The 72089-nt window shown below is 41.0% G+C and overlaps 2 protein-coding genes and 1 long non-coding RNA gene across 7 annotated transcripts in view; 1 reads left to right on the top strand and 2 right to left on the bottom strand.

The window, feature by feature from the left end:
• The first annotated feature begins 20833 nt into the window (after nucleotides 1–20833).
• On the top strand, nucleotides 20834–48200 carry lzts1 (leucine zipper, putative tumor suppressor 1). Of its 3 annotated transcripts, XM_049001086.1 has the most exons (6): nucleotides 20834–20992; nucleotides 39459–39528; nucleotides 42084–42563; nucleotides 44327–45157; nucleotides 45306–45500; nucleotides 46147–48200. In XM_049001086.1, exons 3-6 carry the CDS (start codon nucleotides 42219–42221, stop codon nucleotides 46615–46617), a joined length of 1842 nt encoding a protein of 613 aa, XP_048857043.1. In that variant the 5' UTR covers nucleotides 20834–20992; nucleotides 39459–39528; nucleotides 42084–42218; the 3' UTR covers nucleotides 46618–48200. The 3 variants fall into 3 exon arrangements, with proteins under 3 accessions (XP_048857043.1, XP_048857035.1, XP_048857050.1); XM_049001078.1 differs by lacking the exon at nucleotides 39459–39528; XM_049001093.1 differs by lacking the exons at nucleotides 20834–20992; nucleotides 39459–39528 and adding an exon at nucleotides 21006–21255.
• A 7526-nt stretch (nucleotides 48201–55726) lies between these two features.
• Nucleotides 55727–60384, bottom strand: LOC125724134 (uncharacterized). 3 transcript variants are annotated; one of them, XR_007387168.1, is made up of 8 exons: nucleotides 60211–60384; nucleotides 60018–60073; nucleotides 59846–59920; nucleotides 59251–59302; nucleotides 58994–59054; nucleotides 57101–57175; nucleotides 56805–56940; nucleotides 55727–56421 (listed from the first exon to the last, which is right to left on the bottom strand). It is a non-coding gene; the product is annotated as an uncharacterized LOC125724134 (long non-coding RNA). The 3 variants fall into 3 exon arrangements; XR_007387167.1 differs by lacking the exon at nucleotides 58994–59054; XR_007387169.1 differs by lacking the exon at nucleotides 58994–59054 and having other exon boundaries at nucleotides 55727–56368.
• A 403-nt stretch (nucleotides 60385–60787) lies between these two features.
• The window catches only part of atp6v1b2 (ATPase H+ transporting V1 subunit B2), an 11460-nt gene continuing 158 nt past the window's right edge, over nucleotides 60788–72089 (bottom strand). Inside the window, exons 1-14 of the mRNA XM_048980058.1 lie at nucleotides 71942–72089; nucleotides 70268–70323; nucleotides 68500–68598; nucleotides 67816–67909; nucleotides 67637–67714; nucleotides 65178–65317; nucleotides 63946–64047; nucleotides 63670–63767; nucleotides 63343–63466; nucleotides 63071–63221; nucleotides 62648–62730; nucleotides 62432–62536; nucleotides 62040–62169; nucleotides 60788–61879 (exon numbers count right to left, since the gene is read on the bottom strand). The exon at nucleotides 71942–72089 is cut by the window's right edge and continues 158 nt beyond it. Of these exons, the coding sequence (XP_048836015.1) occupies nucleotides 61743–61879; nucleotides 62040–62169; nucleotides 62432–62536; nucleotides 62648–62730; nucleotides 63071–63221; nucleotides 63343–63466; nucleotides 63670–63767; nucleotides 63946–64047; nucleotides 65178–65317; nucleotides 67637–67714; nucleotides 67816–67909; nucleotides 68500–68598; nucleotides 70268–70323; nucleotides 71942–72080 (1536 nt within the window). The 5' untranslated portion in view covers nucleotides 72081–72089 and the 3' untranslated portion in view covers nucleotides 60788–61742. The remainder of the gene's footprint in view (nucleotides 61880–62039; nucleotides 62170–62431; nucleotides 62537–62647; nucleotides 62731–63070; nucleotides 63222–63342; nucleotides 63467–63669; nucleotides 63768–63945; nucleotides 64048–65177; nucleotides 65318–67636; nucleotides 67715–67815; nucleotides 67910–68499; nucleotides 68599–70267; nucleotides 70324–71941) is intronic.

The raw sequence follows: 72089 nt of genomic DNA, 5'->3' as shown, positions 1-72089 counted from the left end.
CTAGTACAAACTGCCTAGACAATATTCACCTCTCGGGCCTGTGTGGCCAAGAAAGAAATGGAGTGTAGCAAATGTGCAAAGGAGGGAAGGTGTTACTGCAGGAATGCTGAAGGGGTGTTTGTTGCAAAGGGCTTGCTATGAACCGGGAACGGCCCACACATTTCCACTGAACAAATTCAGCCAACAATGGACCTTGGCAAACAACTGCACTTCTCAGAAGTGCCTAACATCATCTGCGCTCCTTGGTATATTAAGGCTTGCATTCATCATTTGATGCAGGCACTCCACACGCCAAATAAACCTACACATTTTACATATTATCCATTTATACAAGACTGTGCTATCTCACACCTCCACGCTTGGGGGTCTGAAACCAGCTCCCCCCACTGTGTGTGTGTGGGGGGGGGGTTACATATTTCTCTTTATAGCTTTCTTCCCATAGTCTTTTCAGCCTGTTAGGTCAGTTGACCTGTATAAATTGCCCTTAGTGTGCGAGTGTGTGCTTGGCATATCATGCAGGGTGTTCCCTGCCTGCTACTTCCTGGGATAAGCTCCAGGCTCACAGCAGCCGTGCACTATGGAAGATGGATGGATGCACATTTGTTAATGGAGATCAGGATAAATACTGTTCTTGCGGTAACAACAGTTAGCTGTGTTTCAGGCACGCTATCTACAAACGAAGGGAACGTAAGTAATGAGCTTAGCCCCTTTTCCCCTCCCTGCATGTGCTGAAGGGATTTTAGCAGTTCATTCCCCAGTGACTGCCTGCTAGCTCCCCACTGACATCTTATAATTTAAATATAAACAGACTGAGTGAGTGTGGTTTCCTTGGTAATGCACAACACAAACAAATGCCACTTGCAAACAAACGCCAGGCATGTAGAGTCCCTGGGCTTGTTAAGTGAAGGCAGTGGCCTTACTGACAGACCTCGCTCATCTTTCTACTGCTAGGATATGTTTTTTATTAAGGAAGTCAAGGTGTCGTTTTTAGTGAACGTGTGCCATTACTGCCAGACTTGGAGTAAATTTTTAAATATGCGTTACGTCAGAAATAAAATACGTACGCTATCGATCCAGTCTGGCAGTACCTACGTTATCTTAAAACATGATTTGATATGTTAAACAAAATCACTTTATTCATTGCGAAACAGGTGCTTATATTTGACAAAATGAATTGTATTTATGAGGCTAAGGAAGATGAAGAAGATGATTTAGATAAACCAGGGCAGCCAAGTTTAAATCGGCCATACTGTGAAAGAATTCATTCAGTTTTTATTTTATAATAAAATACTTTTACATCAGAGCCAACCTGTGGGGATCACTCCAAATATTTATTTTTAAGTCAAGTCAAGTGGTTTTTTTTATCGTAATTTCAACGATATACAGTGATACAGTACATAGTGAAATGAGACAACGCTCCTCCAGGGCCATGGTGCTACATACATCACCACATCAACACAGGACTACATAAAGTACAAGTGTGCAAACATTGCAAAGGCAGTGCAACATGAGAGTGCAATAGAGGAAATAGACGAGATGATAATGTGTAAGACAGGCTAAGTGTAAAGTGCAACAGTGCAATGGTTTGTGCAAAATGTTCTTGAGGTAGTGGGTTGTATAAAGGTGTGTGTGTGTGTGTGTGTGTGTGTGTGTGTGTGTGTGTGTGTGTGTGTGTCTCAGTCCAGTCTCTGATTGTTCAGGAGTCTGACGGCTTAGGGGAAGATAATGAAATGAAGAAACTAAATGAAGAATATTATATATTTTTTTCCATATTAAGTATAGTAGCGTATAGGTACCCTATAATCAAACTTTAAATCAGTAAATCTGCAATGTAAATGCACATTTTTTATATTTTTTTACAGACATTCTTATTCTTTATCTAATTCAAAATTTGACACTTGACCTCAAATCCAATTAATGGCCTTTGTAGGATGAGGAGATCAGGCACTGATTTTCTTAAATTAATTTCCCTTTGTTATTCATGGCAGACATGAACCAGGCCTCTGTAATAATTCCTTATCAAGTCGACTGTAAACAGCATTTAAAATTCACATCGTCTGGCTGGCAATATGCTTTCAGGCTTCGGATGTCTATATGCAATTAGGCCTCTAAAGTTGTTATACACTCAGCCCTCATTAGAACTTCCATTTGAGAACCGCAAATGAAACCCACCCAGAAGCTCCACTTTCTGTCTGACCTCTGACACTTAAACACAACTGGAAGCCTGTGACAGTCAATTTGTGGGGTTATTAAATCATGGCACAATTTGACGGAACCAGCCCCACTTTCTGCTACATTTTATGGGCTTGTGCACCCTGCATAAAATGATGCCCTGATGTTCAGTAAGACATCGGGTTTTATTCCAAGCGATGGTGAATATTCAGTGTACGGCATCGGAAAATAATGTCAAATGCCACAGCTGGCCACATATGACAGGTGTGCATACTTTCATTCAATTTGTTTTTTTAATTTTTTTTGCATACTACAATGTATGTGCAAAAGTGTGTGTATACAATGTGTGTGTATATCTATATATAACCATAGGGGGGAAAAGCACTGCAGATCTACTGATGAGGTACACTGTCCCCATCATGTGTACACTGTTATAATAAGGAAGTAAACTGACTAGACAGGGACACTGCCATATAGAGATCTATAAATATTTCCAGATATATTTCAATCGAATTCATGTTAAAAATAGCTGCGGATTATTTAAGTAGATCTGAATTGTTTAAAAGAAATGTAGAACTTATACCAGTCTGTTATCGGGCACAAACACAGACACTATGGGTAATATACAGATTCCAAATAGCCAAACTGCGTATAATTGGACTGTAGGTCAAACAAAGGATGGAAGGAAACCCATTTGACACACTGAGCAGATGCAAAATCCGCACAAAAAGGAAATACATGTTCGAACCTCCAACCCTGGAGCTCTGCAGGAGCAAATATCCTAAAATCATGTAATATCGCAAGCTGATTTAATCATTTGATCTTGAGAGTAAATGGTAACACTTATTGATTAACCACAAGTTTTAGTTACATACTGATGTCATGTTTGTTTATCATTAATGAATTGGGACATCTTTTATCTCAAGCAGTTACTATATTTGCTACTATATCTGTTAATTCTGTAAACCTTTGTGAACTACTGAAAAAACAAATAATGAATAACATGTGAAATACTGATCTCATGTTTGTTCATCATTAATGAATCATGTTGTATTTTTCATTCTAGGCAGTTACTATATTTGTTACTATATCTGTTAATTCTGTTAATATTTGTGAATTACTGACGGAACTATTGAAGGAGCTACTAAGGAACCACTTAAGGAATAAGTAATGAATAACACAAGTGAAATACTGGGCTCATTGATGAAAGAACATGAGATCGTACTATATTTGTTCATGATTTGTACCTCAATCATAATTGAGTAACTACTACATGTAAGTATCTGCACCCCCTAAGTAAAGTGATACAGAATAAATGCCCTGACATCATACCTGTTACACAGGTGATCACTTTATGAAAGAGAACTGTTTTTAAAAATAACTGTAGCATCTTATTAAACTACCCATCCCTGTGAAAGGGGTTATTTGCCGGAGAAGCCAATCTCTCCCAAGTGGAGAGCTGGCATATCTGCCTCCTTGAAAGAACGCTAGTTTAATTTATATTATTTTCATCAAGTATTTTTAAGCAGGCCATTATTGGCAAGATAGACTAAAACATAAAACTTTGTTTTTCAGCCTTTCACAGATGTCTGTGTCAGTAAGGTCATAGTCACCATAATCGTTCCTATTGTGTAGATCCTCTCTGGGAAAGCTGTGAGCTTATTAATGTGTTGGTTAATAAGCAGTAGCATCAAAGTTGAACAGCGACAACTCCATGTTTCAGCTTTTTCCACCCCTATCCTTTGTCTCTATGTTGTAAATTCATTCTATACTTTTTAAAAAATGCATCACGGTAATTACAGAAAGACTAAACACATAGCTTGTCCACTCGTTAAAACAGAAGTTATCCATCCGCATGATTCATAAGTGTTTTAATGCCATAACGTGCACTTTAAATAAGTAAAACTCTGGTATCCTGGAGCCATAACCCACAAAAACATAAGCAAAATGAGCTTTGCAGTCTTATGGTGAGCAGAATCCAATATTAAACATTTCTGATATAATTTAGCATAATATGTATACTTGTATATTTTTTTATCTCACATATGCATTTATTTTACAAGTAGTATTTGAATATACCATCAAAACCGTTCAAAAGTTGTTGAGCAAACTGGACAGATATATAAAGCACATATATCATTCTGACAAGGTGTTCTCCAGGTACTCTGATTTCCTCCCGCAGTCTAAAGACATGCCGTTTAGGTGAAATGGTGTCTCTAAATTGCCCGTAGTGTGTGTGTGTGTGTGTGTGTGTGTGTGTGTGTGTGTGTGTGTGGGTGTGTGTGTGTGTGTGTTGGGAATTATGGGTTTCATTCCACTTGAGCTCCAAATCTGAGTTGAGCCAGTGACTAAACACAGGATGAAATGGAACACAATAGTTGAGGACACAATATCATTTTAAATGATGATTTTCATGTAACAATAATATTTAAAAATACTTTAATTCCTACATCAGAAAACATTATCAAATTTTAAACTCAATAATTTATATAATAGCACAAGACAAAAAGTACTATTTACAGATTATAACAGTAACCCTCTGAATATATTATTCGTTTAAGAGACAAAGATAAAACATATCAGAAAACATTTTACTTATCTTCTTATTATTTTTGGTTCTGAAACAGTAGTCAGTGACTACAGGGAATTTTCCTGGCTTCATGCTATAGATTTTCTTGTATGAGACTGGATGCACACATGCAATCAAACTCAGTTAAACTGCCTGGAACTGTATGAGCAGGAACCAGAAAAATAAGATTTGGTTTCAGAAGGATAGCTGCTTGTAAAAATTCATATAATGTTCTAGCTTTAATTTAAATCCAAACTTCTGGAATTAATCCTATATGAAGGGTAATGGGTCATGACTCCATTCCCCACAATGGATCTTCTACATAAGAACACAAGAAATGTATAAACTAGAGTAAGCTGCATTTTGTCATCATATGGATCCACCTCTGCTCCATTACTATATCTAATTCAAATGCTTAATACTCATTTTCAAAACATGCTATCAAAATATGTATAACCTATACCATCCATGTATTATTTAAAACTAAAAACGTAGTGTCTAATTTAGTATTCTTTCCAGCAGTTTGAAAAACAAAGCAATAAACATAAATGTATTAAAAGTTGTTGCAAACTACTACGATAACAGTGTAGCACAATGTAGTTGAAATTCATGGCAAAACACATAATATATTGATTACAATACATCAGGGGTGTCAAACTCCAGTCCTGGGGGGCCGGAGCCCTGTGTATCTTAGCTCTTTCCCTGTTCCATCATAAATGATTCAGCTCAAGAGCTGTGTGGTAATTAGCACAAGGAGTTGAATCAGGTGTGTTAAATGAGGGGAAACCCAAAAATGTGCAGGGCTCTGGCTCCCCAGGACTGGAGTTTGACACCCGTGCACTAGATTAATTGATTTTGACATTATACAGTAGACACAGATGTTTAACTGATGTATAATGTTTTACAATGTCAAATATTTCATACAGGTAATAGATATATTCAAATGCAGCTGAAGGTCATTTTTCAAGTGGTACGAAGGTAACTTGAAGTAAAATATACCAGCAGTAATGTTCTGTATACTTTTACTTTTTAATTGTAATTATGTGTACCAATACTACTTTTCTAAGCTATATTTAAGGAACAGGTATAATAAGTTAGGAAATATCAGCACCCATTGGACTGATGGCAAATATTCAACAAATTTTAAGCTACAATGGACTCCATCAATTACTGTAAAATGTGCCTACAAGTGTAATGTGTTTATTTATTAATTGTATCTTAAGATGGTAGAATTTTACTGAGGGCACATTCTTAAGACACATATTATCATCATTAATCATTTCCAAAGCTTCTTAGGCGTACCGACTAAAAAAAACTCCTCTTAGTTTGAACCGGGCTACTTCTCCTTTCAAGGTGTGCATCTCTGTGCATGCCTCAAGGACGGATTAATGATTACAAGTGTCAAGCCTAATCCAAATGTTTCAGATAATTCCCATCACTAATGCTAATTACCGGACGTGTTGTGTACACACCTTGTGGCTAGCACTGAGCAAAGAAGGTCTGCTGCATATTTAAGAAAGCATCCCAGCCCTAAACACGATGCACACTGCAGCCTCATTGCCAGCTTTGAGATAGTATTTAATCATTGATATCAGAATCCAGTCTGTATGAATCCCCAGACGGCAATTTGCCATCCACAGGGGGGTCGTGTACAGCTGGTTCAGGAAACTAGGTGGCTTACGGAATTTATGACCAATATATGACTTTTTCCTATGAGAAACCTCATTTGCTGTACAGTTAAGTAACATTGCTACTTTAATAAATATTTAACTCTATACTTTGCATTATTGTATGATTAATAAATTAACAATGACTCTCTTTTAATCTCTGATAATAAAAATCAGCTACTACATGGAAAAACCACAGCTGATGGCGTGCATGAATCTGTCAGAGGAGTAACCACTAAATCACTTGCACTGAAAATACACCATTGCTGCTAGCAGGCAGAGAATAACAGATGTTACAAAATTTCAAAGGGTAATGTGAATATTGCAGGCAAAGAGTCTGCTATTTTGTGCCTGGTAAGCTAAGTCACAGTATAAGAACTGTAAAAATGACATGCGGGAAGCACTCGCAGTTCAACTCCTGAACCAAAGTCTGCATTTTTAGGCTTATCCCCAAGCTTCTCTCCTGCCTGCACTACTCTCAGAAGCCGATCAGACAGAGGCACAAATGAATAGGGGCAGGCTTTTCAATAGGTGACCAAGAAATTTGTGTTCAAAGTCAGGGAAATGTCAGCCAGGCTCTGCTGTTTTTACACCAGCTTTCACCACTGAGAGAACACCGCTCCCGCTGTGCCTGTGAGATTTAACCCTGCAGCGGTGAACGCCTCTCTCGAACGACTTTGACAAATTTGGAGCTTCGTGGAAACAACTGAAAGCAGCTTTGGTGCGTTTTATTCAAGAACTAGGGTGCAAAAGGGGTTCACTGGCTTTCGGCAGAAACAGGAGCCATCGTTAACAATAAGAGGAAAATGATGTTCGACTAAATCAGAAAGGTTTCTCCTGGCAGAGGTAGTTGTCAGACAGGGCTGAAGTCTGTCCTGTACTTATAAATTCAGTAGCTGCATTTTTCTGCATTTTCTTTTGTTTCCCTCCCCCTCAGGGACAGAGATGAGAAGTTAATCCAGAGAGAAGCAGCTGCTATTCTGGAGTGGAAAACACGTAATCCATGACAAATCACACCAGACATTTGTTGTTTACCAGAAAGCCCTTCCAGGTAACGTGACGCCCATCAGAGGCCCTGATAGTGTCGGTCCTCTCCTGCTGTCGTGTTGTCTTGGAGCTCACTAAGCCGCACACAGGTGATGATGAAGCTCTCCACACATATCACAGATGGGCAGTGGGGGCTGGGAGCAGGTCGAAGAGGCAGAGGGAGCCCCAGGGGCTAAAGGCGCCACTACGGGCCCCGTGCTGACCAAGAGTCGGCCACACGCCCCGATCTCAGCAAAACGCTGCTCAACTCAGCTAGGGAATTAGCTCACGGCTCCATTTTAAAGACCCGCTTCTGTGTTGCATAGACAGCAGAAACCAGGGGCATACCTAGGAATTCTGCCTCCCCGACAAAATGTACTTATTACTTTACATATTCAAGGCCTCCCATCAAGTCCTGAATCCCCATAATCTGCCAGGGTATCCACGCTCCTCCGATGCCCCTAGTAGGAGCAATATTTTTTTGGGAAACCAAAACCTTAAATGACTTACTTCTTAGGGAGGTAAAAAATTGGCCAAAATGGGCTTTAAAATGTAATGAGGCAGTTCTCTGGAAATATGTAGCAGACATTTTAAACAGGCGGATATTACACTAATTTTATTTCCTACTATATATATATATGTGTGTGTGTGTGTGTGTGTGTGTGTGTGTGTATGTGTATATATATAAGGATGGATGGATGGATGTCTGAATATATTGCTGTGATATGATACTGTCATGCACAACATATTAAGGTATATAAAATGATAAAATGTGTCCTTTTCCCACATGCTCTTCTTTGGCTTGTATTAAAACAACGACCCTTTTTTCCTCGTCTTGCTCTGCACCACCATTTTCTACATAATTATGTACTGCAGATCCCCACTTTCCCAGGAATAAAAGCCTTAATGCCCTACTATCTAATTAAGCGAATATTCACTTTTCAGAGAAGTATGAAAGAAGTTATCGCTCTTCACTGGAACTACACTAAATTTAACACAAGATTGGAAGATGCCTATTAAGCTTCACCCCTTTCACAAATAACATATTGCCATAAAGTATACATTTGTTGACAACATTTCAAAGGATATGCAATTAATGGTGAAGGACAACAGTGCCCCTATGTGGACACATGCAGTATTGTCTTTAGTTGTCTAATCCATGCAATAATGCAAGGAAATTAAATGAGGCAACAATTACAAAATATTGTCGTTGATCGTTCTGACTGGTGTGTAGAGTTATCCATGCTTCACATTTTCATATTGCATGGTTTAATGAGCTCTTACCTTGAATGCAACCAGAGGTAAGGTTTGTGTCCCATTCACACTGGTGTCACCCTGTAAATCCCATGTGCAGTATAGGATTAAATAAAATGTTATACTAACATGTTTCTAGATAACATTGTCATTTATTTATTAAATTCCTTAATTTCTGTAATGGAATATTCCATTTATTTCAAAAATCCCTTGTGCAAGCAAATAGAACTGGTGGCTAATCCTGCACCTTAGCTAGAGGGCAGACTTGCACAGAAATCCTAGCATTCACACAGAAATCAATAATCACTGGTTTGTGGTATATCTGCATTCACATAAACAGTTTAGGCTTTTAGCACTGATCAATATGCCTTCATGAGTAATCCTTATATTTTTCTCCCCCTGCCACTTCAAACATATTGCGTCAAACAATTCATTCATTCGTTTGAATGATACTTCGTTAAGGGCCCCGAGAGGTGCTGTGCGTTTCGTCCATTGCCGACTGATCGCTGGTAAAAGCAGACCAGAGTCTGGAGCCGCCACTCAGTCATCAGTCTCTGCAAAGTACAAGCAGCCCACACCTACCACCACCTCACCAATTTCTTCACCATCTTCATTCATCGCCGCTAGTCCCCATCTGCTCAAAATCAATAGCCTTATTAAATCTTTATCGGCGCAACAGCTTTAGGAGAAAGCAAATTGCTTCCACACATCGGGTGTCGGAAGCCTTTTAGGTTTGATGTGTCATTATGCATTCGCACTTGGCAGCCGATTGCTGCCGTCTGTGGACGCTGGCCGCAAGCAGGTATTCATTCCGGCTCAGGAGCTTTTTCACTCTCCGCTGCCCGTCCGCGACGCCACACAGCTCAGCTATTCATTTTCTTTGCAAACAGGCCCGCAAAAATCTCAACAAAGCACCCAAGACTGGTCACATTTGGTGCGATTTTGTTGTCGCTCCCGATGATATATTGCCACAGTGTGTGAAAAACAAACAGCACTTTCTCTCAATCCCCGTATAGAGATTTTTGGTCAAGCAGAAGCCTCTCTAGATCCGACACATTAAAACAACAGGCCTCTGTGACTCCTGTCCTTGAAGGAGCATGATAGGAAACAGGGTCCTACAGTACACATCACCCTTTCATCATTTCCTTTGGAATGCAAGTCAGGGTTTGGAACTCGAAAAAGTAAATCGATACCAACAGGACTCAACTCCCAGCTCCACAGAGAAGGGAGACCTCAGTTTGCTTTTTTCCCCATGTTTTCCAAGCCTTGCCGTTTATCTCTGTCTGTAAAGACCACCTGTGACCGTAATACCAAACGCAACATTTCTTGCCGCTCAAGGTTAGTCTCCAGTAGCATGGCAGGTTTCCAGAAGAGGGATGTGAAATGCTGGTGGAGTGCCCCTGATTGCACAAAGGCATCACCTGGCTCATTAATGTAGAACTTCCAGCATCCATCCTCCTTGGCTAACCAGACATCTTATGTATCCAAAGAAACAACAGTGAAGGCCAATGCATGCATAAATTTCACGTTTGTACTTCCAGTTATAGTGAAGAAAACACAATACGCTCAAAAGCAGCATATGATACACTAAAGATCAACAATGAATGCCCGTTTTAAAAATAAAGGGATTGTTTATTTGCCATTTGGACAAGTATATTGGAATTCATTATTTCTTGCATATCCCACCTGCTGTCCTTTGAGATATACACACAGATATACAGTTTAGAATGAAGCTTAGGGTCCGAGTGCAGGGTCAGCTATTTACAGTATCTGTAATCCCTGGGTTATTTTTTGGTTAAGGGCCTTGCTCAAGGATCCAAGGGACATGCAACAAGGCCAGGGCTTGAACCAGCCAACGTCCGATTGCAGGCACTGAGGTCTAACCCACGGAGTCACCCCTTCAAAATTTCTCTGAAAACAATATACAAGCAGAAGCTCTTTTCGGAAAAGTGCAAAACTATAAAACTCACGTGATAAACACATCTGTCTTTATATACCCCCCCCCCCCAGTTATGTCAAATAATTGTTCTCTTTCACCAGCAGTAGACGTGCCATGGCATCCCCGAGAAGAGGATTGCCCTTGGAGATAATCGCCATGCTTCCTTGGGACTTAATGTCAAAGGGGCGAGACTAAATGACGGAGACGGAGCTGGGCTGGTGAGCCCAGGTGCATGTGGGAAGGAAGCGGCAGAAGCAGGAAGCCTGAATGACAGCTCAACCCATCTGCTCTATTCCATAGGCCTTATCCGTCTAGTGCAGCAGACCATGGAAAACTCATCTGTTCAGTTTATTTCTCAAGCATTTGATGACAGAATTTTTATTTACCTCACTATGTAAAGACATATATTTATAGAACTCATTAACTTCATCCTGAAAGAAGGTGCTGATTCTGCTCTCACTCAAGGCTGTCGACTACAAATGGGTTCTTCCTCGTGGTAATTACACGACTCTCCATAATCATTAAAATCAAATTACTCCCCATCCTGATAAGTCTGGACTGCTAAGCCATCCAAAAGGACCCCTTTTTATTAGCTGTTAAAAACTAAAAGTGAACAATTCTCCTGAACTATGGTTACAATCTCTGTCCTTTAGTAAAGTCTGGTGTTTTAAACCAGAGAGCAACATGCTTCTACTTGAACTTATGCGAATGGTATTCCAGTACAGCACATACTGACATAATACATTATCTCACATTTGAAACTCGTGAACAATGGAACCCCAAACAATGTCAGGGGCAAATAAAACATGCCTGAGGGAAGGTCATCTTTTAGGCGAACATTCATGCGTTTGAATGGACCTTCCTATGACCCACAAGGGACTAGACATCCCAATCAACTATATTTATACCTAAATGCTCCACTTACAGCTGGCATTTCTGAGAACAGTAACACTTACACTCAAACAGAACACCAGATCACTTAGGGTCTTCGATTCCTAAACTACATGGGACATCTACCCAGCCATTTAATTACATGCTTATCCAGTAGAGGGACACAGTGAGCCCAGAATTGATCTGGCATGAAGTTGAGAATTACCCACATGTACAATGCAAATGCTATTTGACCTAAATGTACAGACAAAAATAAATTGGGAAAAACTGGCTACACTGCAGTTTGTCCATCCACATATCCATTAATGGCATGGAAATACCAGAAACAGGATACCCTACTTACGCACAAATTCATACTTTGTGATTAACAATAAGTCTGGGTCGTCTCCAACACATAACAGCAACGGATTTATTCAGGAAGAACCAGCATATAAACATGACCCTAAAAGATGCAGTAATGGTGTATGTACCACCCAGGACAATATGTCATTGTTGTTGTGTCTGAATTTTTATGTGAAACCTTTCCAGTCCTTTAGTATTACCGGGTCAGGAGACAGACTTGTCTGGCAGAGAAAGCCAAATGGGTCTGTTCCCTGTCATTGTAATTATATATTATGAAACTCTGATATTGCAAGATGCCATTACAGAAGAACATGCACACTCATCTGAGTCAGCCATCTGTACCGGTGTCGCTTCTTAAAGTTACCCAGGCCACACGGAGTAACTATTATCTTTATTTAAAAGCACTATATTGGTTCGCTAGCATAATTAAAATGCATTCAAAGCAGATTAAGCCAGGAAATTTTCAAGAGCCTAGAAAATGAAGAGATTCCCTTTGTTAAATTCCACATTTTCTTAACAGCTAATTTTGTGGAATTCAATATGGGTTAAGGTGAGAACATTGCAGGACGTTTTCTACTGGAAACATTCCTGTCTGTAGGCATTCCTGCTAAAACAGCCATATTCACCTGTTTATTATTCACTGCTAGCAAAAGCTTTTAGCTGAAAGTGCCTAAAGAATCTTGCATTATTTATAGTTAACTATTCATACTCCTCCTACACTACAGTTCATGCTCTGAGCTATTCGTACAATCACTGAATCACACCAGAAATTCAGCTGAGTATTCTTCTACATTGGGGGATTTAAACAAGAAACCTACTGTCTTGCTCCGTATTTTATATGTACCATTCCCACTATACTCTGCAGATGGATGGATACATATTCTGTGATATCAAAGGGAAATCCAGCGTTTAACGGAAATTGTAGGTGACTACTGCAACCTCATCTTCTTTCTCGCTGTGATGTTTTATGTTGGCTGTTAAGAAATAAAATATTTTATGAAATAATTTACATGTGTAAAACTGTGCTTTGAGATATATTGTATTAACAATATAATAGCTATTAAAGTATACCTGCAGTGGTTATTTATCTTTTTTCACTCAAATAGTAAAGCATTCATTTTTATATGCATTTCCAGTATTTCAAAAGTGATATGGAAAGAATTCATTTTTAGTTTGACTGAACCGTGGAAAGGATTCACTCCTCCATGATACCGGCAAGCAGCCAGAACGACCGCAGAGATAAGACTAAAAAATTAAACCAACATGCCGAAAATAGCTGCTAAATTGTCTTCAATCTCCAACATACGCTCTTCAGGACTATGTGCTCCTAATGATACATTAATGTATCATTAATTCAAATGCTCATATTTTGTGATGTGAAACGTTATTCAATAACTTTAAAGACTGAAATGCCTTAAATTATACACAATCACACACACAAATATACACCACGCGTTTTTGTAAACAGACACACACAATTGCTTATTACGAGATCCAAGCTATGTGCAAATAAGTCATTTCCTCATTGTCTAGATTATGCCTTTCATTTTCTTGAGCTTTGATCCAACTTTCATTAGTTCTGTTACATTAAAAACAAAGGACATTCAGTGATTCATATAAACACAGATATATTGTATATATATATATATATATATATATATATATATATATATATATATATATATATATATTCTTAATAATAACTATTATAAATATTACTATGAAACATGGAGAAAGACAAACTATTTTACATTCAACTTCATACGATACTAAGTATACTAAAAACAATTATGAAAAAGATTCATTTGGGAATGCAGTGGGACATTTGTGACATTGCACCCTTAAGATACATGTGATTAGCTTCCTTTGTCTTGGAGCAAAAGCACAAGGTGAAATATTGGACTAGAGCAAAATGGAAAATTGAATCCCGTGGCACTAATGCCTGTTGAGATCTTACATCACATGGCCCTAAAAGGCAATAAAAACTCAGCCCTCTCCAGCGTAAACCCTCCTGGAACCAGCTGTGCTCAGCGAGAGGCCCACATGGACTTACCGCTCCTGCTCATGCAGGGCATTGATCTGCATTCCTTCCCTTCCAAGCAAATGCCTACGTTTGTGTTATAAGAAAGCATGGCATTAGAGGAAATACGCTGACACCCACAAGCTGAAGAAATCACAGTTATCAATATATAGATAAAATACAACCATTTACAAAATTAGCATTTCACGATAGTACTGTATATACGGCAATTTGGTGAGACATTGGTGCTATATCAGGCCTTTACAATACTGATCTGTGTATGCAGCTAGGGAATAATGTTAAGTACTTAATCGTGTTGTGATTGTCTTATAGTTGGCACTGCGACCATGATGAATTCATAAAAATTGATGTGCGTGATTGTTGCTGTGACATCAATGATATAAACTATAATTAGGTTACTGTTCGTTACAACATACAGTCATGCCTTGGCTCACGGATTTAATTCGTTCGAAGACTCAGTTCGCGACCTGAATCAGTTTTTCCCATTTAAAATAATAATATTATTAAAATAATTCGTTCAAACCTCAGAAACCAATCTGTGACCAAGATTATAGACTTAAATTAAAATAACATTAAAGAGCAAAAAAGGGAAGGAGAGAATACACGTTTACAGAAGGCGGACCAATACACAATGGAGCATATTCTTGTTGGTGAGCTGGTTGCTCAAAAGGTGCAAAAACAGGGAAAAGACCCACAAAAAATCCCCCACAAAAAACTAAACAATTAATATTAAAAGACTGAGCAACAGTCAAAAACAATACAGTAATTTGGAAAATGTGATATATTTTTTTTTATTATACTGTACATTATTTTCATATACCTAAAATTTTTATGTACATTTCGTGATGCCACACGTTATATGGCGATTAACGTCTTTGTTTGTACTGTAAAAAAACCATGTGCAATTGCCACTTTGTGTCAATGGAGACCGGTAAAAAAAAATTCGAACATCTGGTTCGTAACCCGATTTATTCGTGAACAGGACTGTTTGTGGGTCGAGGTACCACTGTGTGCGAGGGGTTAAGGTGTGCCTTCAGAGTCACGGTCTTCATTTCCCTTAAATAAAAAAGAAATGGGAATTAAGTGGAGCAAAACTCTGGGAAACTCAAAGTCTCACTAGGGCAAAGACAGGAAATGCGTGATGGGTAGCCACATGCCTGTCCTCATTTCTCGTCCCCAGAAACGGAAGCGGCAGGTATGAGAACCTCGCATACCCAGGTTGGCCCACTTGCTGACTCGCATCCGAAGTGCTGTGAAGGAACAGGAACACGGTCACACCCTCCCACTCTATCTGAGCTGTGGACACAGCTGAGGCCAGGGGGCCGCAAATCACCCAGGGCTTATCAGAGGTAGCATTAGCGTCTGTCGCCTGCCCTTGAAGAAAACATTCACATGCAAATGAAGCCTAGCGCTGAAAGTTTAATATCTTTCAGTCAAGATAGGTGGCACATAAATCTATCTGCATCTGTTCCATGAACTTCACCTGACATTTAAAAAAAAAAAAAAATTGCCCCCATCCCTCGCCACCAGCAACCATAATGTGTCGTTATCTCCAGTTCCTTGGGTTGCATTCTTTCAGGCTCACAATTAGCAAATAAACACCAGTAAACTGGAAACTCTGGCGATATGCAGTCCATGCTAAATAATTCAATGTCTCATCCTGTATTCTCAGTGCTCTTTCAGTTTTGTCTCGCAGGCAGTCCCACAGAGGGTTGTCTCACGTCGAAGTCTACTTAAGAGTGAATCCTGCCCCACTGGTGAACTTCAACCAGCGGAGAGGATCATTGTGCTTGCGGAGAAGCTATGCTGAAAGGCACAACCGAAAACCTCCTATTAAACAAGGGATTTTCCTTTGATATCACAGAATATGTATCCATCCATCTGCAAGCTTCCAGACTTGCTTGTCCCATGGTGGGTCGTGTGGGGTCCAAGTCCAGGGCGTGTCCTTGTGAGGGCACAAGTGAGGGAATAACCCCGGATGGTTATAAGTATTTATAATATCCATGAAACATTTAATATGTGACCACTGACTACACATTTACATTTTACTCACTGACATTTTTCAGTATTCAAAGACAATGACAATTAAATTTACATTAGACCATACAAACACACATATTTTGTTTTACCAAACATAAATAAACCATGTACTGCTCTTAATCCTTTTCAACAATACAATACAATACTAACATGTACATGTTGTAAGCACCATTTTTTTAATCTGATTTTGAATCATCTGAATCAGCTGACAGCAAACCAAGTTATCCCGTTATAATAAATATGCTTCAGCATTAACGCTCTGAACATTAGAGCAGGAGTCTGATCATAGCAAAGGCAACCAGACGTTTTACAAACACATGGAAAATGAGACAAGGTCGGTGTACCTCTGGATTAACAGAGACATTGTTTGGGTCCTGCCATTCCTGTGCTGTCCTGGACGCCTGCCACTGCCTGCCTGACTAGTACCCCCACCTGCAATGTTCTCACCTAACCCACATTGACACAAGCCCCTTTGCCCAGGGTGACAGACACAAACAGACACAAACACGTTCAGCATAATTAAGAAATTTCAGCATCATTAACTTGCTCCTCCTGAGCAAAAAGGCGGCCAGTTCCTGATGAGTTCCTGTGTGAGAAAACCGCGTTCTGTTTTCTGCCAGTTCTTCTGGTAACTGCTAACCATCTGTAGTTTACAGAATGCATAACTGCCAGCATTTAGGTTTCAAAATACTGGAGATGTTTTTTGACAAGGTTTGGGGGGGGGGGGGGGAGGCGACTGGATAAGTAAGAAAGCAAACAAACAAACAAACAAGGATAGGCAAGTACATGAATAACCAGATTTATTCTAATTTCTATTCATGATATGACAACGTTAGCCAGCTAATTCAGTGAGCATTCAGCTGGCCTGCCAGGCTGCAAGTGTGCACAGCCCTTGAATCGTGTGGCAGGCTGTTAGCTACAAGGTAGAGGGTTGAAATTGCATGTAGCATGTAGATTGTGTGTCGAGACTGTTTTTCCATAGACACGATCCTGCAACTTGGGTAACTCCAGACAGACGTATAAAACTTATGGATCCGTGTATGATGATTATTCAAAAGAAAAGTCTGAGGGCCATGCAAATCACAGGAGCTTACAAAACTACAGAAGCAACGAAACAGAACGCTGTTGGGAGATGGCTTTGAAGTACAGAAGACACCCGGTGGAAAAGGGGAGTGCTGGCAGATATGATAGGATGATGGATCCATCATGGCTTAGCAGTGCACTTCTTAATCAGCAGCTTTTATACATGCACACACAGGTATACCCTCATTGGATAATGACAGGAACAGGAAGTTGGCAAATAGGAAGTTAGACCAGCTGTGTCTCACGCTGCATTACTCCTGCACAAAACCACCAACTAGGATCCCCAGCCCTCCATACAAACGCAGTAGCTGTGCTGTAAATCATCTGACACAAATAAACTCGGCTGTTCTCAACTTTCTGTGCTGTTTAACAAGGTAGGCCACCTTCAAACACTTTTGTAAACACTTTTCACAGAAATAGGTTCAGACTGCTTCAAGAATTAATCTTTTAAAGTAATATGTATCCAGAGGGACTAAAAAAAGAATCTAAATTTAAGTTTAGTTTTAAAATACGTGAATACAGAAATTTTGCATATTCATATAAAGGCCTTCGTATTTGTCTAGTAAGTTACAGGATTGTATCATTGTCAGCACACTGCTGCCGCGCCGATGGACATGCTACGAAAAAGGTGCCGAATCTGTGCATAAAAGTAGGTCAAAAAGTTATATAAGTCACCTTTGATCAGATGATCAAAAAAATGTAATGTGGGGGCTGATTATAGTTCAAGGGTCTGATTTACAGAAGGCTTAAAATGTCTGTCCAATTATGAAAAAAGCTCATCTGATACAACATAAAATGTTTCCAGACTCCCACACAGCGTATTATAATGGAAAGCCATTTGGAAGTGCCCGGTGCTTGTATTCTGACTAAGTGCATCTCTGTTAGTAAGAATGAATGGTACACCTTGCACAGCACCTGACACCTCAGCTATCATTAATTAATTTTGTCAGTTACGTAACTGTTTCGGGGGGGGGGGGATAGAATAAACAAAGTGGGGGGATGTGGGGGCTGTGAGAGAACCTACTGACATCAGAAGGCTTCTGAAGAAAAAACATTAGTACTTGATAATAGCTGCCCTGCGGATGCCCTTTCATGAGGGCTCACCCTGCGACAAGGGGCCGCGGGCTACCTAAGGCGACACAGCCCATGAGGTGTAAACCCGGTGGAACAGAGGTTAACACCTCATCCAAGATAGATTCTGGATAAGCCCTCTCTCGAAAAGCACCCTTTAAATGCTTTATGGGATCCAGAGCCGAAAGCTCGCGTCTATGAAAAAGTCTCAACACAGAATCTACATGCTACATGCAATTTCAACCCTTGACCTGTAGCTGGCAGCTACTCCTAAATGAGTTTAGCTTCTTAATGGGTGAACATGATTTTAAGGGTCTAAAACAGCTAATACTGAGTATTCATGTAGTGGTCGCTCTTCTCAGCCACACCAGAAAACGGTTCCTATTCATCCCTCATCAGTTAAGTTGTAAATAAGTTTACACTTATTGAATTATGCATGAAAGGGGGATAAATGAAAATTCTCAAACATACATGCACACATATGACTGAGCTGTTGCAGGAGCCTCTAATGTTCCCACTACAGCAGGAATTTAAACAAACACGACCCTGCATCTACCCCATTGTTTTTCTCGTGCCTCGTATCCTGACCATCTGCATCTGGAAGATCTCGCGTGACGCCGGCTGGTTCCTGAGCACGCCAGCAGCGTGTTATTTTACCCCAAAATGAGTGGGCGGCAGACAATAGCGACGCAACTCCGTGTCGGGGACACAAATCTGAGAGACGACACCCCTTGAGCAATGACACAAAAACACTGACACCTGCCAGTCTGCCGGCCGCACCTGAGCCTCCGCTGTTGCAGGTTTCATCTCCTGTAGCGTTGTTTTTAACATGGGCATTCCGGTCCAATAGATCACAGACCGCTTAAGGTACTAGGTTTCTGTGTCAGCCATGAACCTGTAATTAGGAGCATGACATGATGAAGTTATTATATATTAAAACCATAATCATGCAAATGATTTGCATGAATAAATTTATGTGCTGCTATTACGATACGATGACCTCAAAGCATTTCAATGTACAGAACTAATTTAACGCTTGTATACATTCAAGTATTGGTATGTTTATGCTCTGTGAATAAAAAATATACAAAATAATCCACTTTTATATTTATATTTTGTTTTGGCCTTGAAAATGAAAAATGGAAAGTCAGTGGCAACAGTACGAGAGAGGGAATTACTATTACCAGAACCATCTGGAAGCCTAAGCTATTCCTGAGGGAATGAGCTAGTAAAGATACTCTTTTCCCGGACCAGAATGACAGAGCAGCTTCTTCAACTGAAGAACTTCTACAGCAGTGGAAAGTAATTATCCTCGTTAGTCAGGGTGAGGAGGGTTTAAATACATAATCGCCTCCTACAGTTTATGCGAAACACCTGCAGGTTGCTATTTACCAACGACAAGCAAGCTGATACTCCTTCAGTGAAAACTGACTGAGAAGCACACATACTGTTGATGAACATAACTTACAATAACTCGTGTTTGTGTTTGAGTTTCACCGAGTCATACACTTCCTAAAAAGCCACATTTCTATCGCACCTAAAACCTACTTGTCATTTAATAACTGTTCACTTATGATATGCCGTCTATTTCTGGACTTCCCATCCAGGGTGTACTCCAGCCTTGTGCCCTAGGGGGCCTGGAAGAGGCTCCAGGTCGCCCTGCAACCCTGACCAGAATAAGTGGTTAGAAGGGGGATGACTGGAAAGAATACAAGGTCCTCCTAAGAACCAGCTCTGCAAAGAACGCTTTCATTCATCTGACTGATGTTTTATTCATATGTCTTGCTACCTTACAGACTTTATAAAGCTGGGTATTTACTGACATGATTCCAGTTAAGCACTTTGCTGAGGGGTACAGCAGCAGACCCATCTTGAAGTTGAACCCTTTTAATCTCAAAACCAGTTCCTTAACCATAATAATCCATCTGCTCTGGAGAAACTGCCTTCAGAGGGGTATAAAGGGGGAGCCCATGCCATAGGGATGTCTTATTCGTGCCGACCATGATAAACAATGCGATTGAGGCTGGAGAGACTAAGGCAATGTGTATTGTGATCAGGAAACACAATAAGGACGACATGCGATATCTGCTAGAACCAGAAACCCTGCAATAGAGGCAACACATCTGGACTGGGCATGACTTACGTCCAAAACAATACCTGAATAAGCCTCCCTTGACACCTCAGGTAAGAGCGGAGCACGCGAATGCCAGCTGCTGTCATCTTAACCCTCTCATAACTCACTTGAGAATTTCTCTTAAAGAGCTCACTTCAGAACTTTGCCCAAAGAAACGAACTTTATAGTCCATTTCAAAAACAAAGGAAAACAGGTGTTATTGTTCCATATGCACCTGTATTCAGAGTGAGAAGTCTAATATTATTTGCTTGCAGCGAGTCAGCCATTTCTGTCAGGAAACAAAAGATTGAAGTTTAATTTGTCATGCAAAGTTAGGTCCTTTTCCAAGTATTTTTACATTTAGAAAAGACTGCAGCAAATCCTGTATGTGGAAAGAAACAGAGAAAGCAGAATGCCCTGTCAACCATATGCATAAGTACCAGGATGGCAGAATGACTGATGGGGCAGTAGACCAATCAGAGCACAGGTTGCTGGTGGTGGGCAGAACTCCGAGCAACAGCGGGAGCGTGGAATGATGGATAACAGAGCCCCTAGGCTGAGTGCAAACGAAAGGAGAGAGAGAGCGAAAGAGAGGCTGGGAGGGGTGTGTGGGGGGGGATGGTGTTTACGTTGGAATGTGACTGTGTTCACTTCCTGGGAGATGGGGCGTGCTGAGCGCCACACGCAGCAGAAAGGAAGAGGGGAAAGCTGCCAGAGAAAGGGTGCCTGTACAGTTTCGTCTTCAGCCAGAGCCAGCGAGACGCGCAGCACGGCGTGAGTGAAGGTAAGTCACGCTGGGGCTTTCCCTGATGACCTGCCCCTTTGCCCCACACTGGGCCATTCTGCACGCAGAAGCACAGGACTTATCTGGCACTCAGATCGGTGTTTCCTCGTGGAGTATTATTTCGGAGGAGCACAGCTCATGTATGCTTGAAGTTCAGGTGGGAAGAAGACGCCGAACGCGGTTTGTGGGACTGTTATGCCTAAATGCTCTTGGTGATAAGGGAACGTGCCGCAGAAGTTCAGCAACATTCCAGCCAGAACAAGGTCAATTTTAATTTGCTTTTTTTTCTGTCAGAGGACCACTTGCTCAGTTTGAATCTAAAAGAACTTTTTAGCTTCTACAAAGTGTTTATTGTTACTGCATCTGCTCAAGAAAAACAATATACTTCCCCAAAACAGACTATCAGCAGTTCAGCGGATAAAAATTACGACTTGTTAATTTAATTAAGTCTAAGTAATTGAATTAGACTTAACTGATTAATGTGTTTGTGTGCATGTTCCCGGGCATCCCATGCAGGCAGTGACCACTCCCCCACCCCCACCCTCGCTCCCACCCCCACCCCCACCCCCAATCCTTTACTTGGTACCTGGTCTGCATTGTTTTTGTTCACACTGTGTGTAGTGGCTTTGAACCTTGCCTGTTTGTCACTATATGCATGTTCTTGCTACTGTGTGCACCAGATATCACCCCTGGGATCAATGAAATTAATCTTAATTTTAATCTTATTGAGTTGAAAAGTTGGATGAATGGGTGGATTATTTCAGCAAAACTTTATTTTATCTTGAATAGCTTTCTACAGGTTTACTGCATTACTTTAAACACTGTCATGAGAAAAAAAAAATAAAAGGGAAAGTAATATATTACTTAAAATACTTAACACTTGATTATTCACTTTAAAACCGCAACACAATAGCCAGCCCTTGTAAAAAATGTTATAAGAGGAACAAGTTGTGTCAGGCCACTTGGACTATTGAAATGCATGCGTTAGATCTTGCATAGCAACTTTGTTTCATGATACACGGGAAAAAAACATTTAGATATTTGCAGATGATAAAAAGCGGAGAGTCAGTCATGTCTTCCCACAGTCCTCTGCTTTGCTAGGCCCATGACTTGCTGCCAGGGTTAATCCAGGGTGTGCTGGGAAGCTTGCAAAAAAAGGGCAAAGGAGGGAGTGAGCTGGAGCGTGTTTGGGCCGCGTACCGCTGCTCGTCTTTATTACAGCGGTGCAATGGAGCCCTTCGCACGAGCAAAGCCAGGGATCTTCAAAGCCGAGCTGTCGTCAGGACTTGCCACCATGCGTCCGTCTGGGGAACAAAAATGCTTGCGTGACCCAAAAAACAGGCTGTGCTCGCAAAGCCACAGAACGGTGCGCCCCAGTCTTAAATTAGGCATCTCTGAGGATACATCCTAAAAGTGGGTTATGGATCTCTTTTTTAGCTCATGAGGTCTCTCTTCTCTCTCTCTCTGGTATCTAATAATCTGTTCATGTTTAACATGCTCATTGTGATTCGTACAGATGTTGGTTGTTTTCGCTCATCAGCAGGTATTGAAGCAGATTATCTGTGGTTTTCTTTCCTCTTTTCTTTATTTTCCCTCCCTCTCTCTCTATTTCTCTTCTTCTCCGTTTTCGTCCTTCTGTCCCCCTCTCTCTCCCTCTCCAGAGGAAATAAATAAAAATAAATAAATAAATAGAAATAAAGTAGTCCTCCGCAGAGGGGGGGTGGTGCAGGGAATACTAAAAATAATAATAATAATAATAATCTGTTCACTGTTCAAAGTGATACTTAGTGATATATCATACTTAATATACCCATCCACCTTCCATGCCAATTATCCAAGAGGGTCAGTAAAGGGTGTATATAATTAGAATGTTAAGTGGCATATACAATTTAACTTTAATTGACGATCAAAGTTTTGCATCTGAAAATTGAAGATACACATAATACACAGATGTATTCAAGTCTTTTTTATGATAAATTACATAACAGAGGGCTTGTAACCTGATTATGATACCATCCTACCTGATGAAGCCATGTACTATCGATCCAAACGTAGACAGCTAATAGCTTATCTGCTGGTTCATCACCAGCTTTGAACTTAATTTACCACCTTCCTCAGAGATGGGTTATCAGCTCAAAGGACCAAAAATCTGAATTCTGAGAGGTGAATGGTCCTATCCCACACCTGAATTCAATCACTAATTCTCTAGTATTAAGATCCATCATATTTAACTAATTCATTAACTGCAAGATATTAAACACAATATAAAATAGCTTAGGAGCCTTCTTGTAGACCGTCTTCAGTTACAGTTTCTAAAAACGGCTCTATAATCTAGGGGAGACTTATCCCTTGCCCAGCTCCTGTGCCAAGTGCATTGCTCCATCTGAATTACTCACCCGTGTGCCTAATGCTGATTTTACAGCGTTTCTCTCAGCCCACCACATTGACAGCACCGCATCACGAATCGCATACAGTGCGATTCTCCGGAAGGGTTGCGCGGATGCTACGTGTCGACGCCCCCCTCTTCCTGGCGTACCCACTCGGAATGCGCGTGAATGCCGCAGTTTCTGCAGCCGGCAGAGTGCGTTAAAGCGGCTCGCTTGAAGCCGCGCAGCGTGTGCCACCGGGGGCTGGAGTGCGTGTCCGCACGGGGAAATGGCACGCAAACTCGTGCGGAATAAAGCCGGCGAAGCGGGATACTGGCTGGGGGGGGGGGGGATGGTGCCAGGCATCATCCCAAGCATAACAGGAGTGGGAGGAAGTGCAGAGGCAGGTCCTCTCTGCTACAGCATGCACCCACACACGCACACATACATACATGCACACAGAGCTGGTGACTCATTTTACTTTTCTTTCCTCAGGACTCACATATAAATCAATAGATGCAACAGCTGTGCCAGTCAGACATCTGTTCTTCTTAACCTAAACTGGTTTCTATTATATCCTGTCAGCACTGGGAAAGTATTAATATTCCTAAAGCACTACTCCAGGCCATTCAGAGCGCATCACCTACATAATTTGCCGAATGTTTGTGTCAGTAACTATGGATTAACTCAGTCAGGAATGGGTAAATATGAGAAAAAGGACTAACCAAATTAACCCAGGAGAGATTTAAAAGGGAAAACCCTCGCGTGAGATAATTCCAGAAATTAAACAGATATCGCTTTTGAAGAACATCTCATTAATGCAAGCTACATTGCCAACTCCATCGGCAGTCAGAGAGAAAAGCAAACATGCAGGGATTGCTCAGTGGATCATCACGGGTGCATGATAATCAGAAATGGGGGAAGAGAGCATTTAGCAAAGCTCAGACGAGGCCTGCATCACGCTAACAAGTTCCTCCTGATGCTACGCGCCGTTAGCCGCTCATCCTCGGCGTTTGTTTACGCACTGACAGCCCAGAGGGACTGGAGATAAACGCGGGCAGACACAGCCCAGATGGGTCGGGCTTTCACACTCCATCGCAGGCTTTTTCAGTCTCTTTTTCACGCCTTGGCCGGTGACGTCAGAGGTGGCAGAAGCTGTTTTTAACCGTTGCGGGACTCACCTTTGCCGCTGATTTTGCAGTTTATCTGATAGCTGTGGTGAAGCGTGCCATTTACGTCGACCAGCCTGAGCCAGGTCACCCGTGTGCCTGGCTTAAAATAACAGCCGTAGGACTGTTATTAAGGTCATTTTTCCATCGAGTCATAAAGAAGCTAGGAAGTGGGTTAGGAATTCAGGCTTAAACATGAAAATTCAAGCTCAAGTTCCAGGAGGTGTCATGTAGTTTTACCTTTAATTAAGATGCTTGCCCTGAATTGCTGCAGGAAATACCAAAATGCACACATCAGGAAGTGACTTTGGATAATCATGTTAAACTCGTAATGTAACTTACTAGTATTATTCCTAGACGATCATCAGAAATTTCTATCCAGATGTACATTTTCAGGTAGTTCATCATACACAGTTCTTTCAAAAAGTATCAGAGCAGTATTTTATAGGATATTTTATAGCCAACAATAGGTACATCCATAGGAGTTTTCTAACAGCATAAAGAGTTTGCATTGTAGAAACATTCTTTGCCATCTCCTTGTATTTAGTTTGCTCTGTTAAAACAAACTGCACCCTCTCTAGACCTACATGTCAAGTTCCCACGGCTAGGCTACATTATATAACATATATCAAGAACTAGTACATGCAAGTTGTCTTAAAATGTTAATTGATTTTAAGTTGAGAGCAATCCTTTGCTGTGGTGCTATGTAAGGAAATAGTAACATAACAAGTGCAATATAATGCTTACAGAGTCAAATATTAGGTATAATATATTAGGTGCACCTTGATCCAAGGATGCAAAGGACATTGTTACATGCTTGTGAAACATTAACAATGTATGTATCTGTTGCCAGTACCTGCTTTGAGCTCTGCTTTTCAGAAACGGCAATTCAATAAGCTTTGAAAAAGTTATTCAGCATTAGTTTGTAATGCAGTACTTCAGAAATGGGAATGACCGTATGTAATGAAAAACAGGGTGTTCCTGGCTTTTAGTGGATCTAAAAAGACATACAAATGCATTGAGGAACTCTTTCAATTAAAGTATCAAAATACTCCTGCTGTACAACTTCAGTGTGGCGAGTCCCTGTTAGGGCTAAAAGCCGGTGCTAAATATTTAATAGACATGGATTGTTTTGCTGAACTTGAACACATTCTGAAAAGGAAAAGGCACCTCAAACCCTTTTTGGTCATGGTCCAGCTAGCACCATGCTCCGGGGAAACGTCGTGCGCACAGCAGACAGGCAACAGTAATGAATTGAAAACGTAGGCGGGATGTTAGACATCTGAAGGCAGTGCAGAAGTTAGATTCTGGGGAAAGGGCCACCCTCAGCTCTCCCGCCTCCTCTGGAGTTACTCCTTCTGGACACAGAGAGATCTGCTCATGGACTGAAGTTTGCCTGTTGAGAATTGTAGCCATGGCGATAATCAGCATACGCAACTTGAACCTCAGCAAACTTTGACAACATGGAGGAGGTGTCATTTCTGAGTAGGCAGCCTGGTTCCATGGTGACAGCACAGAATGATGTAAAAAGATGTACAAGTGAGAGCCAGAATAATATACCCGGCACTGTGTACCTCGAAAACTGAGCTGTTTAAAGAACACTGTCAGATGTTTCAGTCCATTTAATCTTATTTAAGGATGCTTTCAAACAATTTGAGGAAATCTTTATTTGTTTTAAATCTAAAAACTAAATGTCAATTTTACCTAATTACTGTGAGTCAGATTTGCAGGTTTGGTAACATTTTACTTGATGGGCCACAAATAATATAGTATGTTATTTATTTAACAGGGACAGTGGTCTTTGATTAACAGAAAAAAAGGCTGCAAATGAACCAGAGTTAGCTCTGTTGGGTAATTTTTATGTGTTGTCCCTGGTCAGTTCTTGAAAAGACAACCTAAAATCAAAATAGCTTATCATAAATATCATGTACAAATAATATACATACATATTAATATACCCATATAAACATTCAAAGTGCCAAGAATAAGAACCGTAATACATTCTTACACAATGCTTTAATTGACCAGAAACTAAGCATTAGTTACATATTGATCCCATGTTCATTCATCATTAATCAATCATAATGGTTCATGTATTTCATGCTGTTACTACATTTGTTCATGATCTGTATCTGAGTAGTAACTGAGTCACTTGATTAGGTTACTTGTGCCCCATCAAGTATTAACAAGTATTCCGATCCTATGACATCCATTTAAAGATCTTCATTATAATCTTCATAGCATCCATCTTCCAAAAAAAAAAACGATTAGTTTGTTTTGACCTCTGCCTCCAACTGAAATTCTGAATCAATGAATCAGTAAATGAGAATGTTTTGGCTCAGCCATCTAACAGCTCTGCATCCGGCAGCAATTGTGCACCAGGCCTGGCTTTGATGGAATCTGTCACATGGTCCCGCAGGCTTCCTGAGCATATGTGAGACTGGCTTCGTCTTTGGCGCATGATCCTTCACCTCCGCCATTCATTTAACGTTGGCATCTCCGCCGGCACCAGCTCCCTACGCTCCATTCGCTCTCTCTCAGCATCTCAGAGCTAAAGAGACCCGTCTGCTCGAGCTTCTCCAGGCTCTCCCGTAACGGCAGGGGCGAGAACCACGACTCAGCCCCAAGAGCTAATTCAGTCTGCGCCTCCCTGCAAATGGACTAAGTGGATTATCTGCTTCGTACTCTAAAGGGAATCGGGGGGGAGGGGGTGGAATTGCACCACCAGAACCGGAAAAGTGCTGAAACTGATACGCAACGGTCGAGGAGGGGGTGGAGCCTCAGAGAGGATCCCATAAATCTATAATGAAGGCGTGATGCTGCCCAGGATGTGTCACTTAAACATCCTAAGTGGCCACTAGGAATCAGGACCGCAGCCAAAGGGTGTCGGTGGGCCGGCTGGGGGGGTTAAATGCGGATGAGTGAGACTCCTTATTGAATAATATACCCTTTATCTAATGCGAGTGCAGCATGTGCAAGTGTCATCAGGAACAAGAGAACTCAAAGGTGTAATGCACGTTCTTTCAGCTCTCCATGTCCTCGAAAAGCGCTCTGGAGGAGGGGTGCGCACCAAACCTGGCTTGGCACACCGACAGAGCGCCATCCTGACCGCTGACCACAGCTAGCTACCGAAATCTCCCGTGATGCTGGGTTATCAGTAGTGCAACTCATATTTGTATGAAATCATACTGTTTCGTTTACTTTAACGCACTTATTTGTTTCGCGTTAGCATGGCATCCGAGACATACAGATACAATCAAACAATCCCACAGAATATTTTCTGTACAGCAGCAAAAAAAAAAATAAATCATAACTCTCAAGTGTATGCTTGCAGGGAAGGGTGGTATTTTGAAATGAAGAAAAATTAATTCAGAACATGTCTTTCCACAATTAAAACCTGCAGTTTCCAACCATTTCATTTGTATCACTATAACACTTGAGCAAACTTTGTGCGTTAATAAATAAATAATAATAAATAATTCATGTCATGTTCAATCACACATGCAGGTTTTTTAAAAATCTTTAGGGGATACTTTCCTGATGGGAAATAGCAATTAAATACACAAACAGGACATATTACAAACACAGGCAAATAGTAGTATTCAGTAACGGCGAGTCAGAGGACTCTATTATCTGCACCACTACATATTCACCAGCATGCCCTCTCCTGTGGGATTGTTTTGTGTTCTCCATGCTTCTTCCAGAGATTAAAAAAGGCCTACTTTCTGTAACAAAATATGTATGACGAGGGAGGGTTGAGGGTTAGCAAGCCAATTTGGCTAGATTTCAAACAATCTTAGTGTGACGATCCATCTTGATTACAAATTATCCCCCGTCCCCCCTGTGATGGACGCAGAGACCTTACACAGCGCTAGGGGGATCATTAAGGAAGAGGTGTTATAATATGATGGCAATATGTTGTTGTTTAAGTCACGTTCTCGCTGTCCCCGAAGGCTATAATGACACGTTAGCCCATAACAATTTTTCTATGTCATGTGCTTCCTTATCACAGACTTAAGAAAATTGGGGATTACAGCAACATAAATAAATGACAAGAAGATGCAGACAACAGAGTGGTGTTACGTCTGCTCGACGTTATCCGATGTGAATTCAGTGTTCAGCAGATGTTATTTCCCACCATAGTATACTTTTCTGCTGGATTTACTGGATTTTTAAATAGGTTCACATAGAAATACCCAAACGTCAAAAAATCAGTTGTTGCAGAACATGCGGCCAGCGCAGCACGGATTTTGGAGTGGCTGTGCAGAAATATGGCCTGGTTCTTCCAGTTCACTCTTCTCCTGCAAGTTCCACAGATGCTCTAGGGAAGATACGACCAAGATGGCTACATCTTTGCATGACTCACCCCTGCTAATAGGATTAGTGGGCCGTGTTAGTGACAGAAAAACATGACCCATACCTTCACAGCCTTTCACTGTTAAATCCCTGAAGTCAAGAATCAGCACTGCCCATCAACTTGTAAAAAAGACTGTCCACTGTTCAAAAAATATTGCCTTTTATTTGCATCAGTATATGCTGACCGTGTTTTGCGTACAGGAACCTGGATAGGGTATCCAGCTTGCTGAATTTCCCTTCTTACCTTGGTTGTATTGCCTGTTCATAACAAGCTAAACTCAAGTCCAGACTGCAAAATGGAAAAAAAAAAAGTTTACTCTGCATTTCTACAAACTGGCACTATAACCTTTGATCTAATTCCTTATTATCCTTCTGTAATGTGCCATTAATATACCTCTCCAACATGCACCAACAATTACAGTTTGTCCAAGGCTTTGACATCCCTTTTTAAGCCACTCTGCCAAGACTAATAGGAAGCCTGCTCACACATACACAGTGAGGGAATATAAGACTCTCTTTGGTTGAGATAGCAAATAGGAACCATGTGACATGGGCTGCATTTCAGACGACGCAGAGCTGGGCGGCAGTGGGACAAATGGCACATATTAAGCAAATACAAAAACTGCTGTGGGGGTGGGCGGGGGGTAAATGAGAACCGAAGAACAGGGGAGGGGACAGAAAAGCTTAGCTTTATCAGGGTATGAGGGACATGCTGGAGTTGTGGGGTGTGTGGTTTCGGTCAGATTGCCGGGGGCAGAAAGAAAAACATCTATTTCTAGAGACTGCGAGGCACGAGAGACAGGTGGATGCAATCTGCACACCAGGCCAGGTCACGTGACCCTCCCTCTCAGAGGGCTGATCAGAGCTTTTATCTCACTGAACTATGTGGTAAACACACTCTTTATACAAATACATACCACCTTTTAAACGCACTTTAACTGTTACATTTTAAAAGTTGCAGTTTTTTTATATGTCAAAAATTGATTTGCTGTTTCGCAAGTAAGCTTAAGCTATACAGTGTATCCAGCTGCATAATGATAGAAAGAAAAATATTTTATCTTTAATCAGATTATGATTACGACAGGTATTTCCCAAGTGATTTCATTCTGGTGAAATCCAAATTTTTCCAATGTCACACTTAAAATGCTGGTGACACGTAGCACACGGGTGTTCACTTTTGTTGCTTCGCCCGCTAACACACCGCTAGTTCATTACGGCTGCCGTTCCATCCCTTTGGTATCAACACTTTATGAGGAGGCGAAATGGGCCATGGCAGTTATCCCCATTGTCTCGTAGCCCAACAGTGTATAGTCAATAACTGAAAAGAATCCTTGCCATTCCTTTAAGTTATACCACCATAGGGGTTTGGGTGCATTTGCATCAAAATGGTAGCATATTCCAACCAATAGCATTGCTGCATTCATTGTATTGTATTTCTGCAGCTGACAATTAGTATGTCTGTAATTAAGGAGCAACTAGCATTCAGGGGTGTAGCTGGTCTGACAATGAATTCACCTCAGGACATTCAGTTTGCACGGTATGGCTTGCTACGGCGTAAGAAACACTCTTCATTTTCTTCAGGGTGGGCTGAGCTAAAGCTACCGTTCCCTAGCATTCAAATGTAGTTGTAATTCACAGAGCAGATGAGCAATCCTCCAGTTAAAGTTATCAATTGCCACTGGGCATGAGGGAGAAACGCAGGAACACACAGTTAATATCCCTCAGTAACATGCACATCATCACTTTCTGTCCTCGATGGAGGTGTTACTTCCAACCACGCAAAGCAGGAGTCACATTAATAAGATCTCACCTTCTTCCTCTTTGTTCTCTACAATCAGGAGCAGGTAGTGACATTTTATCAGAAGTCTGAGTCTCTCGCTACCTTACAACTTCTCACATGGAGAAATAATTTCTCTCCTTCAGAGGGAGATGTGAATGATTTTTGACTTGATTGGTTGCGTTCTATAATAAAAAAAAATCCATTTGCCAGGGCATTGCACACTTAAACTCAATTTCGCATGTAAGATCTTCTTTTCTCAAAAATTCAGCATTCCAGAAAACACTGAAAGGAGTAGAAATTACATAACACTGTATTTTATTTTAATAACATAATCACATAAATTCTAGGTCCACAAATTAAATGTATGACATAACTTTTACCAGACAGAAAAAGGAAAAACCATTAAAAGATATGAATAAGTGGACAGTGAAGGAATGGATTATTACATAATGAGTCCATTCTTTAACTCCTTATCTAACTTCCAATCCCTTTTCCAGTACAGGGTCATGGTTTAGATCCATTCTTTGTATTACCAAGCACCATTATCGGCCTTTTGTCGCTTAAGACCGGTCCCGGTGGGCAGTCAGATTAATCAGACGAACATCGTTTCAAAGACTAGCCAATCCTGAACCACGATGTTACCCAGCAGCAGGACAATACATTTTGATGGACGTGTGTCAACATGATGTATCTGTGAAACATGAGTAGGACCACAGTCAGACCAGTGTAAGTGAAGTATTCAAATTATTCCTACGTAAACAGTAATTTGATTTCACCTCCGTAGGCCCTCATTAAATTATACAGTTAATGGTGATTATATTAATAATTCAAGTGTTTCCCAGTCCGGTCCAAGGCGACCCACAGTCAGTCTGTTTTTGCTTACCGAGAACTGGGAGGGAGCAAAAATGTGGACTGTCTGGCAGGGGGCTCAGAGGAAGCAAAAACATCTGTGGGTCTCCGAGGACCGGATTTGAAAACATTGTTCCAATTTGTTTTACTTAATCACAAATATTACTGAAGTAGAAAAAAAAAAGATTAATATATGGCTAAAGAGTGAATCATAAGCTTTTTTACTTCAGCAAAAGCCAGAGATGCTATAAAGCACATCTTCTACCTTCTAGACCCGTCGTTTAAACGTTATGTGCAACCTCTCCCAGCTTTGCTGCTGGTGCCACAAAGCCACTCGATTTCTGCAGATCTGTGCACTTCTGTGTAGTTCAGAGATGAGCCGCGCTGCGTGCCGTATGAACAGCCCCTCACAGCAGTGTGCCACACACTGTCGTAGATTGTGTCACGAGCCTCGCAGGCGGAGTTTACGGCACGCAATTTGCCGGAGGACAAAAGCGGCCGGCTAGAGCGACTGGTCCGCCAGCTGGGCAGACGTGTGTCAGGGTTCCTTTGTTCCATGGACCACTGGAGCTACTCACGACATCTCCCTCCCCCCTATCCCCCAGCCCCAACAGGACCACAAGGCACCCCTCAGAGCTGCCATTCACCAGGGGAACTCCTGCAAACAAAAGCGGCTAACACTCCGCGTGTAACGGGCGCCTGACAGCATGTCAGGATTATCCACACGTCCCCTGTCCAGCTGCTATGGAGCACCATCCCCCAGCTTATTACACCTCGGGTAGCTTCCCAGATGTCTTTATGGCAAGAAAATCTATTTCAATTATTCTACATGTGGTTTTGTAATAAATATACCATTAAAAATGTAGGTGACATCATAGCATGGTGGACACTGCTGTGGCCTCACACCTCTAAGACTAAGGGATTTGGGATACGGCCAAAGACATGCATTTAGGTGAATCTGTGCCTATAAACTGCCCACTTAGCGTGACTGCAGGGATGTGCAATGGAGTGGCTTCCCATCCAGGGTGTTTGTACTCAGCATTAAAAAATAAAATACGAGATTTAGGTTGGAAAATGTGATGCGTTCTTTAGCATCCTCTGGTCTCACATTTTCATAATAATTTTTATCATTTTCAAAATCAAGAGACAAAGAATTTAAAGTACTGTGCAAGAGTTTCAGCCAATCAAAGATAGTGTTGATCAATATTAAACTATGAAGTCAAAGTGTATCAGGACCTCTCCTAAAAATCAATCCAGTATTTGCATCAACTGTGCAATATACTCATGTACTTTCTGACCTTCCCACTACCCCACCTTGTTGACTAATCAATACCTTATTGGGTTATTTAACTAATTAAGTAAATTAATTAATTAAGCTTATGGTGAAATGTAAGAAATACATGGAATGGCTATGGTGCTGCTGAGGAGAGGTTTGGGAATGAAAGTGATGTTCATCTACCCAGCCAACAACATATCATTCACTTTTTGGAGAGCTTAAGGAATTCTTGTTTTTTATTGTGTTGCTGTTAATTCTAATATTACATTTTGGTTGTTTTTTCTGATACATATATATTACCCATACTATTTAGCTAAATAGCCTTAAACATTTCCTTTGCCTTTTGCACAATACCGAATATACATATAGAGATACGCAAAAGCTTTTCAGAGTCTGTTAAAGACAGGGAATGTATGAACAGGAACCTTTTCAATGAGCCGTCACAGGTTTCGTACAGAAATAGATCCTTCTGGAATTGAGATACTGTTGACTTAAGGGCACTTAGTCACTGTTGTACATAAATGTTGATACTTTGTGTTGTTTTCCTGTTAGCCTCTTAAAAGAAACATTATTCCTTGATCATCTGCAGGCTTATGTGATTCAACCGTCAAGTGTTAAAAAACGCTCCAAGTCTCCATCTTTCTCCTTCCTGTGACCCTGTGATGTAACACAATTAATGCGTCTGCATTTTACAGCACACTGTGTTACCACACAGTGCATTACGTAAGTGAGGAGAGAGGTACTGCTTGATGAATCTGTGTAATCAAGCACAGCTATAGACAGTCATACATGCAAAAGGACCAGGCCACTAACTGCGTAATGATGTATGGAGCTTGGATGCATGTCAGTTCTCCCCAAAGACATGCACATCCTGCACGTTGCTTACTGACACCTGATAAATATGGGTTTATAAAGCTGTTTGCAGGGTGCCTCCGAGAAACCATTCAAGGTCTCCTGACACAGAGGTCAAGTCAGCTAATTTAGGCCACAATGTCAGCCGAGCGTCGAAGGCGAGAGTGCAATATGGTCACCTCGGGGGCTGGCGGGCTGGACACCGGCTGCGTGCGGGCTGGAGACCGGCTGCGTGCGGGCGGGCGGGAAGAGGCAGATGGCCAAGCTGCTTCAGAGAAACGGACAGGTTTAATAATTAGATCAAGCAAGTCAGGCCGCATGCAAAGTCATCAGCGCCACGCGCCGGAGGGGATGGCAAAAAAGACCCAATTTGCATTCATTTTGTCAGGAATTTCGGTAACGTTTTAACTGAACAGTCCACCTACAGAGGGCATACAGAGTATTTGGAACATTTCAACAACTTATTAGTTGAGATTCAACAAATCATACAACGTTGGTTGAGTGAATAGAAATCATTTTAGAAATATGTAGGTTTGTTCTATACTCTATATACTGTATATTCTGTTTAACATCTAGAGAGACAGCAAAACAGCTGAGCTGTTGAATGTCTTCTAAGTTGTTGAAATGTCACTGATATTCTGTTAAGCCTCTGCAGACGGACAATCCAAATAAAGTGTCAGCAAAATTTCTCTGATCCTTAGCTGTGGTCGAAAAGAACAACGGGCACTTCCCAAACTTTGTTAAATATGTTAAAACGATTGATTACTTTGAGGAGACTAGCCCATGTCAGGGTGAGCAGGGGCTGGAAAACATGTAATGAATGTTAAACCCCTATTTCTTGTGACTAGATTTCAAGCAGCACAGGCAATGGTAGCAAAATCAGCCAGTTAGCTGCACGTCACCTGGCTTTATATGCACACATACATGAAGGCCCTGCTCCTGCAAATGAGGATGACATAACGAGGTGTCACTCATATCTGAAAACCTGAGTTAGAAAACATCAATGCCTAGGTTGGGCCTTGGGCTGTTTGCTCTTTGCTCAAATCCAAAGCAGCACTTCAGTGAGGTACATCATATTACATAAGAAGCAGGTTGGTTACATAAGAAGACTGCATCATAAGAAATTCAAATGTGTCCTTGGTCTGGTTCACAACTCTCTCTCAGAGGACCATGGCTTGTCCCACAATAAAGAGCGTAACTCTGTGATCTAAGTTTGTCTTCTAACAATGCAGTAATAGACCATTAAACTTGATTATGTATCAAACTTAAAACAAGACACATTGACAGGGCTTCACAATAAAATGCATATAAAATTTACAGACGGCAGCTATAAATTGCTTTTATGTTTTGTCAACACTTTGTTGACCTCTGTTTTTGCTGAACCCGTCACTTTAAAAATTGATAAACACCTGCTATTCTTATTTATTTCCGCATCATGGAGCTCAGGTAATGGCAGCTTTTCATGGCAGGCTTTTTGCTATCGTTAAAAAAGCCTCGCTGAGAGGTGCAGCAGCAATTTGTAATCCAAGATGAAATTCCACCATTATCTGATCAGGAGTCCAGGAATCTAGCCATAAAAGCACATGCCCCTGCTTCTATCGAGGGCTCGAAATAATCAATCCACCCACACAGAGAAAATTCACCACTTATTTCTATGAACTCAAGTGCTAATAGAAGAGGCACCTTCTGTACATGCCAGAGTCTGAATGTGTCCACTTTGCATGACAACCAGAAAAAAAACAGCCCTCTCTGTTTGAGGCTGGGATGAGTAATGTAAATATGCTTTCACGTCTGTTAGTGCAAGTGCAAAGGACAAAACGGACTTTAAGAATGACTGTGAAAAGCTGAAAGGACAATCTAATTCTTAAAAGCTGGTCCAAACACATCCAAGAAAAATCAAAATTAAGTTTCTTACTCAATTTACCACCTGCTTTAAAAGACCCAATAAGAAAAACAAAATACAAAACAGCAAATAACATATAAGCAATAAAATAAAGACTGTATATGTATTTATACGAGTCAGAAAGATGCAAAATGAGAGATGGCCAAGGATCATGTTAGGTTAAGAGCTGTCAGAAAGGACAGGTGGACACTAAGATGGGGCAGTGCCCCGCACTACAGACACAGCGAGCTCTTTGGCGACTGCTGCAAATACAGAGAACGGCTGCTTGCTGCCAGACACAGGCCCCGCCTACATCATATCCTGCCGTTTTGGCCCCGCCCACACACGGCCTTGACCCGCCTCCAAAAGTATATTTTCTGCTAGTCACTGGAGGTAGTTTGTTTTCCTTTTAGTATGCTATCTATTTGTTTTGTAAATAAGCCAAAGGAAATCGGCACAGGGACACACCAGGGGCCCTACAAGATAGAGAATTACACAAATTGCACCAGTGAATCGCTGACAGAGAACAAAATTACAGGACGAGTCAAAGAACAAATAACAGGAGGGAATAATGCATACTTGTAGTAATGTTAGCATTTCGGGTTAGGATCATATTTCATTGTGATCATTGCTTTAAAAGGAAATTATGAAGTTGTTCATTTATCATAACTCTTACAAGGTATTTTGGGTTTGTGCAAGGTTTTAAGGGCTAGGAATTTTTAGTGTTCACAAATAACTCAGATAAAAAAGTGCTTCACTTGTAACACCACCTACACACTGTGTTACACCAGCTAGGTTTCTAAGACCGATCTGCAGATACTACATGGTAATGGCATCATGTCTATTGGGAAAGATGTTCTGGCCAGGATATCATTGCATAAGACCACTTGAGCTTTGTTTGACTCCAACTCAAGATGTCACTCCATCAATAAACATTCATCACACCAAAACAAAAAATACATGAGAGTGACCCAAGGGACGAGCATGATGGAATGCTATGGGCAGAACAGGCTGAAGGCTACACACTCGCTAACAGCCCCAGAAGAGGTCAAGTCACCCTCAGGTTAGGGTTAAGCACAGATCTGCAAGACCTCGAATAACAACACAATCAATACCATGGAGTATATCAAGTACTGAGCCTCGGCGCGCTTACAGTTAATGCAGGGACCTTTAAAGCTACCCTTATTAACATCTGCAGATTGTTTTCCACAGAAAGCAGTCATATGCACATCTCAGACTGATAAACAGGTTTGAGTGTGTGTGTGTGTGTGTATTTTACACATAGTATAAAGGGTGACTTCCACCTCTTCTTGTACCTGGACTCCTCTCTGGATCACTGTACTCCTCACTGGTTCCCATTGACATGAAAGTGTTTGACATGCAGTTCAGTCCTATGGGCTCCCCTCGTCCAGGCCAGCTGCTCCTTATGCTAATGTCAGCACACAATCATCCAAGTGCCTACTTGTAAAACATACAAATGTAAACGGGCACTTCATTATTACCCTGGAACATCAGTATCCAGCAATGAAATGCTGTCTAACACTTGCCCAGCCTTACATCATTGTCGTGTCCATTTTCTGCCCTTGAGATAAATATAGCTAAAGGTCTTCTAGAGGCAACATGGGGAATTATGTCCCACTTAAAATGGCATTTATTATTTATAAGATTATATTCCTTGTAGCATCTGCAGTGTATTTCCCAGCAGAGAGGCAGACTGAACTTTTGAGGCACATCCGTTAATATATTGCCTTCCTAACCGCGGCACTGGAGTGCGCCTCATTGGGAATTGACTGTTTACACATTGATTTCTTAGCTAAGCACTTACAATAAGCTTCCTAAAATCAATACAGCGCATGCTGTTATTATTATGTGCACTCAAAGTATTCTTCAGAGCACATCGTATTAAGTTAAAATCGGCTGAGTAACCCAGAATGTTTCTGCAGACGGCCCCCAAAGACTCCCCAAGCGGAAAAAAAAGTTTGATGAAAAACTACAGGCACTGCACCTTACATCAGCAAGACGACAAACTTTTCATCCCCCCCCCCATTACCGGTCTCATGTCCCCTGTTTTAAACAGCAGACTGCACCAGACATTCCGAAGGGAATTATCCTAGAGTTCGGGGGTCTTCGTTTTTCCCCGTAAGATGCTGAGTCAGTGACCACAGCACTGTAGTAACAGGGAACAGTGCCAGACACAGCACAGTCTACATCATACAATTAGCCCGACTATATCAAAAATAACACAGCACAACATGTTTTAACAATGCTTCTGCATGAACCATAGTTGACCAATAATGTTAACAATATTACTAGAAATAACAGTCACTCATGGTTAAGGGTAGTTTTTGTCATTATTCTTCTTATTTTTTTAAGTTTTAGTAGATATCCCAAATAGCGATCCCTCGGGAGGGATGCTGATAAATGGCTTTCGCTGTCCAGTATCTCTAAAACTATCACTGAGCTTTGGGGAGGATGCATGACGTGGGGGAGGTTGTGCTGTAGTGGCTCTTTGTATCAGGCCATTTAGCACTGAGAGTGCTCTGTTCTCACAAAGGACGTGCTCCACGGGCTTTGCTGGTACTGTCTTTAAAGCGATCTTACAACTATTAAGAAAATAACAGTATAAAACGTGGTATTAACAGTGTTACACATTTAAGCACCATATGCAAGATTAGGCCGATCAAACTGCATTTATTTTAGACATTTACCATTCATATTTATATATATATATATATAAACACAATGAAAACATCTCCTTTTCTGATTGGTACTGTAAATTATGGGACATGTGACAGGTCTACATAAGTTTAACTGCACTGCACTGTTTTAAAAGACCTGGCTACATTCATAAATCCAGCTGAATTCATTGCAGAGATATTAGAAATCACAGAACCATTACTGTGAGCCATGTTCACACTCCACATTAAACTACCGTGTGTGGTGCAGGAAAAAAATGTCAAGTATTTATACTTAACTGAATTATAACCATCAATACTGTGCAGTTATCACTGAGGTGCTAGACATGGAGCTGTGGGTACTTTGTCTCTTCTAAATTAAGATCTACATTCCTGATGTTAATCCTGGAGCATTAATATTAATCAGACCACAGTAACACTGTGATCCTTCGGTTTGAATACTAAATTAATTAATTATTGGAGTAGCTTGGAGTAGGCACCACTTATGATTAAGGAGACTGAACGTTTTACCCAGCAGAAAGGGCCCTGGAAGATGCCGAACAGCTTCAAGGCCAGGTTAAAACTGACAATGTATTAAAAAATGACACAGTAAAAATACCAAACCTTTCTACACTCACTGGAAATGCAGGGCCAGTCAATACATCTATAGCTACTTTTGCAACAAATACTTTCTTGCCTCTTATCATAGCTAGCAGCGAATGATTTAATATAATTTTATGCAATTCCGTATAATCTTCCTACTTTTTTTTAGCTTTTCCCCCCAAAATAACACGATGTTCATTATTTGCTGGGTAACAATGATAATGAAAATAATTGTGTAAACACATTTATTTTTAAAAAACGATAAACGAATAAAAGTCAGCAGCGGGACAGAAAAGGGTTCATGGATAACACAAAGAGAGGGGGCTTCTTTTTGTTTCCAGAGAGGTGTTTGTTTAGCAGGGGTACAGACCCTTCTATTGGGAGGGGTAACACAAGAGCCAATCCAGAGACTGACGGATGGAGGCAGTCGGTGAAAAGAGCCCATTGTCCAAAATGGGAGTTAATCACTTTAGCGGCACACGTCTGTGTAAAGAAGCGTATGCCGTACGCTCCATTTCCCCAGGACGGGGGGAAGGGGGCAACATTTACATGTCAGTTATGCAAAAATGAGAGGCTGTAAATGAGAGCAGTCCAGCCCTCCGTTCGCTATTTGGGGGGCTGCCGGCGGCTTGACGTGTTCTCTGGCTGGTTCACGCAGGGTCTCAGCGTCCATGAAGAGGACAGGATCCATCTGCCATTGCGGGCCTAATGGATATTTTGCTGTAGCAGTAAGTTGAATTTGCACTATTTTTATGCTTTCCGTAATATTGCCTTTCAGATTAAGAAGTAGTCCAGGACCAAAAAAAAAGACCAAGGCAGACAAAAACAGACAGACAGACACAGACGGTTGTCTGTCAACTAGAGTACGACAGAGTCAAAATAATGCATAGGGCACAGAAGTATTTTGGAGTCACGAGATAAAATTACAGTATTAGTTAGGTTTTCTCACTCTAGAACACACGCAATCACTGACTGGTCTGTCACTCGTAACTGGTAAAATGCATTGATGTTTGTCTACGACTTCAACATCATGTGCGTGCATTACACAATATAGTATATAAAAATATTTCAGCATAACTTTAAGTGTTTGGTTGGTGGGTGATCTTGTGAGTGAAACTGCCAAAGGCTGACATCCAGCCCTGCTAGTTATTAGAAAGGTGGCGCTGCTATGGGTTAGCCAAGGCCACTTAACCAGCACTGTGAAGATTTGTACATTTCATTGATAGCTGTTCCTGAGAGGCAGCTGTAACGGAGCCTGGCCAGACAGGGGACAGAGGTCTCAGACTTCCCATCACAGCCGTGTTATTGTCTGCCAGACAAAGTGTCATCACGGCCTGACTAAATGAGCTCCTTATCTCGCAAAAGGAAAAGCAGTCTAATCTTACAGTCATTAATCTGTAGATTTGCACAGGTCATGCGAAAAACTCGGACAGGAGCAAAGCCACTCTTTTCATCTGCACCTGCTGTCCACCCCACTGTTATCATTTAATTTGTGGAAGATTGAGTCTACAAAGACTACTTTGAACTAGAATAAATACATGCCTTGCAATGATGTTCACAGAAAAGCTAAAAAAAAAAAAAAGCAGCACTTGAATGATGACTTAATCCAAAGTGTGGCAAAGCGCTGATATGAAATGGCGTGGAGGACCATGCTGTTTCCCAGCTCCACGCCTTCGGTGTGTCCTGATGGGCCTCATTCATCAGGCCCAAAGAGGATGATACCCCTCTGCTTATTTGCACAAAGTAAATGAATCGGAAACGGACCAAAGCTTTGACTGAAGCGATAAAGAGTATTATAAAGAAAGTAAATGCTGGCCTGCCCACAGGGACATATTCAGGCATGGAGTCTCTTGTGAAAATACATTTCATGTAAAAGTACAATACATTAGAATCTTCACATTATAATTTTTTTCTGTGAATTGACAATGACACCAATATTTTTTAGTTTAATAGTATAAAATGTCAAATTCCAGTTAAATCATAAATCCCAAAAAACACACTTAAAACCCACAATAAAACACAACTTAAATTCTCCCAACCTTGTTGAATAGAACTAAATTAAGACAATTTTATTTTGCTTAATGGCAGTTCAACACAGATCTGTTCTTACATGAAATTGCTGAAAAACGGTATGTGATCTCTGTAGACTGTAGAGAGATTGAAAGAACCTGTATTCTTATATTTAAATAATCCTCAAATGCTCCAAAGGCCAAAGCCTTTCAAAGTTTGTTTCAAGGTAGCAAATTAAGATTTATTGTCATGTGTACAGTGGAAAAGTGCATTTCTCTGTGCAATGAAATTCTTTCTTTGCTGTCCACACAAAATGCCAAGGTACAATATAATAAAAAAAAAAGTAGTAAATAAATCCTTTGAAGTGTAATGCGCAAATGTCAAGAAATATTAATTGTGTATTTGTGAAAACTGAAGATGTGAAAAAGAGCTTAATGTCAAAAATTACAGTATGAAGTAGAATGTTGAGTAAGTAAGCATCTGCTGTCAGCTTTAGACTGTAAGTCAAATACGAGTCGTGCTCTAAAATCTACTCTGATTCTGTTCCAGCACTCCAATTATTATATATGTTTTTATCAGGGCAGGGGCACATTTCCGAATGACTTCTAGTTTCTAAACACAACCACTACCCAGGTCAATGCTTACCGGTTGATGTACTTACCTTTTATTTTTTTTTATCAGTTTCTCCAAAGTACTTCCTGTATTGGACTACATTCCCTTAAGGCCACTTGTTATCCTTATATTATTATTCTTTATATGTTTGCTTTTTTAACATATACGCTAAACATCTGGAGACCGAGAGAGAAGTTTCATAAATGCAATGCAGATGGCACAATCAGAGGCCATTGTTTGCATATGATATTTTACCACATTACAACCTGGCATATGCAATAAAACTCAAAGGGCCACTTCTGTGCTTGTTCAACTCAAGAGAACTGATAGATTTCTTTTATTATATAATAATATAATAATGTGTTATAAGAAAAAAAGATGACTATAGTATGGATCAAATCAATAGCTACTCTGGGGGGGGAAGGAGCAAAGCATGTTGAAAAATAGGTTTCTGGTATTGAGCTTGTAGACCTTATTCTACGTCTTTTTTATCTTTTACAATTCACACCACTAGTGTTTTAGTGCTATGTTCATAAATCACCACTAACAAGTAATTCATCAAGTTTCAGCATACAGTGTCCCCATCATCCTAAACCTGCACTCATGTTATATTACACATTTAAAGATGAAAGAGAACACTGCTATTGTATTTCCTTTTCAGATTTTACAGATGGAAGAAGTGAGGATTTCTTCCAGGGGCTATGAATCCAGCAAAGACCGATCGCACGCCAACCCCACCAGCGTCTGTTAGCGCCAAGCCTGCCTCGACTTCACTCTCACCAAGGCCCAGGAAGCCATGGGAAGCGTCAGCAGTCTGATCTCAGGTCACAGCTTCCACACCAAACACTGTCGCGCCACCGAGTACAAACCCAAGAGGACCTCTCAGCCGAAGAGGGCGGCTCGCAACCTGGACGGCTTGCTGCGCTATGGCTTCTCCCACGAGCCCACCGGCAATCCCAGTAAGACCAGTCACCCATCGGAGAAGAACGAGGACTTCTTGTACATCAAGGTGAGCCAGAAGCCCCGGACTCCCCACCAAAGACAACAGCAAATGGAGGAACAATTAGAAGGGCCGACAGATACGGAAGCGAGCAGCTGCACCCCTCCGCAGCTAGTGCCCATGTCTGGCAAAGTCGACAAGGTGAGCTTGCGTAACACATCATAATGCTGTAAGGCCGTAACGTACAGCAAGCAGTAAGAAAGGCAGAAGACAGCTCATTTTCAGAAAACTAAATATCATTTGGAGCAAGGAAGAAGAGTACTTCAATGGGTAGCCTCACAGGTCTAGCTTGGGTTACTGTAAATCCCATCCTCACCTTTGCATGTGTGAATTTTCAGTGTTCTCTCCATATCTGTGCAAGCAGTCCAAAACATGTAGATGTCACAGGTGAATGGGTGTCCAATGAATGAGTGGGGGTGTGGCATCCCACCAAGGATGTCCCCTTTTTAGTATCCTGCCCTCCCTAGAATGGACCCCTGGTTCCCCACTGTCCTATACTGAACAGGCAGCTAAAGATGATGCAAATATCTGGAATATGGGCATCTAATATGGACACTCACACGTTGTTGTATTGCCATGTTTACCAGAGTTCCAGGTTAGTTTTCTAGGCTATAATTATTTTTCAGATGTATTTGTGGTCTTCTTCAAGTATACATTTTTTGATTACTATGTAGATACAAATCTTGGAAGCTATGATGTTAAGTGAATTAATTCAAAAGTGTTTCAGCACTTGTTATAGGACAAAAAGAACCCCATATTAATTTTTAAACTACTGTTTATAATCCCTTTTTTTATATTAAACAAACTGTTGGGACAATCTTGGTGAGTCATGGTACCTTCAGATACTGAGAGCTGCTGCACTTCACTATCTGGGGTCAACTACAAGAGATCTGTACTTTGCCCTGAAACTCTGAAAGACTGACGTGGTTCAGCCAACCTCATTTAGGACTTAAGACTTATCATAAGAATGCCTTGATCTGTAGATTGATTTAATCCCTTCCCAGGGTCATGCTTTTACAAAACTTCCTCCCTCAACGGCTCATTATATCCCAGCGAAGCCCAACCCTCCGACTATGGAAGGTATCCCAGTTTTGGGGCATGAAGTCACTGAACAAGAATGCTGAGTCAGCAAGCCTACTATGGCCATTATTAATATGAAACAGCAGTGTCGTCCACCTCCGCAAGGGGGGGGGGGGGGGGTTCCAGCCTGGAATTCACTAAACTTAGGAGCTATTTTGGCAGTTACAGGCTCAAAGCAGGACTTCAACTTGGCCAGTTAGCCAAATACGATCCCATCCCAGATGTTTAAAATGACACGACAGTGAACCCTGGTTTTTGAATCAGCATTTTAAATGGGAATTGGTACGTGGTTCAGCAGGTTAAGCCTCTGTGCCTGGGATCAGGTCGTGACTTCCAGCCCCAGGCTTGGCAGAATAGTCACATGTCCATGGGCCCTTCAGCAAGGCCCTTAACCCCCAGCCCCCAGAGTGCTGCACGCTGGCTGACCCTGCGCAGTTTGTTTCAAGCTTGCTCTCGCCTACATGTGTTCTGTGCATCTCATGGTGAGCAAGATGAGGTAGATGAAGAGAAGCATTCCAATTTACATATACTCATAAAAAAGTGTGATACCATTATATACTGAGGTAAATGTTGTTTTCTACTACTGGGATTTATTGTTTTGAAAATTTTCATTGTTTTGACTACATAGTCTATGCCGATTAGACTCATTTCACGTCTGAGGCTTACTAATCCGTATGTCCTGTCATTGAATGTGCCTTGGTGTGCTATGAAATGACGTGGTCAACACAAGATAAAAGTTAGCCATAAAATAAACCAAGAGAGGAAATTAAGAAAGATTCCTCCCAATATGGCTGACCTGTGTCAATCTGCTTGGTGTTACGCAGGGCATTGAGAAGAGCCTGATACGACCAACAGCTTTCAAGCCTGTCATCCCCAGGAGCAGCTCTGCTTCAGAAAGCCACAACATATGTCACATTGCCAACAAGAGGCACAGCCCCTCGGACAGAGGCAAGGAGACATCTGACCAGAGGCTGGATGCAAACTCGGGGACGCTCTCCGATTCAGGCCGGAACTCCATGTCGAGCTTGCCCACGCACAGCACGAACGGCAGCAGTCATATGGACAACTTTTCCAGCACCGTGGGTGTGCTGACCCGTCTTGGGGGGTCTGCCCACAGCCTGGGCCACACCCAGCAGCTAAGCTGCTCATTGGGAAGCAAAGGGACAAACAGTACAGGCAGCAAGCCCACACCACACCCTGCTGGGGAGGGCACCTCCCCTGAAAAACAGGACATGTTCTCAGAGAGCGCTGGCGGCTGCATGCGGTCCCCCATTTCCATGGACGAGTCCCTCATTGAGTTGCTGGAGCAGAGGCTGCTGGAGAGGGAGAATGAGCTCCAGGAGCTGCAGGTCAGCTTCGAGGAGAAGGAAGCAGATACTTGCAAGCTCTTCCAGGAGAAGCAGAGGTACTGCGCCGAGGAGATGGAAGGCCTCAAGCAGAGGTGCTCCAGCCAGCTACGGCAGGTTTCCCAGAAAGCCCTGAGAGCCCAGCAGATCCTGCAGCTACAGGTCTTCCAGCTCCAGCAGGAGAAACAGCAGATGCAGGAGGATTTGTCCCAGTTGACCAAAGAAAAAGACTTAATGGAGGTACAGCTCAGGTCATATGAGACAAAGCAGACACAAATGACTCCGACTCTCGAGGAAACTCAGTGGGAGGTGAGTAAAGCAGTGGATGTCATTACAGTTTTACATTACAGGCAATTGACAGCATGCTATTTCTATCCATTTTAGTTCAGCTGCAGTTTTAATTTGAAAGCGGTATCCTAGCAAAACCTAATCACAATTCGACATATTAATTTTGCAGGTATGCCAGAAGTCTGGGGAAATCTCCTTGCTGAAACAGCAGCTGAAGGATTCCCAGGCAGATGTGAGCAACAAGCTGAATGAAATCGTCAGCCTGAAAGCCACACTGAAGGAAACCAAGATAAGGATGGAAGCACTGGAGCAGAAAATCAAGGAACAAGAAGAGGCCGTCCATTCCAAAACTGTGGAGGTGGAGGTATATATCAGCTGAGCAGTAGAGTATTTGCACAAGTCACGATCACTTTAAATGCAATTCAAAACATTGTCTTCACAGCCTTTTTTTCACCCAGCTTAACTTATCCTGCCTAAGAGTAGAAAAATGTGATTCATCGATATCAAGGTTAAAATCCCTTTTCCTTGAACACCAAAAAAAACTCCACTCATAGTTTTCATCATCACCTAAAAAGTTACAAACAGTACTGATCAGTTCTTTATTTTAGTGGTTTATCACCATTTTTGAAAGTCCAGTATTCATTTGTTAAATCTAAAAGAATACAACAAAAATGATAGCGTCACCATTTAGTCGTGATCTATCAAAAAAGTGAACTACGAATTGTATTTGTGCACTGGCTTTTCATCACGTATTTTATAGAGTTTCGCGCATCCATAAGCAGTTTGAGAAACGCCTAGGAAAGTGTCAGTTAATTATATACACCATGGCCATCGCCAAGAATGCATCACTTACATGTTAAGCAAATCTGCACAAATAAATCAAGCTTGTTTGCTTGATCCACAGCTATAACCAGCTCTGTCAGTGAACTCCACACCCATTACCACTGTCACTTACCCATCTGAAACCTCTCTACCACAAACAAGACTCTGACCGTAGACCTTTCACACAGGTGTGCAAGAACGAGTTACAGCGGAAGAAGAACGAGGCCGACCTGCTCAGGGGGAAAGTGGGACAGCTGGAGACAGACATACAGGGCATGATACAGGACATGGCACTGGCCAAAGAGTTGGCTACAGGACGGGCTGGGATTAAAAGCCAGCCAGACATCGGTGAGGATGCGGAGGCCCTCCAGAGGGCGCTGGAGAAGCTGAAAGAACAGCTGAGGGAAGAGCGGCAGCAGAAGGTGGACATGGTGAGCACCTTCCAGCTGGAGAGGCAGACATGGGACAGGGAGAAGGAGAAGGTCATCCGGTACCAGAAGCAGCTCCAGTTCAACTATCTGCAAATGCACCAGAGAAACCAGGAGCTGGAGAAAGTCCTCAGGGAGCTGACTGCAGAACTGGAGACCCGACCAGAGGTGGACTTAGACGTCCAGAGTGCAGACATACATTTCGAAGACATCATCGCAACTGAGATATGAACTACCATGAACAAGGTGCACCGAGATCAGCCATTAGACTGACATGAGTCTCACGCACACCATCCGAAATTACCGTCAATTCCTCCTCCAAAGGAACTTCCCAGACAGATCATGTGGAACAAAGGGAAAAAAAAAGCTTCTAGTGTTAAATGTTACTCACTGGTATACGTGTTTCAAGCATAATGGATGTATATATTTAAATTGGTGATTGCTATTTATTTTCATAAGTATAAGAATTACATGCGAATTTTTATTTAAAACTAAAATGTCTGAAGGCACTTAATAGTTTTATAAGTTACAGTTAACTCCATGAGTGCACTCCACTGTCAAAACACAATACTTCACTCTACATTTCTACTGTAGTTAAGCTGTATTACTATATTTACATAATATTGAGGGATAAGACAAAAACTAACTGAAGTCTTTGCAACTCATGAAGATATGCACATTAACCCTAAACCATGCACCTCTGTTTATAAATGGGTGGTGTTCGGAATTTATATATTATATACCTGTATGTTAGCTTTATTTTAAATCATTCAAAACTTTAGATTCGTGCCTTTCCCTGCTGTTATAAGGGCACTAGGGGAAAACATGTTATTAGTTTGTAAGCATGATATTAATTTCACGGCATAAAGTCTTCGTTCTCATATGGAGGGAAAGTGGTACATTTCAGATTCCCTCCAGAGATACCGGCAAACAGCTGATGACACTTATAATTACAATATATAAAACGGACAATGCAGCCAGGCTTGTGCCATTCAACCAAATCAGCAGTTTCAATGTCGTGCTTTTTCTGTTACAGAATCATTTTGATCACAATTACAACACAGTAAGTACACAAAGTGGAAACACCAGGTCTCAAAGTTGCCCAGAAAGTCACAGGCAGACTTAGTTCCCACCTGAAATCTTTGAAAAGCATTAAAACAAGGGAAAGATTCAAAATAGCACTGTTCTGCTAGTGTAACTGATTCATTAATTCAATCAGTTTATATAAGGTATTTAAAACTGTTAACTTTTGCATTGGACGTTTTCTTTCTTCTTCCTGGTATACATTTCATGTATAATTATGGTTCCTAGCAAATTACAAATACAGACCTAATATCATTCCGTAGGAAGCTTGCAGCTCACGAGCACTATTGCAGTATTTCACTAATATGCCAAAAGTAACAAGTACTACGTCAGTGCCCCGTCTCAAGCCTAAACCAGAAATTGAGAAATGTGACACGTTTCCACAAGTTCCAAAATGAGAATACACCATTGTTCTCTACATTTAAGGCTTATTTATGGATGTGTGCTGGCCTTGAAGAATATTCCATCAACGCAGGTCCACTGACAAAGAAAAGGACTGGTGTCAAGGAATACAAGGAGTCTCTAGTCAGGTGCTGGTGGAGAGAAGTTCAACATGGCCACAAGACAGAGGAGTCCACCAGGAGGTCCCTGCATTAGCTCCTTCAGCCCGTGCCTCTGCTCTTGACAAACACTTTACAATGGAGTTTGACTACACAGATAGGTGCAAAATGTCCATTGTTATTTATATATGGAATATTTTTTATTTAAATAAATGAAAAGGTTTTCACTGAGTTGTCAGATTAGACTTGTGTATCTCGCAATTTTGCATTTAAGGATGCCTCATAAAAAGAGCAAACATTTTTTTTATAGTGGCACATAAAAGTTCATTTACTCATTTTTATTCCTGCTGCCTTATTTTGATGGTACTATTCCACTTGTCTAAACATGTTTTATTGAACAATTACTGGCTTTAATATCAAGCAAGTACATCTAGTTTAACCACTAGGCGATACTGAAATCGGCAGATTAAACAACAGTGACAAAATGAGTTCAGCTGAATATTACCATGTTGAAATACAACCCTTGTTACAGGCCTTTATTAGCTCAATGTAATGCTTTTCAGTCTTTTTCGTGATGTCACAATTGGCCATCTCACCCCCCCCACACACACACACCTTTTTGTTATATATTACATATGGAATCAAATTAATAATCAGTTCAAAGAGAAACACTGCTGCACAGAGGAGCAGCTATTGTTATCGTGATTTACATCCTAAGCATGATTAATGACCTCAGCTTAAACACCACCAAAAACCTAAATTACTCAGGCTGGATGCCATGGATTTTACGACCCAACAGGGAAGGAGGTGGTGAAAAGAGGGCAATTGCAAAATGATGACACTTATCAAGTGATATACGATTGTGAGCATCTGCACACATTCGAGGACTTATGGCTGGCAAATCTCAAGTCTCCAAGAGAACTATTTATCACACACTGCCACGCTCTACAAACGTTATATTCATGTGTCATTTTAAAAGCACTAAAAATGCAAAAAAGCATCCCTTAATCCATCTCAAGAGTACAATATTTGAGATTCTATGAAAATGGAAAATAGTCAAAATCTTTTCTATCTCACTGGAAATACAGTCCACCGTTCCTACATCACATGTAGAGCATCACTTGGTATTTTAAGAATCCAGAACCAAAGCAGACGGCAGGCTTTGTTGCTCAGCCGGGCCCCCTCCAGTCTGCAGTCACCGCCATGCATAATTGCTAAGCAGTGAAGTCATTGTAGGACGTAGCCGGGTAATTTAGAGGGACCCCACTGGGAACCTGATGACCGTTTGGCAGGCAGCGCTTTTAAAATGAATTAACAGACACGTCACCATCAGGAAAAGACGTCAGCTGCACATGACTCCTTTATCCCCTCACCCGAATTTGGCCATAAACTATATCCACCTATAAAGACGACACAGAAATTGTGTGTGAAACATAGTGTGACAAATATATAGATATGTATAGATAAATGTCATCCTGTCAAATTTTTTACCCAGCAGCCAATCAATAATACATGAACCATCCAGACGTTATTATAAGTAATAAAACTCAGAATCTCTCAACTCGAGTAGTAAGTGAAGTAAGTCAAGCTAGTAAGGATCAAGTAGCAGACCAAAGAATTGAAGATGGAGCCCTGGTGCTCAACTTGTTGTTCTGCAGCTAATGTTCAGGGGAGGGGGGGGTGGGGGATGGGGTAATAATTTAGAGTCATCAAAAGGAAGCTGTATGACCAAATTACATTCTCAGTGGCCCGTGGCTGTCCTCTTCTCGTCGGGGCCAGTGAGGAACTGCAGCAGTGAAGGGTTTAAAAAACAAAAAAAACAGGAATAACGGCCACTGGAAAAGGCCATATTCACATCCTACAGATAGAAGCCTTTAAGTGGGCTCTGACTTAACTGTAACAGCTGAACTGCATGAGTGATAAGTGTTTGTGGGAGGGACAGGCCGCTTGATCCCACTCATCTCCCATCTGGTACGAGCCCTCCAGTTCATCTGCACCCTTTCAACAAAATGCTGCGTTACAAGGGTGTTAAAAAAGAAAAAACAGATCAGAAGAGGAAAATGAGATGAGAGAGTGGATAGGGCACAGAAACCAGGTGTTCAACATAATTCAAACATCTTAAAAACAATGTTGTGAAGCAGTGCATCACCTGTAAAGATTAAAAGAGGACCAGGGAAAGGACAAAATTCTGACAAACACAACGATGTCGTTTGAGGTCCAGCAGAACAACAAAGCCAATAGTCTTAAGGCTGGTACATTAAAGGAAGGCTTTATCTGCAAGCAACATCTATGGCTGACCTGCCGCAGTATCATATGTATGAAGATATAGGCTGTTGGACCACTGGATTCTGTACACAAAGCTTGGGAAAATGTTACCCTTTGGGGGTTCCTAAGCATCAGCTTGCTCCTTCAGTTCCGATTTCCTTACTGTCAGCAGGTAAGAAGCGGACCTGTGACGTTTCCGCCCCTAACACCGATCTCTTCGCAGAGTGCGATAACAGCCAGTGGCCACTTCACAACATAATTTAAAATGCACATCATTGTCGGTGAGAGTGATGAAAGAAGCATCTACCCGCATGCCCACCTCTACTGGAAGACTGTCGAGGACCCCATGCTCACTTATGCGTGTCTGACAGGGTTGTGTGAGCACAGATCCACCACGGCTCTTTGTTTGGGGCTGATCGGGGGTGGGGGGGGGGGATCTGCCCCTGGGTCACTAGTTAGCCTTATCAACCATCTGTTTGTTACCCCACCACCCCCCAGGCCTGATGCTCCCCTGCATCACAGGCATTAATCCAGGCATTAAGTACAATACTCCAGCCAGAGGCCTCCATGACTATCAGCTTCCTCGCACGCGTGCTACGGCTGCACTAAGTCGCTCAGCACGGGAGAGGCGCTCATTAACAAGGGCGCACGGGGGTTCCCAGGGGGCCGGATTAAAAAAGACCCGCCACTGCAACTCCACTTTCCCTACAGCCGCCTCCTGTCTGCGCTGCCTCTGTGCCTCGAAGGCCACATATTGCTCCAATTATGGTCCAATAACCATTACAGACAAATACCAAAGTCTCAAATACTATTAAGTCATCAACAAACATACTACGTTTCAGACAGATTTCAGAAGTCACTTGAACATCATACAATCGAATTACCACTTTCCTTTGGTTCGGAGGAAATCCAGTGTTTTCTGCAAGGACCTTGTGGATTTGAACTGGCAATCTTTCATGCTACCTGCCAGCTTCAGTATTTTGCATAGTTACTCACTTTGGCAGAGGACCGTACACAGACCTGAGCATCAAAGACCCCCACGACAGCACCCCCCAGTCTTGACCTTGTGTCATTTTATAGGACTTGAAGACAACGAGAGGTTAGGTACAGCACCTGATGTAAGGACTAAAGCAGAAGCTTACTGTTAAAAAGGGACATGACATTTATATGACACAGACAAAGGCAGCTGAGCAAGATGACAGGTTGCACCCTTAAAAACAAAAGAGCACACAAGCACAAAGCATACGGTACAGCCCACACGTCTCTGAAATATAAAAGTAGCAATAAATTATACATCCAGTCAGTTTCGTGTAGGTTGCTACAGTAAAACTGCACCAATGTATGGAACAAGTACACCAGAACATAGCTTGAAGACATCTTAATGGCAACAATATTCCATTATGAAACACTATCGTTAGAGGGTGGGGAGAGGGATAAATCAGGCAATAAATTAATAAACGTGTGACACCATTTTGGAAAGAGGCCCACTACTCAGGACACCCTCCTCGCTGACCTTTCTTTTATTGACACGTCTGTGAGTGATATTGGAGAGCCTCCCTTCCTTAATTGATATCGAATCCATTTGTCATTGTAATGACGCCCACATGGGGCTGCAGTATTAAACCTCAGGTCATTAAGCACAGCCTCCAAGCCATCGGTGAAACTTGGTGAAGGCAATTTCCTGCCACAGTTCCTGCGCCACTGGCTTTCCACCAAAGCGAAGAAAGTGATTCGGCCATACTAAGACTGTGGTTGGCAGTGGCCCTATAGCAGGAGAGTCTGAGTTCCAAGAGAGATTACAAATATAATTAGACTACAAGTAATTGCCTCCCAACATAACCTTTAAACAAAAGGTATCTTTACAGTTATAACCGGTCAGTATGCATTTTGTAAGATAAAAAACTCTACAGTATATAGGGCAATAGTGATAAGGATAAAAGTAAAAGCGTCCGTAAAGCAGAGGGATAAACCGATTTACAACAGTGACACCTTGTGGTAAATATACAAACACGATTGATCAAAACATAAAAGCTACCAGCGTTCATCTTCACATCTTCAATGTGGTTTCATGTGTCATTGTTACTCATAGGAGAAGCAGCCAAATGACACAAAGCCCTCATCTGGGTTCTTTGCCATATCTCACATATTAAACACTGAATGATGTTTCAAAATACAGAAAAACAAAAGATCTTTTGGGTACAATCAAATCTCAAACATTAAGTATCAATTCATAAAACGATGCAGGTCATGGAACAACAACAAAGAAATACTGAGAAAAAACGGGCTTAAGCAGAACATTCTGGGAGAAAAATAAGTTATTGATATTGGCATTTACTGATCTGGCAGTTCCAATCAGAGTTTTCATTTCCAACGCTCTTGATGCTATGTGAAGCTTTTGGGCTATAAGGTCAGCTCTCAGCAGTAACCTTGCCCTACTTACAGTGATCTCAACTTATTTTGAACACATGACCCAAAAAGGTAACGATTAAATGGAGCTCAATACAGACGCAGCCCAGAGAAAATTATTAAAACAAAAATTGGAAGTTAATGAGTCAAGGACAATTGTGGTAGGCAATTCTGGTAGGGGAGGATCTCCTTATGAACCAAGGGGCACACCCTCCATCGGGGAGATCAGCTTTATCAGACCATCATCAGAAGCATGCTGAATGCGTTTCCTCAAGTGGATTTCCATCTCTACATGCATACGAAGAACTAGGTAAAGCCACACCGCTGTAGCTGATATGGTTCTAAGGGGGAGGGGGGTTCATTTTAAGTCTTACATCATGGGAAATGAAGTCCCTAAATACGATAAATTCATACCATGTTTTTCAAACAGCTCAAATCCTGGAGCTAAGATGTTCAGAAAGGGCGTGAACCATGACAACACTCCCAAAATAACCGCTCAGCATTCCCATTCAAAATGACCCTTCAAAAGTGCTGTTTACCGTCGTCACGCACAAACGTGTTTTGACAACCGCATCGTGTCAAATTACAGCATATTCAGCAGCTGCAGTCTGTGTGTTTCGGCACACAAAGACACACACGGAGCGCTGCCTCACAAAGAGGGAGAAGGAGTCTTCTCAAAGGCCTTCCTTCCCCAAGTTCCCGCCTTCGCCTGGAGAATATGCACTTGAATAATTACACCCTCCTCCTCCTCTTTTCTATTCTTTCATTATTCTTCTGTCCCCACAGAAACAGAACACACCCAAGGCCTTTGCCATCTAGCACCAGAAAAAGCCTGAGTCTCCATGTCTGCCCTTCATTTTCCACTTTTCTCAGAGAAAAGTGTTGTTTACCGCCTATATGCTGCTTTTAATAACGGACCTTTCTTTAATTATATGAATTTTTAATGTTTCAGAAAGGAGAGCCGTCTCAAACAAACAAATGAAATTTCCGTTATCCCATTCTTAGAGCCCTGCAGGATTTTATAGTCCAGCAGAGTAACAGTGAGCTAACACCTACCTTGCTGACAGAGATTAAGATGTACGCAGGTCCACCCCCTGAAGGTACGTAAACATGCTTCTTTCCCTATAGCATAACTGACACCAAGCAACTGAATATTTCCTAAAACTCTTCCATAAAGATAATTCCTGAAGGGGATTTAAAATGTCATTCCTGCCATTTGAAATATGATAGCCCTAAACCAGACTCCTCAAAATCTTAACAGCATGCAGAATGCAATTTAATCCCCCCCCCCCCCAAACACACTTCGCAAACATATCATTGCCATTCATTTTAGCGGTTCTTTGATTTGCCTGTTTGCTTGCAGTTCTCAGTCTGCTCGCCTCTTGAACAAATACAGACACAGAGGAGCCGTGTGACTTCAGCGTCGTGTGGTACAATCAATCACCTCTAAGAAGCGATTGCCTTGTGTGTTAAAGGAAGTTTAATTGCCTGTAATAATGACAGAAATTGCAGGTGGCAAGGGCTACTAGGTCATATTCTCACAATGCAAAAACATTACTGCCCCAGTGCTTTTCTGCATAATAGGCAACCTTGTAACAGTCAGAACAAAGCAAGTCTGGGGAACTTTAAAAAGTTCCCATTTTGCCTGTACTTTATCATTCATTGCCAATTACTAAGTCATTCAAAAAGTTCAACATAATGCCAACAATTACCCCATCTTGAAATCCATTACAATATAGATTTATCTCACTGCTTAAAAATGTACTACTTGCTGAACATGGAATCTAGATATTACGTAATCTTTGGCTCCCTCTAGTGACCAACTACAATATAAATCCCACAAAGCTTTAGGACCAATATGAAATGTTTTCACCATTGAAATCTAATCTGCCCCCTGAAAGCAGAGCATGAACAGTATCATATATAAAAAAAACAAATGAAATTTAGAAACAAGTCAAACAATGACTGTAATTCAATAGCTACCTTAGAGACATAACAGGGGCCAACTTCTGCTAAACCCATTAAATTTGGTCAAGACCCTTTCTGGGTTTTACAGACCAATCAAACAGTAGGGGGGCATTCTCCTGGAGTTCAGCCAGAAATCTGTTAGCAGCACATAATCCTATTGACTTTAACACAGCTCTCTGAGCTCAGGGTAAGAAACTGCAAAAACACATACAATAGAAGTCTTATGTGAATTGTGTTCTTAAAAGTAAATTGAAAGAGCATGCTGACACAGACCAGGCGTGAGCAGAACGTACACGCACACGTGCATTCCTTAATGCTCAACACCCGGAATCATGACATCATCCCTGTGCTTACAAGCTTCACCTCTTAGTTCTCATTCATGTGACTGATGCTTCTTCACACCAGCATAGCAGGAGTGGATTTAATGGCAAAGTAGGTTTTTCTCCTCAAAATTCATGACCTGTGAAGCTACAACTCAATAGACAGTGGATTAATGTGTTTGATCACCCTAGAATTACAAAGACATTGCCAATGAAAAGCCCAAACACAGCAAGTCTTTCAACCTTCAATGACCCACAGCCCCAATCCCTGTATAAAAATGGAACCTTCCCCATGAAAAGTGATTGTGTGTTAACATTTGGTATTGCAGTGAACAGTGCCTTCCAATCTTACATTATGGAGTCAAAATGCTCTGTTCTTAAGAGTAACAGTCAGCACTCTGCTTCTTCACCAAGCTCTGAATACTTAACCATTCTCATATTACACAACTGCGACTTCGCAGCTCCAGTGCTGCGGTTCCATCCTCGATTCTGTGTGTGTCATCTGCACATTCTCTCCGAATCTGGAGACACTCAGTCAACTAGCTGTTTTTGGAGAGTGAGAGAAATCCTGTGCAAACTGCCCAGTGGATGTGGCAGCATGTTTTGTAGATGAAGGTGGAACCTTCCAGATCATTAGGCATTACACCCTTGTACCTAATGATATATTTTTATTGCAGGGGGGAAAAAAAAGTCACCATCAAGAACAGACAACTTCCAAAAATAAGTCTGAAAAAACAGATCACTAAAAAGCAAAACAAAAAAAAACAGTATAACTAATTTATGTGTATACGCCACACACACACACAAACACAAATACAGTACATTATAAACACACAAACGCAGAGGTAACGTTCATAAAACTATCAACAATGTCTATGGAGAACTGTGTAATTGTCATACACACAGACCATTCAGCTGGGATCTAGTTTAATGTCGCACTAATTTAACCTTGACTTGAAACTGCTTCAGAATGACAACATGCAATAAGCACAGGCCTCCTGTTCCAGGACTTCAACAGTTATAATCTACTTGAGGAACCAGCTTTGTCTTTATGAAGATTTTTTTCTAACGAATGGATTCGATGAATATAACAATGTTTGAAACTAGCAATCATTTAAATTACAGCCTCACTGTTCCTCAAAATATAGAAAGAAATACAGCAACTTATTAGCCACCAAATACTTCAGGACGCCTGCCAGAGGGTGTTAGGACATTACGGGATTTGCCTGTCCAAAGAAAAAAAGACTGGGCTCGTTCCAAGCAGGGCGGCTTTTGTTCTCAGAGGCAACTGTGTTTAAGAATCCAGAAACATCTGTCTGAAATGAAACCACGGCTCTCATTTGTCAGCTGTAGTCTGCGGAGACTTCATCACAACAAGACAAATTGTGTTGGCTCATTTTCAGCAACACAGAGAAGGTTCCTGCTTCTGTGACTGGATACCTGCCAAGTATCAGACACCTAAATTCTTGCCACCAGTGGGTAAAATTCTCCTCCTCAAAGAAAAAAAACTTATGACAACTTTCAAACTTGGATATGGAGGCATCAAGCTCACGAACAAAGGAAATAAACAATCTGACCATAAACTTGCAGACTCAGACTGTGAGTTACTGTGTAACTGAACACAAATAGGACAGGACTTAATCATTTCACTACTATGCAAAGCTTCGGGGAGCGCTGTTTATCCTTACCCCATGGGCTAGATCATAGCTTTGTAATCCTTCTCTGCTGTTAGGAAAAGCCTTCTTATAGCCTCCATGCAAATTCATATTAGATAAATATGATTTTCCTTGTGCATCATGGGTTTACTGCAAACCTTCAGCAAATTACCTCACATTATTCAAAGGGTAGATAATTACCCATAATGCCGTGTGATTACCTATTGTGCCTTTACTTTTGGCCATTCCCCTCATCCTGGTGTAGGTAGTTTTGCCCAGGGCAGTTTTTCAAGGCTGAGCCATTCTGTGGGACCGTCACCATATATGATTCCATGGGATTCCTAATCAAGGAGCCATCTGTGTATTGAACAAGACGCCAAAAATTGGATCACATCTCTCTTGAGTGACCTAAAACCCAGAGCATTTATCTAAAATATACATAACATTTTTCCACCACTTTTACATAAGAAAATATCATCAAGCACAGAACCCCAAGTCAGTGTGACTAATGACCCACCTGAAATATAGTTGTCTGAAGATGCCTTCCTCTTCTTCAGAATTCTGTGAAGTTCAGTTCAGATTCTGCTTCCATCTGACGACAAGCCATAAACAGTCATGAACAACAGACCTGAAATATGATGTGCGTATGTACACACATTGAAAACTTAGTGGTGACCTTTTGTTTTTTTTCTTAAAATTGTGCGAGATATCCATGTTGTGCAAGCAAATGAAACCATACATAAAAGCAGGATAAGACAGCATCGGTCACGGTGGTGGGGTGTTGTAACACTAAGCACTGAACCACTACACCATTTCATGGTGTCAGTAATTCTCCAATATACTTATCACGGGGGTTGAAGTTATTTGGGCTAGGGGGATAAAAGCCCTATCGTGTAGTTACTGGTTAAGCACAACAAATAAAACTTCATCTCCCAGCTTTCCCAAAAACTTTGCAAACCCTCAGGCCAGATTTACCTTGTGTACATCAATCACAATCTTAGAGACACACTATCACGCATCATCTCCAGTACTACATTCATTCCTGGATACTTCTGATGTTGAGAAAACACTGTGGTGGGCAGAAAATACAGCAAATGGAACATGAAGCGCTGACTTGGCCATCATTAGTTGGGAGTACTGAGCCACAGTCGGGAATGCACACAGCACAAATACAACGATTACTCTGACTCAGCTACTCATGCTCCTTCGTACTTGCCCCCGCTGGACTCGGTCTTGATTCAGACTGATTTATATGAGCTTAACTAACTCGGACTCAACTAAAACCAACTGGAACACAGCACAGACGGACGGTGAGAATAACTAGAAGTATCCAGAAAAGGCAACAATCCAAAGGTGTTGGTTGATAAATACAAAAAACACCACACACATCAACCGGTTTACACCATGCTGTTCATAATCATGACCTTTCCAATCATGACTATATTTTTGTCAGTCTGTAACAGTTAACCTCAAGACTGCACAAATAAGACCCTAGTTTTGCCAGTTTAATGAAACGTGAGACATCCAAATCATTTATACAAACTGATGTAAACTCATACGAGTTCAAATCAGAATCATTTATAGGCATGTCTGGCACTACGTTAAAACTTAAAGAACATATATGGACAGATCAATGCTAAACTAGAACTTGTTAATCTTATTTCGCTTACACTATCGGGCTGTCTTTACTCGATAGGGCTGCAGCCCTTCTGAACCCTTACCTGATCAGTGCAGGTAACCAGATCATCCAGGGTAAATTCATTAATAGTTAATAAGCAAAAATTTCAAAATGATATTATTGTAAAATGGATTATCTATCATGATAGAGCTTGAAATATGCTTTCCAATGACACCAAGATCCATGTAATAGGTTATTCAATCATAGGTTGAATAAAAAAGTTATTACATTTCAAAGTCTTTGAATGCGGGGTAATTAACATCCTTTGTTTTCAATAGAAACAAAGAAAAACCTGGTTTTATTGCATTAAAATGCTGTAACTTTTTTTTTTTTTAGATATTCCCATGAAATTTTCAGATGATGTTCATTGTACCATAATCTGCTTATTCCAATGGTGATTTACATGATGTATCATTAAAATGATACAAATTAACCCCTAATTAGCTAAGGTAATCAATAGTGGCAGTTCCCGGAAATGACCAAACTGATATTATTATTACCATAAATATTGCCAAGTATAGTCTCTGAAATAAAACCTTGTAGGAACCATATTAACTCTTCTGGGCTGAAAAAGTAAAAAAAAAATATTGTTCTAATTTTCACTACAGACACGTTTTTTTGCTGACGCTAGAAAACAGGTGCTGACGCTCCAAACCTCACAAAACTTTCTAAATTTGATCTTGAATATCTAATTTAGTAGTCTATACATAATTTATTTTAATTCCTACCTACCTTCTATTAAATTGAAGGATGTTTTTGTGAACACAAAACTCCACACGCTTAAGCCGCGATCCTAAAAATCGGAAATGGAAAATTGGTGAACAAGGGGAATTCTTGTATCTACGTGATCAAAAGGATACCCGGGAATTTCCATCCGTTTCCCCATAAACTGGCATCTTAATAGGTATTCCCCTGCCAGGCCGAAAAAATCCCGAATGCGCTATCGGAACCAATATGGCGGCGGCCGATTCGCGATGATGCTAACGTACCTTTCATTAAGGGATAAGTCCGTGTTCTCCGTGTCAGGATGTACTTGGCAGTCTATGAGGGGAGTGAAACTGATTATTTCTTACGTTAAATGCTTATCTAAACTTTGCACACTGCTCTCTTGCGTTATTTACTTTAGTTCGGCGGTACAGTTCACCATAGGGAGCGTAAACGATCCGTACACGGACAAGCGTGTTGACGGCAAAAAGTATGTAGGTTACGATTAGAAGTGGAGATTTCATGTCCAGAGAGTTCAATCCAGACCAAGATTTTGTTTCAACCGACCAGCTGAGTATAGAGTCACAGACAGAGAGTACTGAATTGGCTGGTTGAAACAAAATCTGGATCTGGATTTGTACTCTCTGGACCTGAAATCTCCACCTCTGGTTACGATTGTAAAAAAATACCTTGTCTGCGGTAAATAGCCTGTAGGTTTTGCGAACTGTCCCAAACGATTTTGATGTAGCTAATTTTAGGTTTATAGTGGAAAAATATAGATTTCCCGTAAGATTTCTTGCGTGACTATCCAATAGCGCTAGATACTGCGACCCTGCTGCCAGCGTTACCGAGGGCCTGTACGCCTTCATCTGCCGTTACCTTCTTCTTTCCCCTCTGCTGCACTTGACTTCCACCATCGCTGCCGTCTTTCGCCTACGAAACTGCACTCATAGTCTAGAAAACAAGCATAACGTTAAGTGCTCATTAGATTTAAATGAAGATATTAAAAGATGAAACGCTTTAGTGCATAATAATTTAATAATAATCATACCTCTGCGGAACCGATACGTTTGACTTTGCAGTTGCTCTCGCCTGACGAAGTTGTATCTGTTTGTAGGAAAATGGGTTATGATAAAAAAAAATAATAAATTACAAACCTGAATGTTTTCTTTTATTGCAGCAAAAGAGACCCCAAACTTTCACCAGCATAGTAGCGCAGACATCAACCGGCTCAATTCACACACCTGCAATCAGACCCAATAACTTAAAAATAGCAGCTGTGTGTTTTCCTCCAATTATTTACACACGATTAACGTGATCACTTATATTCATTGTTTAAATATCTATATGTCTGGATGCGTAAATTAGACTATTCGATAACGGTATGAGGCTCAGCGGGCTAAACCTCTGCCTGTGATCGGAAGGCGCCGGTTCGTGTTGGTCCCCGGCAGTCCAGTCACGTGACCACGTGGCCTTTCGCAAGGCCTTTAGACCCCAGCTCCTCTGGGTGCCACAAGGTGGCTGACCCCTCACTGAGACCCCCGCCCCCTCGTATGTGTCACCGTCTCATAGAGAGCAAGATGGGGTAAATTGAACAGAGAAATACTCCTTGGGGATTTATAAAGTGATTCTATTCTATTTAAAAACGTACATTCCAGCTCAATTGTCAATTTTCGATTTGCTTTCCCTGGAAAGAAACGTATACAAATCGATCAGGTCTTGGCTCCAGTTTTCTTTAATGAGATATTGTAGTCACGTTTAGCTTCAAATTATTCTAGACCTGTCAAAGTCAGCCAAAAGGAACTACACTGCAAGATTCACCACATTTTCCATAATTTATTATGCATTTATTATAATTTACATTCACTACCAATTACATTTTACAAAACAGTTTAACTTGACATTGTCGTCAGGGTTTGTCAAGATACCTGTTAGTGCCTCATATGTAATTTACTAGTGACAAGCAGATAAATTATATTTTTATATCATGTTTACATTATGGACGTTCCGCAATGGCACAAACATAAAAATGCACAACACATTCCAACAATTACAGTTACATTGTAATTAATAATAACAGATTCAAATAACAAACAAATAAATACAGGTTGCTATTTTTTTGGACACACTGTTCAAGCAAACCAATGACAACATAAATAAACAAATACAACAGTTATCTGTAGATAGTTTAATATGTAAACACTGAAACAATGATTGGCACAGCAAATTAATGCGTAGATTTTGAGTAACGAATTGTGGGAAAATTAAATTTTTGAGTTGTGCAAACACAATGTTCTGACATTTAATTAATCATCTGCACATTCAAGCAAAACAATTTAGAGAAACTCCAAGTATAGACACGGCCTTATATTCACATACATCATCTAATTTCCATGCCTTTTATGCATAATCACTGTTATAGAAAACAACTTTTACAGTTTTAATTATATCTATATATTATATATCTATGCTTAATTTGCCTGTTAAACTTCTGCCCAGTTGGCCTTGGTGTTTTTGTAATCCTTCCTGAAAAGCCTTCATATAGTTAATATAACCTGTGTTCCCTTTCTATTTCTGATACAATAACTGTCTACAATAATTGTAATATTCTTTTTTTTTTTCATAAATTACACAAAAACCACACACACCGATATTCTACTGAGGCATCAACAAGCTGAATCACAGAATGTATTCACACATGTTGCTTAAACGACTTGACAGCAGCATGGTCAAAAAGACGGTTAAACATGGCTTGCTAGAAGGCTGGGACTGGGCATTAATGTTTGGATTCACGGGGATAGAACTCAGCCAAGGTGCTCTGTGGGATCCGTTTGAGCATCTCCTTGGGGAAGATTCTCATCAGCTGCCAGCCAATGTCAAGGGTCTCGTATACGTTTCGGTTCTCATAAGCACCTGTTTGACAGAAAACACCAACAAATGGCATCTTCATGTAGGCAGTCTATATGTTTTAAAGAATGTTAAAATGAACATTAAACAGTTAAAAGTTTAAAAAATGTCAAATATTCTCCAGTTTTATCTCTGTGCAGATCAGAAACCAACCAATTCTACTGACCCTGAGAGATGAAATTCTTCTCAAATTTCTGCAGGAATTCCAGGTACAGAAGATCATCTGCAGTCAGGGCCTCCTCCCCCACCACAGCCTTCATGGCCTGAACATCCTTCCCAATGGCATAGCAAGCATACTGCCAACCAAAAACACAAGGTTTGCATACAGACCAGCAACCATTGCCTGTCAATGCAGAACCATCAGATGCATGTTTTCCTATAACAGAACACTCTAGCAAAAGGCTGACAACAATCATCAGGAAATGAACCACCACCACTTGGTTCCAGCAACAGGAGGTAACAATACGGTTATTTATTTAGCAGTCACGGTTGGGTAACAGTTGTGGGTGGAATTTCCTATTAAATGGCAAAGCATTATGGGAGCTGTTTGCTACTCACCAGCTGGTTGGACACATCAGCATGGTCCTTACGGGTCATCCCCTCCCCTATGGCAGACTTCATCAGTCGAGACAAGGATGGAAGCACATTGATTGGAGGGTATATCTGAAAGGAAAGCACACAGTACATCTTCAATAAGTTCCCTTCAACAGACCAGAAAACAAGTGGCATGACAAACAAACAAGCTGGATATTGAACTGCACCTCACATACAGACCTGTCTGTTATGCAGCTGCCTGTCAACGTAGATTTGTCCCTCTGTGATATAACCGGTCAAATCAGGAATGGGATGAGTGATATCTACAAAGGGTGAAAGATAGTTTAAAAACATAGAACCAGGGGAAGCTGGACATGATACTCTTTGGAACCTCCTTGGATACACTGGTGGCAGTATGTAGCTTAGCAGACTAAGAATCTGTGGCAGGTGTCCAGGCATGGGATCTAATCCTGCACCCAGCAGAGTAGTCATATCACCATTGAGCCTTAGCGCAAGGCCCCTAACCGACTCCTTCGGGGATGACAGCAGACCCTGTTTAATGACTCCCAGATCCTTTGTATGCCACTTTGGACAAAAGCATGTACTAAATAAGTTTAAGTAATGTCACAGGGAAGAATTGGAGAGGTTAAATCACACTCTTACCATCATTGGGCATAGTGAGGATGGGAATCTGGGTGATGGAGCCACTGCGACCCTCCACCCTCCCTGCTCGTTCGTAGATGGTGGCCAAGTCCGTGTACATGTAGCCAGGGAAACCACGGCGCCCGGGTACCTCCTCTCTGGCAGCAGACACCTTTGTGTGGTAGGGTTGGGATTGGAAGCCGGGAAAGATGAAGAATCACCAAACTGGCATCCTGGTTTCCCTTATCTCAGCAGCACCCAAAGCAACAAGCGGCTGCCCATTAAACCCTGACCTCTCGCAGAGCCTCGGCATAGGAGCTCATGTCCGTCAGGATGACCAGCACGTGCTTCTCGCACTGGTAGGCCAGGAACTCGGCAGCGGTTAGAGCCAGGCGAGGGGTGATGATGCGCTCAATTCTGGAGGCAGAACAGCAGAGAACCATCCCTAATCATCTAAGCTGATTATTCATGCAGACTGCAACTTTCATTTGTTCTGCTTATGTTATATGTTTCATTAGGAAGTGTTAATAGGGATGTGTGGAAACAGGATGTCAGAATTAACTGATCTGATGAAAATTATGATCTGAAGACGTGTCACAGAGTTTTTAAGAAGTACACACGTTGGGTCATTGGCCAAATTCAAGAAGAGGCACACGTTATCCATAGAACCATTCTCTTCAAAGTCAGACTTGAAAAATCTTGCTGTTTCCATGTTAACCTGAGGTGATGAATATCCAAATAAAATCATTAAGCTACAATCACAGGAATAAAACGTTTACTTTGATGTAGTAACATATTTATCTGCTTCCTTCTCATCACTTTTAAAATTAATGTCGTCACTATAGTATTAAATCCTCACATTTCGTAATTCACAATTAATGCCAGAATACACTTACCCCCATGGCAGCAAATACAATGGCAAAGTTATCCTCGCTGTAATCCATTACACTTTTGGATTTCTTGACAAGACCTGCTTGGCGACAGATCTGTGCTGCAATCTAGCATAAAAATGAGATTGTCATTTAGCAGGTGAGATGGGGATAATTACTTTTTTACAACTCCTCAAATTACTGTCGGAGTAGGATAATTATGATTAATATGAAAGAGCAAACACAATTACTGTAAATTAACCTTCTACGCATATAAGATATAGCACACAAACTTACATATTTTTTGTGTTAACGCCATGTACAGCTGTTTATATTATAATCAGTCTCTTTGAAAAATGCAGACACTAAATAAAAGACTACAATTTACCCAATTCTGCCCCTTCTGCTTTGTTCAGGGGATTTCTCACTAAGAAGCTAACAAGATCATTTTCTAAGATCATACTAATGCCAACATCGCATGTTATACACAGAGATTGACATAACTGGTAAGCAACTACACATTAAAAACCTTTAAAAGTGATACGTGCGGCAATCAATTGTTGAGACAGTGTGTGATAATGTTTGATTATCATGCAACCCTAGTAAATTATAACAAATGCATTCATTTTTCTTATCATACCATCCAGATCTTCTTCTGGATCACAGTTAAAGCTTGGGTCTCTTCATTTGTCCATGCATACATTATTATTGCTTTTTCTTTTTTTTTTATTGGTTTATTGTTTTCTGAGTTTGTAACTTTTTTCAAGGCAGGCTATTTGCATAACTAATCGACAATGAACACATTTCCAAGTACCACCTTAAAGTATCGAAATGCCAAAAAAAGTACCCCAGCTGCTTTGGCACTATGGTTACTAGAACTTTTGGTACTGGTACTCAACCGGAAGTCAATGGAAAAGGGAAAGTACCACAAGTACAGTACGTGTTGCAGTGGAAAAGAGCTCTGTGTCGTGTTGCCAACTATTTACACAGTACAGTTCGATAAATATTTAAGAGGTTCATAATGGACAAGTATAATGCAGACGGGTTACCTTTCTTGATTAAATTTTTCTGATAGTGACTGCAATATATCTTAAATATTTTGTTTTTCCCTTACTAGAGACAGGCAGGCCATGAGGAAACCTACTCTTGACAAGACGTTCTAGCTGGCCAACTAGATGAAGAAACCATATTGTCTCCAGACCCCCTTTCCCCCGACCCTGAGCCAATTTTGGAGCAGGCCAATTCTGTCTGGGCCATACCTCATTGTGTGGTAAACCTGCAGCAGAGAAAATAGGGATCTTCTGTCCTCGAGCAATGCTGTTCATGCCATCGATAGCGGAGATGCCTGTCTGGATCATTTCCTCTGGGTAGATTCTGCACTGAGGATTAATGGGCTGCCCTGTAAGTTATTATGCAAAGCACATAACACAGTAGTCAAGGAATCACTCTGGAAAAAATGCAGTCTGTTTAGTTTGCAGCAGGACTGCTGCTGATGTGCCCTTTAGGAATTATCAATACAAACTTTCTTTGTTTTATGTGTGAAACACAGAGGCAAGAGTCTGTACTGACACTTTAACATGAGGTGAAATATAGAAGTTAGACAAAAACATACTTCTCATATTCAGTAGTTTTCATTTAGGAAAATGCAGAGTAAATTCTTCAGATACAGTCAGGATCATAAATTCAGTGGGTAATTGCATAAAAATGTGGGGAACTAAAGTAATTTTTCTGCACAATCCCCTCTTTCGGGGGCTCATAAGTAATTGGACAAATTAATATAATGGCAAATAAAATGTTCAATTCTAATACTTAGTTGAAAATCCTTTGCAGGCAACGACTGCCTGATGTCTTGAACTCATGGACATGAAACTCATGGTTTCCTCCTTTTTAATGCTCTGCCAGGTTTTTACTGCAGCAGCTTTCAGTTGCTGTTTGTTTGAGGGTCTTTCTGTCTGTAGTTAAGTCTTTAGCGAGAGAAATACATGTTCAATGGGGTTAAGATCAGGTGACTGACTTGGCCATTTGAGAATATTCCACTTCTTTGCTGTAATAAAGTCCTGGGTTATATTTGACTTGATTTGAGCAGACATGATGTCTCTGAACACCTCAGCATTCATTCAGCTGCTTCCATCCTGAGTCACATCATCAAGAAACACTGAAGACCCAGTGCCACTGGCAGCCATGCACACCCAAGCCATCACACTGCCTCCACCATGTTTTACAGATCATGCGGTGTTCATTGGATCATAAGTTGTTCCAGCCCTTCTCCATACTGTTTTCTTTCCATCATTCTGATACAGATTGATATTGGTTTTATCTGTCCAAAGAATGCTCTTCCAGAACTGTGCTGTTTTTTTGCAAAGTCCAATCTAGCCTTTCTATTCTTAAGGCTTATGAGTGGCTTGCACCTTGCAGTGAACCCTCTGTATTTGCTTTCATGCAGTCTTCTCTTTATGGTAGACCTGGATATTGATACGCCAACCTCCTGGAGAGTGTAGTTCACTTGGTTGGCTGTTACGAAGGGGTTTCTCTTCACCATGGAAATGATTCTGCGATCATTCACCACTGTTGTCCTGCGTGGACATCCAGACCTTTTTGTGTTGCTGAGCTCACCAAAGCTTTCTTTCTTTTTCAGGATGTACCAAAGTATGGATTTTGCCACTGCTAATGTTGTGGGAATTTTTCGAATAGTTTTTTTCTGTTTTCACAGCCTAAGGATGGCCTGTTTCACCTGCATACTGAGTTCCTTTGACCGCATGTTGTACGTTCACACCTCAATCTTCCAAATGCAAACAAGATACCTCAAGTCTCAAGGACTTTTATCTGCTTAATTGATAATGAAAGAATGAAGGAATTGCCCACACCTGTCCATGACATAGCTTTTAAGCGAATTGTCTAATTACTTTTGGCCCCTTTACAAAGAGGGTGGCTCATGTTAACGAGCTGAAACTCCTAAACGCTTCATCCAGTTTGAATGTGGATACCCTGAAATGACATCTGAGAGTCTGCACTTTATGTCCATGCCCACTGTACAACTTCAACTGGAAAATATTTAAGTAAACAGGTAAAATAGTAAAATTTGTCTGGGTGTTCAAGTACATATGGGCCTAACTCTAACTGACTGTGCCTAACTGTAACTGACTGGACCTAACTGTAACTGATACAGTTCAGGTGACTCAATTGAATGGATATGAACATCAAACTTGATATGATAATAATTAACTAATTAATTGTAAATTAATAATGAATTAGTATAATGTAAATATAAATGGAAGAAATCCAACTTACAAGATGATTACTCAAAAAATAATTCATACAATATAATTAAATATAAATATGAAATTCTATAAATATGCATCCTCTTGTTTTCCTTCTGTTGTAATATGTTTGATCAACTAACGACACTAGGCAAATTTCTTACATAAACTTTCTGTTTCAATACACTGCACTTCTGCCTTGGCCCAGCCTGTAACTGGTTCCCCTAGCTTCCTCCACCTTGGATATCATGCTAGAAAGGCTGCATGATACAAGCTAATAAGTTTTCTGAATCCTGTCAGAAAACCTCCAAGGAATTAGCAAGATTATGCATCATTTTATCCCAGCTAATGTGTCATATCAACAAACTCTATTATACATTATAAATGCAGACTTGTGTTAGAAGCATTTCGGATGGAACATTCATTTAACGTTAAGTTCTCTGATAACCCTGTACCCTTACCCATTATGTCCAGGTAGTCTTCTGCCAAGACCATAGGACCCCTGTCAATTGGTTTTCCTGAACCATTAAAAACACGACCTGAAAATAAACACATTAATATTAATGCACAGTCAACCATAATCAATCCATAGATATAATGAGAATGACGTTTCAGTGCTCTAGTGTGATATTCTCCCTACCAAGCATGTCTTCTGACACAGGAGTGCGAAGGATGTCCCCAGTAAATTCACAGCTGGTCTTTTTAGCATCAATACCAGAGGTTCCTTCAAAGACCTGGGGAATAAACAGGCATCTTTTTTTATTTGTTTCTTCTCCATACTGATATTAAGCACCAGAAAATAGATGATATTCTCCATCTTGTTGATTACATTAACTTATTCAGCAGAAGCTTTTATCCAAAGCAAGATATAATTAAGAAAACAGTTCCTGGAGAATTTGGGGTTAAGAGCCTCGCTCGGGGACCTAACAGTGACATCAGTCTGCTGGCCAGAGGAACTGCACTGGCAAGATTCCAATCACAGGCACAGAGTCCTAACCCACTGAGGGACACACCAGCCTTTATGTTAGTGACACAAAGCAATATAAAACATATGCATCACTTAAGAAGACAGCCAATCGCTATCATGGCATTTTATGCCAGTAAAGCTTAACACTAGTCTTCCATGGGGTTTACATTACATTACATTTAACTAATTTATCTGATGCTTTTATCGGACAAAGTGACTTTCGATGGAGGGAAGGGTTTTAATTACATGCACTCCCTGTGAGGTGTGTTTCCAGTGAGTTTCAATGAACCACAATCTCTTCATAGTTTTTTTTCAATCTATGTATAAATATTTCAATGGGCAGAGTAGAGGTCTCACCTGCACTACCGCTTTGGAGCCGGTCACTTCCAGTACTTGTCCACTCCTCTTTGTACCATCAGGAAGGGTCAGGTGCACAATCTCTGCATACCTGGGGAACTGGAGCAAAGATACCAAAGGCAAACCAGCAATTTGGCCATTGCTCCTTTAGTGAGGTGACTCCTCATACAAGGATAGAATTCTTCTTCATAAATTTGTTCTTCAGAAAGGTCCTAAGAAAAGTCTGCCTCATGAGACTTGTTCTTAAAATGCAGAATTGTTCACGAATGTGTTCTTATAATGTTGAATCCCATTGTAAATTGAAAGTGTGTGCCAATTGTTACAAATTAGCATAAGCAAACGCCCTGCCAAACCACCTGAAAGGGCATGAGACCACGGGGCTTTGGGCATGGGTGCGGAGAGAGGGGTGCTAAGGGTGCTGCTGCACTCCCAAAGGTTTGGGTCTGGAAGGTGATAATTGATGCACTTACACTGGTAAATGAAATATTTCTTTTTAAATGGCTACATGTATTACTTAGGGGGGGGGTGTTTCGAAAAAAAAAATCACATTGGGATACTGTATTTTTGGGTTTTGTGATTGCTGGTCAATAAGAGTCATTAACTCATCTTTAAGAATCCAGGTGTTACTGAAGCCAATTTGCTGGCCATGCAGAGTGAGAGGATGAAACACATACCTGTCTTATATCAGACAAAACCATCTTCTGATACGGATCAGTTAAAAATCATATGGATCAGTGAAAACTGTGTAAGTGGGTTTTACAAAGACATTTCTTCATAAGAACACCTGGTGAATGAGGCCCAAATACACATCACAGCAGAGATCTTTTTTTTAACACTTTTGTAGTGTTAAAACTCATCTAAAAACTACACTATCAAAAAAAAAGAAGAGGCTGTACATTTTTTTTTATCTCTAAGGCTGTACCCTCTAGGCTATGCCAATTGTACCGTATAGCTCTAGGTAATTGTACCTTTTAAGGTACAGAAATGGATTATGAGGAACATTTTTGTACCATTGGGGGTACATTCATTTTGTTTGTATCTTGGGAATGTTTCTTAAATTGGACTAAGAAGTACATTTACCTCCAGCTATATGGTGAAATTGGGAGATCACTGAAGGTACAGCCCCAGTGACAAGCAAAGGTACTCTTCTTTCTGACAGTTTAACAGGAGTCGACAGAACATATTGCAATGTTTAGGTAATCGTTGTTAAACATCAATTTGTGTGTGTCATCTTTCAAAGTAAGTGTGCTCCACGAACTCTTCATACAATGGTGGTTACAGAAGGTCTCCCCTCAGGGTTTACATAGTAAGCACTGAGTGCAGGTATACATATTAATTATGTTTATAGTGCACTACATGTTATATTGCAATTTTGCATATATATACTATAATTGTAATTGTATTTATTGTGTTACAGTATGCACCTTAATTGATTTGTACTAGTGATCCATGTTTTGTGTTTATTTTGTGTTTACTGGAAGGGCATACAGAGTAAGATTTTCACTGCATAGTGGAACTGACAATTTACCGTGCATATGACAAATACACACTTGAACCTTGCTACTCACACTCACGTTAGTAAGAAATATTAGACCTTTAAAGTCCTGCACTACACTGATTCTTGACAAGTCTCACATTACATTTTTTAAAGCAAAATACAAAGTAATTACAGTAGCGCAGGTGTCATCGAGCAGGATAGATCAGTGCTGCAATGCTTAGGGCATCAAAGGAAGTACAACTGGCCAGGGAAAATGGAAGATTCACATACCTTAACCTGATCCAAAATAACCAGAGGTCCATTGACACCAGACACTGTCTTATAGGCTGTAGGTACAAGACAAGAAGGTGGCTATAGGATTAAAGTTAGTTAGTCACAAAGTATTATGCTTGAATAGACTGTTCTTGTAGTTATATTGTGTCTTGTTTTCATAATAACTGGCTCAACTGGAATGATCCAAGATTACCTGCACTGTTTCCAGACTCATGGATATCACCTTATTCATAAACTGAGCTAAGCAAAAGTCATGAGTGTTCAATGTGTAGACAATCAGTAGTACTATTGTCCGTGGCTCCTATAACCCTTATATAAGATGAAATGGGTTGGCTTGTTTTTATCTTATTCTGCATTGCAATTCATGATTTCGACTGTTCTATCAAGTTAATGTTCAGACAAGCTGATGTGACTTTTGGTAGGATAGTGCTTACAGGACTAAGCCAGACATAACAACACAGTGATATTGGCACAGAAACAGTGACGTTGGATTATGTCTTAGATATGTATGCGCTCTGGAGATTTACACACACAAGCAACTTTTTACACACCTATATATTACACACAGGTGGAGTAAATTTAATGAACTGCAGCCATCTTCCCTGAGTCACACTTGCTATTTCACATCTAGACAGACAGAAATTAATGTATTTTTTGAGTAACCTTGTTACAGGAAATGCCTTCACCCTCATTTCATTCTTATGTTGCGGAACACTTTGAGCAAGGGGAGTGACTTAAAACAATATCATGTAGAAGACTACGTTATGTCCAGGATAGATCTGGCAGTTGGTCATAGTCACATCACAGTCATCATAAATACGATACCTTCTAAAAAGACATGATAGCATAAATATACCATAGTGGTTCCAGATGAATAACCTACAGATTCATACTCTCAATAAACCCCTCAAAATGATGTAAGTGCAATGCACCCTGGTATTTGGAAGCAGGTTTAATTTTTAAACATTTATTTGGTGATTGTTGTGCTGATTCGGTGCTGTTGAAAGACCGAGCTACAGTGACAACCTTAAGTGTCATCGCCTGCACACTGGCAGCTTTCAATTACTGACAGCTCATGATTCAGAGAGAAAAAATTCACCAGGGCTGGAAAGCCAAGACATGGACTCAAATTGTGTTTGCATCCAAACACCATCTGTGTACACCATAAATTCCACTCGTTTCAGTGTGATAGTATGACTGTAGCATGCGAAAACACAGCTAAATTACAGACTAACAGTGAACATAGACAAAAGCATATCGGATAAGATACATCAGAATTGGCCTAGCAGGCCGTAAGGGATCCTCAAGGCTCGTGCTCAGTGATTTAACGTAAGTCAGTTGACTTACCCCTGTTCACAAAATACGTTGGTTGATTTTCCTAAAATTGCGGCGTTAAATAAAAAAGCATTACAAAGACCATTACTCATTCACGCGCAGTAGTAAACTGCGCATAAGCAGATCACTACCTGCAAACATTAACTCACGTTTAATGTACAGTAATACGTATATCAGGTCCAATCAGGTATTAATATTGCATCTATAGCAAAATTAGTGAACAAGTAACGATATCTCGTCATAGATTAGTGTAGCAATAAAGCACACATCACGTCCATTGCACTTTCATGAAATCGTGCTGCAAATCGTGATCAGCAGGATCTGCTCCCTACTTACTGAGACGAGGCTGCGAGATGTAATCACGGCTGACCGCCTGTACGTGCTCCCTGGCCGCGGTTACCTTCGCTCCGCTTACAGCGGAGGAAATTTCGTTCATGGCCCCGTTCACCATTCCTCGGAGTGCCTTCATTGCCATTTTTGCAAG

Source organism: Brienomyrus brachyistius, chromosome 2, assembly GCF_023856365.1.
Source record: "Brienomyrus brachyistius isolate T26 chromosome 2, BBRACH_0.4, whole genome shotgun sequence".
In the NCBI taxonomy this organism is placed as follows: domain Eukaryota; kingdom Metazoa; phylum Chordata; class Actinopteri; order Osteoglossiformes; family Mormyridae; genus Brienomyrus; species Brienomyrus brachyistius.
This window is presented reverse-complemented; position numbering and strand designations above follow the sequence as displayed.

Bases quoted from the DNA above. Each gene is read 5' to 3' on its own strand.
- lzts1 (XM_049001078.1), top strand. From the start codon at position 42,219: ATGGGAAGCGTCAGCAGTCTGATCTCAGGTCACAGCTTCCACACCAAA. The intron at 45,158-45,305 runs GTGAGTAAAGCA...TTAATTTTGCAG, and splicing joins TCGAGGAAACTCAGTGGGAG to GTATGCCAGAAGTCTGGGGA. The intron at 45,501-46,146 runs GTATATATCAGC...CCTTTCACACAG, and splicing joins CCAAAACTGTGGAGGTGGAG to GTGTGCAAGAACGAGTTACA.